The sequence below is a fragment of the Apium graveolens genome, chromosome 4 (genome assembly GCF_009905375.1).
Source record: "Apium graveolens cultivar Ventura chromosome 4, ASM990537v1, whole genome shotgun sequence".
Taxonomy (NCBI): Eukaryota; Viridiplantae; Streptophyta; class Magnoliopsida; order Apiales; family Apiaceae; genus Apium; species Apium graveolens.
This window is the reverse complement of record NC_133650.1, coordinates 6,780,214-6,852,302: the sequence shown is the minus strand read 5'-3', so window position 1 is coordinate 6,852,302 and position 72,089 is coordinate 6,780,214. Positions and strand designations below refer to the sequence as shown.

General features: G+C 33.7%; 2 protein-coding genes across 2 annotated transcripts in view; one reads left to right on the top strand and one right to left on the bottom strand.

Annotated features, from left to right (window-relative positions):
- LOC141716674 (zinc finger CCCH domain-containing protein 42-like) overlaps positions 1-1,218 on the top strand; it is a 1,947-nt gene extending 729 nt beyond the window's left edge. The window contains exons 2-3 of the mRNA XM_074518868.1: positions 497-688; positions 909-1,218. Of these exons, the coding sequence (XP_074374969.1) occupies positions 497-688; positions 909-1,040 (324 nt within the window). The 3' untranslated portion in view covers positions 1,041-1,218. The remainder of the gene's footprint in view (positions 1-496; positions 689-908) is intronic.
- Positions 1,219-31,814: 30,596 nt separating this feature from the next.
- On the bottom strand, positions 31,815-68,085 carry LOC141717618 (callose synthase 10). Its single transcript, XM_074519770.1, has 51 exons — positions 67,594-68,085; positions 66,063-66,160; positions 65,771-65,934; positions 64,294-64,417; positions 63,864-63,974; positions 63,516-63,641; positions 60,353-60,442; positions 60,107-60,204; positions 59,921-60,038; positions 59,045-59,173; positions 57,886-57,962; positions 57,715-57,793; positions 55,098-55,190; positions 54,897-54,999; positions 54,697-54,820; positions 54,351-54,537; positions 54,205-54,257; positions 52,906-52,966; positions 52,708-52,789; positions 51,895-51,944; positions 51,216-51,302; positions 51,018-51,103; positions 50,218-50,245; positions 49,371-49,468; positions 49,118-49,199; positions 48,869-49,029; positions 48,650-48,770; positions 47,193-47,290; positions 47,016-47,106; positions 46,736-46,896; positions 46,518-46,627; positions 44,300-44,431; positions 44,056-44,124; positions 43,804-43,975; positions 42,883-43,000; positions 41,513-41,632; positions 40,576-40,691; positions 40,381-40,464; positions 38,572-38,684; positions 38,062-38,114; positions 37,779-37,955; positions 37,625-37,672; positions 36,840-36,998; positions 35,810-35,923; positions 35,627-35,715; positions 35,391-35,549; positions 35,163-35,265; positions 34,792-34,911; positions 33,749-33,799; positions 33,442-33,624; positions 31,815-32,257 (listed from the first exon to the last, which is right to left on the bottom strand). The coding sequence occupies exons 1-51, from the start codon at positions 67,799-67,801 to the stop codon at positions 32,021-32,023; spliced, it is 5,715 nt and encodes a 1,904-aa protein (XP_074375871.1). The 5' UTR covers positions 67,802-68,085; the 3' UTR covers positions 31,815-32,020.
- Between the last annotated feature and the right edge of the window lie 4,004 nt (positions 68,086-72,089).

The window sequence follows — 72,089 nt, the reverse complement described above, 5'->3', positions numbered from 1 at the left end:
GGGAATTCCCTTCTCTTTACAGTCCATATAATTTCGCTTGCTTTGTCTTCCAGTACTATTTAACACCCGAAGGCTGCAAGCATGGAGAATCTTGTAAATATAATCACAGTGGACGGAAAACTGAAAAGGGTCCAGATTTCCTTGGTTATTTATTTTTACCTTTTAGTATCAGATGTTGCTTACTGCTTGAAGGACATTATAGTTATCTTTATCCATTTGTTTTAACATCTGAGTATACTATTTTAGACTTAGATATGAAATTAAATTGAAACTTTTTCAAGTTATCCAAAGCAACCCAAAAATAGTTTGAACATACGAGTATTTATTGTGGACGTAAAGGGTTTTATACAAATTAGTTAATTATGTTAGTTACAACAAAATCATAACTCAAACTTGGTACGAAAAAGGGATATGTATGAATAGTTTTGAAAGAAAAGAATTAGCATGTTCGCTTTGCGAAGTTCTCTGGCAATTGTTCACAATTTCATTATATTAGGGAGAGAAAGAAAGCCATCAGTACAAGATAAATGGTACAAATTCTGGCTGGGAAAATGCTAGGCCATTCTGGCCATCAACAGTTTCCAAGAAAGCATCTGAACCAGTTTCTCAGCAGCACCCATATAAGCAGGCTGAACGCAGCAAAACTTCCGTGTGCCCTGTAAATGACAAGGGCCTGCCTTTAAGGCCTGTAAGTATTTTTTTTCCCTAATGATGTGCTGAGACATTAATAACTGTCTTTTAGTATCTCCACAACTAATTAAGCATATTATTTCTTCCTAGGTTGTGTTATAGCTAGGTTGATTGTGACTTGCTACTGCTATCAAGTCAAGATGACCGTATACACATATAACATATATGTATACAAATAACTTTTTAACTTTACCTTTTTTTAATTCTTAATGACTTAGGACATGGAGATCTGCATATATTATAGTCGGTATGGGATGTGCAAGCGTGGACCAGGATGCCGGTTTGAGCATCCTTTACCTCGAGCCAACCCAGGATGCGTGGAACAGGACGTGCAAGCGTGGAATATGTAGTCATTTGAATTTAGGATTTTGTTATTGTGCTTAACAAACTTGTAAGTTTTAAAGGCTTTTCCGAAAGCCAAAATAATGCAAGAAATGGAAAATTGAACTCATTGTGTTTCTTTTTAAACTCATTCTGCAACAAAGTTGTAGCTGTATCAAAACTCGATAAACAGCGGTAAGATGTGATATTGACCTTGTGTGAGCTTGAAAAAATATTACCTCCCTCATTTTTTGATGTAATATTCACTTGGTTAGAGAATTGTAAGAAAATTTTATTATCGTGAAGGTTGTGTAGCAGAAAGCTATATAAAAGCAGAATTTGTCAAATTTTGCTCATATTGTTGCACAGAATGCACTGCATGCCTTTCGAAAGGAAAAAAACAAGCTTGCAGGTCCATTATCCGTTATAAATGTGAAATCCGTTAAAGAAACAGAGCGAGACAAGGCACATCTAACGGTCTTTCTCAATAACTTTGAAGTTTATCTTTACATTTTGGTAAATACATCTTCTTTCGTATAATAAGTGATGGGGAGTAAATAAATACTGTTTATGTAATTAATATTGTATTAGTTACACATGATTGGGACTACAAGGCCAAATAAGAAGATGTATGACATTCAAACCAAAAAGGTTAACCAATTGATCAGGCCTGATGGATCAGATCAGGCCTGATGGAACAAAGAAGGCCCAAAACCCTGAATATCTATTAATTTCGTAATTAATTAATAAAAAGAAAAACAGCTATGAAGATGAGTCCTGGTAGGGATATAAATCCTTGTAGATTGGCCTCCAAGGAACCTCATGGGATAAGGAATCAGCTTCCTACTTCCTAGGACTCCAAAGTTCATTCTAATTCTGAGACTTGACCACCAAGTCTCCTACACCAAGTCCAATTTAAGGACTCCCAATATCTATATAAGGGGCCTCAGCCCACAAATCAGAACTATGTTTTTTGACTTGATCATTGGCAATCAGCAAGGTACGTAGGCATCTTGTTAAGGCAGATTGAGTCATGAAACACAAGAGCAGTCAGATCGAGCCTCGAACCTCACGTTCCTTAGTAATAAACACAGCAATTATATACCTTATTTTTAATCCATAACATTTGGCACCGTCTGTGGGAAACACAACAACAACCATGGCGAGAACACGGAGAACAGTTAGAGCCCTTGAAGAGGAACACCAGCGGGGACAACCCAAGTGATTTCGTCAACCGTGGAGGTACCTCCTCATTCAACTTATGCAGCCACACAAGGAGAAGCCCAGATAGGGGCAACTGTACCTCAGCCACAAGGGATGATTCCCTCGGCTACTCAAGGTATGAATCCCCAAGTTTAACAACTACATGCACCTGTGAATTCTCGACCCATTGGGTATGAGTATTCAACTATTGTGACTACTAACCCCCCATATGGGATGCCCCTTTACCCCGAGGTTGGAGGAAACGGACATGATGGGCGGAGTGAAGCACAAGGGCGATCGCCCCCCTATATACAAGGTTTGGCTCCTATCCCTGAGGATCAGAAATTTTCTGGTCCTTACACTGAGAGAGACTCTGAATCTTCAGATGATGAAGTGGCCCCAAGAAGGAGGCGTGCTGGCAAAGAGCCGATGACTGATGGTCGTCAACGTCCTAGGAGCACCCAAGGGACAAATCCCCAAAAAGTGCAGGAAAAGATCAAGGCTCACGAGGCTGAGATTCAAAGACTGAAACGCGACTTAGAGGCGCACCAGACCACCAGACCCCCACTACCTCCTAGGGGAGAAATCCTCCTCCTATCATAGACCTGGATGGTCCAATACAGAGAAGGGCTGTTGTCCCAATGGCTGATCCAAGCAATCTCCTTTCTCTTGGAGATCCTGATGATCCTACTCCGCCATTCATTAGAAGAGATAATGAATGCCCATATCTCAAGAAAGTTCAAGATGCCCACTATCAAAGCTTATGATGGCACGGGAGACCCCGCTAATCACGTTAGGACATTATCTAATGCACTGTTGTTGCGGCCCGTGAATGACGCTATTAAGTGTCAGGCCTTTCCTCAAACCCTGTCGGGTATGGCTCAAAGATGGTATAGTCGTTTGCCCCCGAATTCTATTGGGTCCTTCAGAGAATTAAGTCAGGCTTTTATTAAGCAGTTCATCAGCGGGAGAGTGCATGAGAAAAGTTCAGCATCCCTCATGAGCATTGTACAGAGAACAAAGGAATCCTTGAGAAAATACCTGAATCGTTTCACAAAGGAGGCTTTAAAAGTCCCGGACCTAGATGACAAGGTAGCCATGATAACGCTACAACAGGGAACTAGGGATGAATTTTTCAAGATGTCCTTGGCCAAACGCCCCTTGAAAGCATGTTGCAGCTCCAAGATAGGGTCGGGAAGTACATCAAGGTGGAAGAGAGCATGAGGAAGACCGTAGTGAGTAATGAGCCCGCTGGAGGCAAGAAGCGGAAAAATAACCTGGAATATATCGCTAAGGATAAGTATCCTAGAACTGAGCAAAATCATGATTCAACGCCCAAGAAGGGAGGACCTGGGAAAAAGTTCACTGAATACGCTAAGTTGAATGCTCCTAGAAGCCAGATCTTGATGGAAATTGAGAAAGATCGAGATGTTCGTTGGCCTAAACCTTTGAAGGCTGATCCTGCCAAGCTAGATAAGAGCAAGTATTGCAGATTTCACAAAGATGTTGGTCATGACACCAATGAGTGTAGACAACTGAAAGATGAAATTGAGTTCCTCATTCGAAAAGGGAGATTGAACAAATACACTGGAGAAGCAGGGGATAGGAATAATAATGGAAGAAAGAACTTTGAAGATCATAGGAGGGACCAAGACGATCAGGGGCGGAATCCCCAGCCTAGAGGACCGGTTATAAATGCAATTTTTGGAGGGCCACGGCCTCGAGGGCTTGTGATAAACACAATTTTTGGAGGGTCAACTGCTGGACTATCCAAGAACTCCAGGAAAGCGTATGCCCGAGAAGTTATGCATATTGTTGGGGAAGCCCCGAAGAGGGTCAGGACAGAAGTAACAATGTCTTTTGATGATTTTGATCTGGAGGGTGTGAAATTTCCCCATGACGACCCGCTGGTCATCACCCCGATAATAGGGAACAGCTCGGTGAGAAGGGTCCTTGTGGATAATGGTGCTTCAGTGGATATTTTGCTCCATGACACCTTTTTAAGGATGGGATATAATAAAGCAAAAGAAAAGAAGCTTTGCTCCGAAAAGGCAAGAAGCTATTAAACAAGAAGTTGAGAAGCTCTTGGAGGCTGGTTTCATTGAGGAGATACAGTTTCCGGAATGGTTAGCAAACCCTGTAATGATGAAGAAGACCAATGGAAAATGGAGGATGTGTGTAGACTTCACTGATTAGAATGATGCATGCCCTAAGGACTGTTTTCCGTTGCCAAGGATTGATACTTTGATAGATGCCACTGCTGGGCATGAGATGCTGAGCTTCATGGATGGATTTAGTGGATACAATCAGATCAAGATGCACAAGGACGACATTACAAAGGTATCATTCATCACTGACTTCAGTGTTTATTGTTATCTTGTTATGGTATTTGGTCTCAAGAATGCAGGAGCCACCTATCAAAGGCTGGTAAATAAAATTTTGAAGGATCTTATTGGAAAGACCATGGAAGTCTATGTTGATGACATGTTAGTCAAGAGTCTAGTAAAGACCGATCATATAACCCATTTGAGAGAAGATTTTGAGGTCCTGAGATACCACAAGATGATGTTAAATCCTACAAAATGTGTTTTCGGAGTAGAATCCGGAAAGTTTTTGGGATTGATGGTCTCCAAGAGAGGAATCAAGGCCAATCCCGATAAAATAAAGGCAATCCTGGACATGGAGCCCCCAAAAACTATCAAAGATGTTCAAAAGCTCACTGGAAGGGTTGCTGCGTTGGGACGATTCATCTCAAAATCTGGAGACAAGTGTTTTTCGTTCTTCAAGTCTTTAAAGAAAGTTAAGGATTTTGTATGGAGTGAAGAAAGCCAGAAGGCATTTGAGAAATTAAAGAAATATATGGCTCAGGCCCCGTTGCTGGCCAAGCCAGCTTCGAATGAAGTTTATACTTATACTTGGCAATTTCAGAGAGTGCCTTGAGCGTTGTATTGGTCAAGGAGGAACTAAAAATCCAGAAACCCGTGTACTATGTCAGTAAAATTCTGCATGGGGCTGAGTTGAATTATTCAACTATTAAGAAGTTTGCTTTAGCCTTGGTAATGGCTTCGAGAAAGTTACGTCCTTACTTCCAGGCTCACAAGATTGAGGTGCTAACAAATCAACCCCTGAGAAATATCATTCATAGTCCCAAGGCTAGTGGGAGGCTGATTAAGTGGGCAATAAAGTTGGGAGAATTCGACATCAAGTATAAGCCACGAACGGCGATAAAAGCCCAGGCATTGGCTGACTTCGTGGTGGAATGTACCATACCCAACCAAGAAGTCGGGGGGCAGGAAGATACCATACCTCAAGACAAGGAAGTTGATAAGGAGGACAAAGAAAAGGTTGATAAGGAGAAAGATTACTGGGTTCTCTATTTTGATGGAGCATCAAAAATAAATTCAAGTGGAGCAGGTTTGGTTTTATAAAGCCCTGATGGGTTCTTAATTGAGTATGCCATGAAATTAGACTTCCCAACCACAAACAATGAGGCAGATAATGAAGCTCTGATAGCTGATTTTGGCTTAGCAGGGACACTTAGAGTCAAGAACTTAAAAGTCTGTGGAGACTCGAAGCTGGTAATATTCCAGGTAAAGGGAGAGTTTGAGGCAAGAGATGGTACGATGGCTAAATATGTTTGCCTAGTAAGGGCTGTGATGACCCAATACGATGAATGCCATGTTGAGCACATTCCGAGGGAGGAAAATGCTAAGACAGATGCATTATCAAAGTTTGCTTCATCTGATATAGAGGAAAGTTCAGAAAGTGTGTACTTCCGCGTTCTGAAGACACGGAGCATTGATGTTAAGCTTGTAGCTCTTATAGGTTTGGGGACGTCATGGATAGATCCCATTAAGACTCACATTCAAACTGGTTGGTGGCCGAACGATGCTACTGAAGCACGAAAATTGGTTGTTCGAGCACTAAGATACTCTTTGATAGATGGAATCCTGTACAAAATATCTTTCGTGGTTCCTTACTTAAGATGTCTCAGGCCCGATGAGGCACGCTTAGCTCTTGAAGAAGTACATGAAGATATCTGTGGGCAACACTTGGGGGGCAGGGCCTTAGCTCATAAGATAACTCATTTAGGCTTCTATTGGCCAGAAATGATGGCTGATGCCAAAGAGTATGTGAAGAAGTGTGACCGCTGTCAGAAGCATGCACCTGTCGTTAGACAACCCCCCGAGATGCTGACCTCCATCAAATCACCCATCCCCTTTGCTATGTGGGGAATGGATATACTTGGGCCCTTCCCCATGGCCACGGCACAGAGGAAGTTTTTGATTGTATCCATTGACTATTTTACTAAGTGGATTGAAGCCAAGCCTTTGGCCAAGATCACAACTAAGCAGGTTGCACAATTCCTGTGGGAAAATATCATGTGCCGGTATGGAATTCCCCGCATCCTAGTCACTGATAACGGAACACAGTTCAACAATGAGGAATTCAAGAAGTATTGTGAGGAGAATGAAATTGAGGTACAATTCACCTCTGTGGCTCACCCACAAGCCAATGGGCAAGCGGAAGTGGCAAATCGAATAATCCCAGATGGAATAAAGAAAAGGATCGAAAAGTCGAGGAATAACTAGGTGGATGAAATACTCCCAATACTATGGGCTTATAGAACTACTTGTAAAGTCACTACCGGAGCCACTCCCTTCATGTTGGCATATGGAGCTGAAGCGGTTGTTCCTGTAGAGATATCACATTCGTCTCCCAGGATTCGAGCCTTTAACGCTGGAGAAAATGAGGAAGGGCAAAAATTTGCCCTCAATCTAATTGATGAAGTACGAGATGAAGCACATGCGAAGATAGTGGAATATCAGAAAAAGGCTTCGTTTTGCTACAATCTAAGGGTTACGGAAAGGTTCTTCAAGCAAGGTGACTTAGTCCTGAGGAAGGCGTGGAAGCCTCTGGCATTGGGCAGAAAGGAAAGTTTGCCCCAAACTGGGAAGGGCCGTACAAGGTCAAGAGCGTTCAAGGAAGCGGAACCTACAAGTTAGAGACTATGGATGGTTTTGAAATCCCGAGAACTTGGCATGCATAAAACCTAAAGGTTTACTATGTGTAAATCAGTTGAGTATGATTCTCACTTGTCAAAACGACAAGTAGGTTGAAAAGCACCTTGAAGCTTTGCTTGCATAGGATTTTATATTTTAATTACAGTAGGATTTACATTGTCGATTCATTATTGTTAAGGGTCGAACCCATGCTATGTAAGGTTTTGGAAAACCAAGACTTTATATTAATGAGTTTGAAATTATTTCAACCTTTGGATATTTAAGTTGTGATAATACTTTGTGTGATTTTAACAAAGAGCATGCCTTGATCAAAAAGAAGACTTTAAGAATTCTTCTATTATAAGGAGTGCTTGTTGCACAAAGGGCCAAGTAGTGCAGGTCATTTAACATTAAAAACATAATAAGTGCTAGAAAGATAAAGGAGAAAGATATGAAGAAGAAAGCAGCATAAATAAACCCCGAAGGGTAATAAGTTCCAGATACAAATAAAGTTCAGCAATAAGTTACGAATAAAATTACAAACTAGAAAAACTACTCCTCCATGCGGGAGCCTTCATTCCCTTGCTCCTTATCGGCACCTTCTTTCTCAGCATTCTTCGCGGGAGAAGCAGGAGGAGAGGTAGTGCTGGGATCCAGAATACGATCATCAGGCGGGGGAGAGTTGAAGAGAGCATCCAAGCTATCCTCAGTCTCTAGCTGCTCAGGACTTATAAAGTCCTTGGGATCTACTAGGCCAAGATACTTCTCCGAAACCGCCTTCACAGCTGCATCCCATCCCTGGGTAAACTGCAAAGAGTAAAGACCCTCATCGTGGATTTCCATGAGATTCTTGAATTTATCAGAATCCATGTAATCATCAATGAGTTTTTCCTTATCACTCCTAAGTTTCACTAGCTCGGAATGAGCCTTAGACAGCTCCTCCTTCTTTGTGTCCAGCTTCTTCTCCAGGACCTTAGCTCTCTCCTCCCATTTCTTCATCTCCTTCTCAAACTCATCAGAGTTACCCTTCCAAGACCTAGCCTGATGGAGGGCCGCCTGGAAGTAGGTGTTACTCTACACAAAGAAACATGAGTTAACACAAGTTCAATGAAAAACAAGAAAGTTGGAATTTAAAAAGAAATGAGTAGTATGTTACCGCGTCTTGGGCTTGAGAACCCGGAAGCTCGATAGACTCGATGTCACTCCCCATGACAATGTCAGTGAAGTCGTGGGGAGTGATGGAATGGTGCGACCAATCCTTAGCATGCTTGGTGGATCCAACCACCGTATCACTCCTCCTAAAGCCCCAGTTAGGCCTGAAGGAGTGTGCCTTAAGTGGAGGATCCACATCATCCCCCAGCTCCACAACAGGGACGTGAGGCCTAAGGAAGGCGGGAGCATCGGGCTTGCCCCTGGGATCTCTGTTTAGCTTGGCCCTCTTCTGGCGGCCAGATTCCCCCTCCTTAGGCATGTTGATATTATTAATGGCCTCATAAGCTGAAAGAAAAAGAAGAAAAAATATTAAACTTCAGAAAATAATAAAGTTGCAATAAAAAGGAAAAAAGAAATAGCTGCACTGATGTAAGTTTACCCTTATCACTGGCCTGAGAGAGACCGACTTTCTTCAACGAGAACTCCCCTAAAAGAGTCCAAGTATCTGTTTTTCTGTCATCTGAAATGAGGGTTTGATAGGCCACCTCTTCCTCATCAGTTAACATGATGCTACCAGGACTACCGTCTGACACTTTACAAAAGGGCCTACGGAAGAATGTGGCCCAATCGCCCCCAGCCCAGGTCAGCCTAATAAACTCATCCCTCCATTTAGGGTTGTTCTCAATTATAGAGTTACTATCAAAGATATGGGGAATTTTGGGCCATTGACGAATTAAAACCCAGCCCGGTTGACCCATGGAACTATTATAAAATTGGAAAACTTTCCTAAAGACAGCTACGGAAAGGGAAAATTTATTTCTAAGACACAAAACCATAAAATAGATAATATTCCTCCATGCTTTAGGGGGAAGTTGACAAGGGTTAATTTTTACATCTGCAAGAAAACGAGGAATAAATTTATGAAATGGAAACCTAAGACCCGCAGTCAGGGCTCCTCGATAAATAAACAAAGTGTCACCCTCCCAGTTACATGTCCCTATCTCCAGGGGCGGCTGGGGTAATCCTAAGATAAGGTGGAAGTCTGTACATGGTGTTCATAGACTCGATTCTACCATCTAACTCATGAAAAGTGTTACCGTGGTTATATGAATCTAATTCTAGATAAAGAGGGATATTCATCGCCTCTAGTGTTTATCATATCAATTAAAGAGGTGTACGGAGATTGGATTTGAATGGCAGTACCTCTCTTAGAAGTGTTCATCTTCCCCAAGCGAGCCAGATCACGATCCGCCATTGATATTCTTTGGATGAATGTTTAAAACCCAGAAAAAGTTTGAAGGTGGTGGAGCTGTGGTGGTTGAGGTTGCCGGAAATCTCCTTCTAAAGAGAGAAATTTGAGAGAGTTTTTTAGAGGAGATTTGAGAAGTGAGGAATGAAGTGAGGATTCTCACTTCTCGCTTCTCTTATATAAGCGAAAAGCTCGGAATACGAGGCGTTTTAAGGCCCATGCAGCAAGGCCCAACTTGAGGAAAGCCCACTATGGGGAAGCTTCAGGAACATTCTAGAAGCACGAATGGAAAATGAAGGGTCAAAAATTGACCAGAACTTCGAAGAAATAGTTCGATTAGAGTCCCGATCGATACAGGGAAGAACCCTGATCGATATTCTATTCGATCTAAAGGGTAAAAAACCACTTAATTCGATCAGAGTCCTGATCGATACACGGAAGAACCCTGATCGATATTCTACTCGATCTAAAGGGTAAAAAATCACTTAATTCGATCAGAGTCCTGATCGATACAGGGAAGAACCCTGATCGATATTCTATTCGATCTAAAGGGTAAAAAACCACTTAATTCGATCAGAGTCCTGATCGATACAGGGAAGAACCCTGATCGATATTCTATTCGATCTAAAGGGTAAAAAACCACTTAGTTCGATCAGAGTCCTGATCGATACATGGAAGAACCCTGATCGATATTCTACTCGATCTAAAGGGTAAAAAACCACTTAGTTCATTCAGAGTCCTGATCGATAGAAGGAAGAACCCTGATCGATATTTCATTCGATCTAAAGGGTAAAAAGTAAGCTAGTTCAATCAGAATCATGATCGATTTTGCATAAATCCCGATCGAAGATTCAATTGACCAGAGTGACAATATCATAGTAAGTTCGATCAAGATCCTGGTCGATTTCGACCAGAATTCCTGATCGATTTGGTAAGACCCCTGATCGATTTTAAGCCATAAAATTAGGAAAAATTCCAGAAAAATAAGGAAAAATCCAGAAAAATGAGGAAAAATCCCAAAATTAAGGGAAAAATCCAAAAAAAATAAGGAAAAATCCCAGAATTCAGGAAAATTTCAGGGAAATCAAGATAATTCCTTTATAATAGGGATAAAAGCAAATTGTTGTAAATGTGTAGATCGCTCCACACTTTACGCAAAAAGATACCCTGTAAGGGAACAAGTAAACTTAACTTCTGCGAAACCGAACCACTGTTTCCCAAAAGTTGGGGGGCAAATGATGGGGAGTAAATAAATACTGATTATGTAATTAATATTGCATTAATTATAGATAATTGGGGCTACAAGGCCCAATAAGAAGACGTATGACATTCAGACCAAAAAGGTTAACACACTGATCAGGCTTGATGGACCAGATCAGGCCTGATGGAACAAAAAAGGCCCAAAACCCTGAATATCAATTAATTTCATAATTAATTAATAAGGGAGAAAAACAGCTATTAAGATGAGTCCTGGTAAGGATATAAATCCTTGTAGATTGGCCTCCAAGGAACCTCATGGGATAAGGAATCAGCTTCCTACTTCCTAGGACTCCAAAGTCCATTCTAATTCTGAGACTTGACCACCAAGTCTCCTACACCAAGTACAATTCAAGGACTCCCAACATCTATATAAGGGGCCTCACCCCACAAATCAGAACTACATTTTTTGACTTGATCATTGGCAATCAGCTAGGTACGTAGGCATCTTGTTAAGGCAGATTGAGTCACGAAACACAAGAGCAGTCAGATCGAGCCTCGAAACTCATGTTTCTTAGTAATAAACACAGCAATTATATACCTTAGTTTTTAATCCATAACAATAAGATAGTGTCTTTTATTTAATAAATGCATTTTTTCAGGATCTAGAAGAGATAACTTGAAAGATATTACTGAGGAAAAAAAAGTGTTTGGTAAATGATGGGTCAACACAATCGACTATTTGTTGATTGATTTGAAAAAAAAATTAGTTTGTCCTTATTATTTTTAAGTATTTTTATCATGATACGGCCCCTATCAATCACACAATGAAATAAGATTTTTTATTTTTCGATAATATATATATATATATATGCAGGTTAATAATGTAATGATGGAAAATGTTGATGGTGTTCTTGAAATGATAAGATGGTTGGCAGGAAAACCATTATATTTTGTTCTGACATATATGAAGGTTATGTAGTTGATGGAGACCGGTACTTCACAAAGGAGCGAAATGCTTTGAGAGTTGTGGAGGATAGTGGAGTGTCTTTAGTGGTTTAAACAGTCCAAGTCTCCAGTGCCAACGATTTGAATCTCGTGAAATGTAATATGACATTTTATGGAATCATCTTAAATATCTGAGTGTTGGATTATAATGAATTTAAAGCCCCCTAGCTCTTTTCTAAATGGGCAGAAAATGATAGAGAAATGAAGATAGATAATTTGGGATTCACACTTGTGGACTTTAGTCGTCAAGATCACAAGAAGGATAAATATGTGTTTGTCGACCAAGTGAAGCAAGTTATTATGCTGAAGATCTAATTAATCCTAGATGGTCTGTTGTATTAATCTCTACGACTTGAGGCTATCACGATGTGTATAAAAAGAAGATTTAGAAGACACAGTCTTGGAAAATCCTCCATTCTGCTCGGCAATACCTACCCTTGAGTATAGTGTGAGTCATTCTAGACTAAAAATTGAGGGAATTTGTCTTAAAAAGCAATCCAGATAATGTATCTCTATAATATATTTTCAATTTCTTATGTGAACTTATTTTAAGTTTGTTGTTTTTATAATATTGCGTCTTTCTTTAATTATCAAGACTTTTTATTTGCCTTTACCATGTAAATATATGAACTACAAATATATGTCACCTGCATTTTTATAAATTTTTACAATTTAAATTTTAGTGTGAATTTTTTAATTGTTTACGTGCAATGACTAATGAAGTTGAATTTGATAGATATAAGGAAAAGAATGGTACCTAAAAAGAAGAGAATTCAGAAACTTAAATTCAAGAAAGGCCGCAATCATGGACAAAGTTAGCAGGCACTCGAGGATAACATATTGAAACCCAATGTTTAGGCTGATACCGGACAAGCGGCACATATGGATAAAATGTTGGAAATTGATGGTCTGGATGATGGTCGACAAGTAACGCAACTTGAAATTCAATAGTCAGACTCTGTAACAACAAAGGTATTCGTTCTAAAAAAATAGACGGAGCTGCTCGAGGTCCTTAAATTATGTCTAAAGTGATGGTAAAAAAGGCTCAGGGAAAGAAGTTCAAAGTCATATGCGATTATGTTGGGGTTCGTATTGAAAGAGTTCGCCATAATGTACATACATAAAAATGTTGGATAGGAGTATGATTCCGGTCGCTATCAAAGGTTGGCCATAAGTCGAACGTGAATTAAAACAATAAGTTATGGAAAATTTATTAAATTAAGAAAATTACATTTCACAAACCCAAATGTAATTAGTTTTTTCTTGATATTTTTAGAGTTCTTGACTTATAGTTGTTAATTATTTCGGAATGCTTTTAAGAATTTACGAGAAATATGAGTCACTTGTTCTAAAGTCACCTAAAACTATTTGACTAAATCTAAAGATATAATCCCTCCGGGCATGCATTATAATGCTCTTATAAAATATAGTTCCCTAAAGTTTTTAAAAAAATTAAAGAAAACTTTAATGTGTAAATTTTATACAAAAAAAAAAGGAAATTGTTTTAAAAAGATTATGTAAATATACTTTATTTTGGTCTTTAAATGTGTGTCGGATAAAAAAATTGTAAATAAATGAATGGGACGGAGGTAGTATCTTTTTGGTTCACACATACTTTACCTAACCAAATATGACTACCAATAAATCTGGCAATCTTTATTTGTGGAGTTCATAATCTCGAAATTATTTTTTTACATTTTTTTATGAAAAATTATATATTATTAATCTTTGTATCCAACTTCATAAGTTTATTAAAATGTCAATTCATGACCTATTAAAAAGGTAATACTCGTTGATATCATTTGATGACTCAAATATAAGGTCGATAGGGCTGTGATTTTGAATTTTGAATTCCCTAGACAGAAACTAGTTTTATCAAGTTCGCATTTCGCAGCGGCCTTATAAACGTGCTTTTAAATAAAGGGAATTGACGAAAAATACTACTTTTAGTAAAATTATTTGCAATTTTACTAAATTCTGAAAAGATTTGCAAAAATACTATTTTACTCTGAAAATATTTACAAAACTACGATATTGCATAATAGCTTGCAATTTAGAGTAAACTGTGTTTGTTTTAGATTGCATTTCGGATTGCATTTTATGTTATATCTTAGATTGCAAATAGGTTGCAATTTACAGATACAATTATTTTATAATTTCAAGTTACAAACGGGGTTGCAAAAATGGTTGCACGCATTTTTGCAAATATTTTTAAAAAGTGATAGTATTTTATCAAAAATTTTGTAAAACTTGGATATTTATGAAAAAAAATCCATTAAATAAAATACATGTAACAAATTAAAATAATATTATGATTTTTTGATTTTCTAGCTTCATGTCGATCATTCTGAAATTCAAAAAAAAAAGTAAAGTTCTAAAGAAGCGACCTCTAATTAAAAATGTTTTCTCTCAATGAGCCGCTCTTCTACGATTTATAAACATGATTTGAAATAAAATATATGTAAAAAGCTAAAATAATATAATGATTTTTTTGAATTTCTAATTTTGTGTTATCATTCTGAAATTACGAATAAATATAGAATTATAGAAACGCCCTCTAATTAAACATGTTTATTCTCAACCAGCCACTCTTCTAAGATTTTTTTTTCCAATGAAATTTTTGATTCTGACATAATGTTTAGTAAACTTTGTTTGGCAACGACATTATATAACTCGGGTTTTGGGGTCCTACTTCCAACATCCATCAAGCTGGCAGGCATGTTACCATATTACCTGTTTGTTTATGATCATATGAAGCAATAAGTATTAGTACAAAAATAAAAACAAAACAATCATCTAAAATTATAAAACCAGAGTACCTTACTATGAACCCCAGACTTGCGAGCTGAAATATGAAATACAGATCATAAAACATAAATATTAGTAGATTCACAACTTGAATCACACTATAGAATCAAAATAATCATAAAATATACAATCAAAATAATCGAGTTTAATTTAGAAATAAAGACATACACACATACGTACAAATATATTCAAAGAATTGAAATCAGGCTACTCACCATTGTTGCAGTTGCTTTCCATATGTTTAAAACTTTTCTTCAAGAATAAATCCTTGTTTTAATATTTCGATATATATTTTCATAAACATGACTTTTTATTTTTGACTTGTTGTGCAAGACTGATTCTTTTTTGACTTGAAGAAAAAAATTATTAAAATAGAATTTTTACTTTCCTTTTCAAGTATTTTTTGACTTGAAGAGAACATTTAGAAAAATATTTGTAAAAACTATTTTATTTGCCTGTAAATTATTGTGCAAGATAAATTCTTTTTTTACTTGTACAGAAAGTTTTGAAATATATATATATATATATATATACATATTAAAAAGGACCTTTTACTTTCCCTATGTTAGTAAATCTTTTAAAAAAAATATTTAACTTGAAGGAAATTTTAGAAAAAATAGAAGTTAATTATAGTTTTTATTAAAAAAGATTTTTTTTTTACTTGAAGAGAAAGTTTAAAAAAATACTACAATATAATTTTTACTTTCCTTTTATTAGAAAACTGTTTGAAGCTTTTTTTTGACTTGATGAGAAAGCTTAGATAAATTTAAGGCAATTGTTGCTTTTATTAATTTTTAATTCAAAAAAATTAAAAAAAAATGAAATGAGTCCGTCCAAGAGGCTACACATAGACGCAACCATCTTCTTCTTTATATAAGTATATTGATATGATTTCAAAAATGTTAATGAAAGATGTATAAACTTTGGGAGAATATTACTAATGATGATAAATATTTATAAATACTTGTCTATGTAATAGAAAATATTATTTTGGTAAGTTGAATTCAAAAAATTTAATGGAAGATGTTGTAGAAACTTTAAATGGAAGATTACAACTCATTGCCTCGTCTTGTCCTTTATATAATTATACTAGTTTACCAAGAAATAATGTTCCATTTGTTTTTCCTTTTTATATTTCTTATCTAATCTTAGTCATTCTGAAATTATAAATAATAAATAAATTCAATAAATTAAGAAGTTTAAAAAGCCGTTCTCTCGTTAAACATATTTACTCCAATAAGTCGCCCTCTCATTATTAACAAACCTAATATCATAAAATGATATTATTTACTAGTCAATAATCAATGTAATAATTTATCTATTTAAAAATATAAAATATGAGAAAATTACAAAAATACATTGAAACGATATGAGAGTAGTCATCTCACCGCCAGCGTCTTATCTTTCACATCATTATGATGTAATGGTTGAATGATTTTAAAAGTTGTTGAAAAAACGTATTTATAGATACTTGTAATATTTGATAGCCTAAAAATTAAAAGAAATTCTTTAGAAAAGTATAATATAGGATTCTTAAATATATACATATTATTGATTCTTAATGGGATTTTTATTAAATAAATTGAATTAATAAAATCATAACTTTTTTCCTCAAACCCAATTGAGGAATTCTATTGTCAAATCTACTCTACTTTTTGTGAAATGTACCCTTAAAACACACTTTTATATTACAAATCGAAATGGGTTCGCAGAGTTAATTATAAATATTAAATAAAATATATTATTTATTCAATAAATCAAAAATTAACGAAAGTCAAAGAAACAGTTAAAGTAAAATATATCAAATTGATATACTCAAAAACATGGCTCCACAAATTCAATAGTCAATATCTTTAACTTAAGAAATTTATTCTAATTTTATCAAATAAATTACATTACATCAAGTAACACAAAATTCTGAAGTTTACATCTTTAATCTTAATAAACTTGAACCTAAAATGTTAAAAAGAGTGAGCTATACAGCTTAGCAATTAAAAATTAACTTATGAATAGTTTCGATTATCAATGAGCGTTGTAATAAAATAATTTGTAAAAAATACAACCTAAAATTTATAATTTCAAAAAAAAATACAAGATTTAAAAAATAAGCGAATTTTTAAAAATATCATAATCGTCCTCTACCGCCACACTTTTCCCATGACCGAGATCTTATTCTAATTTTTCTACGTTACAATTTGTTAGTGACCGGCATCTAAAATTTAGTAATTACGAATATCTAAAGTTACACACTTGATTACCAAAAGGGTCGTTAAGACTATTAATGGAACTCTGGCGTAAATTATGAATGCATTTAAAACGTAAAGACTGAGTTTTCAAAAATTCTTGTATCTTATGTTTTAAAACAGTATACTTATATCTTTTATAAAATTCAAAAATTTTGAAATTAAATTATTTTTTTTAAAATAAAAGTTCAAAAGTATTTAACTCAAAATCGACCGAATGTAAAATACAAGAACAGATCCTAAAATTTGATTAATGAAAATATGACGTAATTAATCATTCACGTACAATTAAATTAACCTTTGTTAGGTAAATAAAACTAAATTATTAAATAAAATTTATAAAGAAGAATGGTGAACGTCTATCTATCTATTATATATATTATGGCTCAACATGGGGTTCTAATCTTATTTAGTGAGACCTCAAGGTTAATCAATGTACTTTTTGTTCACAATTTCCACCACTACACCACACGTGGTTTTCTTGTTATTTTAAAAATTATTATCTACATCCACAAAAAAATATGATCTAATTAAGGTGTAAAATTACTTTCATCTCGAATTGGGGGTAATTTGAATCTCGACTTGATTAAATGGGCTCGACTTGGTATAAACTCATTATTGAATTCGAGTTCGAACACATATTCGGGTCAGATAAAAACACGATTCGAGTAGAGTTTTTTGAAATCGGCTCGAACTCTATTTTTAAAATAAAATAAAATAATATATTTATGTGTTTTTAATTGATTTTAGGTGTTGTACAAAATATACATGTAAATGATGCGTTACCCATTTTTAAAATTTTACAAAAATCCGCATATAAATCATGCGTATTCTCTCATTTGATTTGGAGCAATACACATGTGCATCATGCGTACATGCTCATGCACCTTCTTTGCTCATAAAATAATATATTTATGTGTTTTTAATTGATTTTGGGTGTTGTGCCAAAATATGCATGTGAATGATGCGTATACCCGTTATTTTAAATTTTACAAAAATCTGCATATAAATCATGTGTATTCATTTATTTGATTCGGAGCAATACACATGTGCATCATGTGTACATGAAAGATAAATGATGGAGAGAGGAGAGAGGAGAGGGGTGAGGCGTCCTTTTCAAGAAGGAGAAATTTAAAATTCGAAAGGAGTAGATCTAAAATCAAGGGAAGTCTCACGGAGAGTTTGCTGATTGATTTCATTACAGCCAATGCAAACATAGTTGACAAGGATGTGATTGCAAAGGTTATAGCAGGAGATGAAATAGCAAAAAATGATGCTTTGACCAGATCCATTGGAGGAGCTTAAGATTTAGAGCTAACAGGAATGAAGATGCAGTTAGAGGGCTCCCTTTATGTAGCAACAAAGAAGAGAAGAAGTCATATGTGGGAGTGGTCAAAGAGCTGAGCATCTCCAATCCAAAATCCGAATGGAAGATAGTGACCCACAAGAAGAAGGAGGCAACAAAAATGAATCAGGTAGCTACTATCTTTGTTTCGAATATCCCTTGCGAGTCTTCAGCAAGGGAATTGTGGGAATTTTTCAGGCAAGGAGGTCAAATTAGGGATATTGTGCTGCCTAGGAAAAGTGACAAATTTAATAAAAGAATTGGCTTTGTTAAGACTAATCGGAAGAGGAGGCGGGGAAAATTATCTCAAACCTAAAACAACTAAAGGGTTTGGGAAAAGTCCTCAGAATGTCCATTAATATGTCCATAAATCTAAAAGGAAAAAAAGGATATTAAAGGAAGGGATAGAGTGCAATTAGATTCTAAATTTAATACTAAGAGAACTGATGATGGTGTCAAAAAAGTGGATGAATATTGAGAAATATTTAAATATATAGAGTCTGAAATTGATTCAGAAATAGAGGAAGCCTTTGAGGAAAGCTTAATTGGTATTTTCTTAGGGAAAAAGAATGCGCAAGAGGTTGTAGAGGATCTTAAAGAAATGGGTGTTAGGGATGTGATAGTAGTTAAAGGCAGTGAGGGTATCTTTTTTATGAGAAAGGAACATAAAGGGTGGTTAGAGCTGGATAAAGAAAAACTTGCTACATACTTTGTGAAGATTATGGAGTACAAAGTAAGTAATCAATTGATGCCTAGATTAGTTGTTGTGGAATGTGAGGGGATTTCCATTTATGCTTGGACTAAAGGGAACCTGAAGGCATTTACTAAAGATCTGGGGGAATGGGTATCATGGAGTTTTGATGACCCCTTAGAATCAAGAATATATAACCCAAGGGTGTTGCTGATTCCAAAAGATCAGGGGTTAGTGGATGTAAAGTTTAAGATTTTAGTCAAAGAAAAGATATATGAGACTAGATTAAAGGAAGTTGATCTTTGGCAAGAGATTATTAAGGGGATTGTGAAAGCTAATAATTTTACTGTCAAAGCGAGTTCTAAAACTACTAAAAATTACACAAGGATTGAGAATGCTGAGGGTAGACCTACTTTTGAAGCTTCAGATGAAAAAGTTAAAAATGACAGTGAGGAATCTAAGTTTGATTATAGTGTGGGGCAAGGTTCAAGAATAGTCCATAACAAGGGTAATGATTTGGTGGATTTAACAGATTCAACAGAGAAAAGGGATAGTGAAGGTTCCAAAATTATTGAATCTAATGGGGCAAGTTTAATTCAGGATGTAGATAATGGGAAGTCAGATACAATTGTACAGGCTTCAGAGGATGTGGTCCCTGATAAAAGTCAAGGGAATCTAAGACTAGATTGTAGTACTGGTGATCTAAAAACAGATAGGTATGGTAAGACTGGTATTGATAATGAAATTGAAGCTCAGAAGTGGATGAGTAGAGGTCCTTCTTGCACTCAGACAACAGTGACAGAATCAGATGAAGAGCAGTCTGGAAATGAAGAAATATATAAGAAGATGGACTATGCTGGAGGCTTGGATTTTTGTCCTAGGGAAGAGGTAACTGATTCACAAATTGAAGTTTGTAACAATTTGCAGGGGTTGAAAATGAGCAGGATTAGAGGCAGACCCCGTAAATTTCAGAGAAAATATAATAATCCATTTGATTTTAAGTTAGGTTTAAAGAAAAATGGGAAGAAAAGAAACACTGGAAGTAGTTTTGATAAAGGGCCTCTAAATAAGAAGGGGTTAAGTCAATTGGAGAAAATTGATAAAAGCAGAGAGAATGGGCAGAGTTCCTCCTGGCAAGAAGCAGTCGACATAGTGGAGATGGCTTAGAATATGGGCTTAGAAGTAATAGGGGGGAGAGATGAAGGAATTAAAAAATTTTCACATAGTTTGGAAGAGGGTAATCTTTAATAGTGAAATCCAAGTTGGGTATAAATTGTTAATTTGTGTTAATGAAGAGTTTATCAATGCTATCTTGGAATGTTCGTGGTGCATGTAGTAGTGCTTCTAGAAGGTTAATAAGGGATAAAATTATGGAGTATAAAGCAAATATGGTTTGCCTGCAAGAAACTAAATCTGAGAGCTGGTCTTTAATAATGCTCAGATCAATCTGGTATAACTCTGATTTTGAATGGATAGATGTTAAAGCTAGGGGTATGTCAGGAGGATTGTTATGTATATGGGATCCTAATATGTATCAAATGATGGGGAATCAGAAAACAGAATGGTGGGTGAGGTGTAAATTCAAAAGTCTTATGGATGAGGACCAAAGTATCACTTTTCATGTGATCACTGCATATGGTCATCAGGATTTATAATTGAAGAAGGAGTTGTGGCAGCAGATCTCACAGGTGGTGAGAATGCTGCAACCAAAATTGCTCTGCGTGGTAAGGGATTTTAACATTATTAGGGATAACTCTGAGAGACAGAATTGTGATTACAGAAGATTGGACATGGATGGGTTCAATGCTTTTATAGATAATTTAAACCTGTTGGATCTAGCAATCACCAATACACAATTTACTTGGTATGGTCCTGCAGGTCGAAGGAGTAAGTTAGACAGGGTATTGGTTAATGATGGCTGGTGGAGTATAGGTGATTGGGATTTAAGAGCTCTTTTGAAGAAGAAATCTGATCATAGACCTCTGCTACTGTCAAGGATTAAACAAAACTGGGGTCTAGTGCCGTTTAAAGTGTACAATGTATGGTTAAAAGAAGAGTTTCTGATTAACTCAATCAAAGCATCCCATGATGAGACTGAGAGTGAGGGAGAGGTTAGTATTCAAATTACTTTGAGAAAAATTAGAGAGACCATAAAAAAATGGGCAAGGTTACCTACAAATAACATTGATTATAAGATCAAGGAGTTGGAGAAGGAAGTAGATATCAAGGATAATGTTGGGGATGTGACCAGTGATTCTGTGATGTTAAAACAAAAATTTGATGAACTTTATGACACAAAGGCGGAGATGATAAAACAAAAATCAAGATTTAATTGGATGGCTCTAGGGGACAGAAACACAAAATTATTTCATCAATGTGTGCAGAAAAGGAGGAGTAGAAACTTAATCAGAAAGGTCTTTTGGAATGGTGTATGGCAGTGTTCAGTAAATGATGTCAAAGATGCTTTTTTTAATCATTTTAAAGAGCTCTTTCAAAGTAAAGATCTCGTGGTTGAGTTTAGACTAGGGTCTTTGCCTCTAAATAGGATTAATGAAGAGGAGGCTTCTTGGATAGAAAGAGATTTCTCAATGGAAGAGGTGGAATGGGCTCTTACAAGTCTATCTCCAGAAAAGTCTCCTGGTCCAGATGGCTTCAATATTGGAGCTATCAAAAGTATGTGGAGTGTATTGAAAGGTAAGTTATTTCAAAGCTTGGTAAAATTTAGTCAGAGTGGGTCAATTCCGGCAGTAATGAACTCGTCCTTCATTGCTTTAGTTCCGAAAGTGGTTCAGCCAAGGTCAGTCTCGGATTATAGTCCCATAAGTCTTATTAATTCTTCTTCCAAAATTCTCACTAAGCTGATTGTAGAAAGACTTAACGTGGTAATGGACAAGTTGGTTTCAAAAAATCAATTTGGATTTATAAAAGGGAGGCAATCTTCAGATAGTATTTTACTGATTAATGAAGTCTGCCACAGTTTAAAAATTGGGAGGGCCTCAGGTCTGGTATTAAAAATAGACTTTGAAAAGGCATTTGATACAGTGAGATGGTCTTTTATTGATGATTTATTGAATAAAATGGGATTTGGTGACAGGTGGAGAATGTGGATATCCAGATACCTAAATAGTACACGTATATCAGTCCTAGTAAATGGATCTCCTACTAAGGAATTTGCTCCGAAAAGAGGTCTTAGGCAAGATGACCCTTTGTCACCACTTCTTTTTAACTTAGTAGTTGAAATACTTAGTAAAATGTTAACACAGGCTTCAAATATTGGTGCTTTTAAAGGAATTTCATTAGCTGCAGATGAACAACCTATTTCACACCTTCAGTTTGCGGATGATACTGTTATATTTATGGAGGATAAGCTGGAAAATGTAGTGGCTATAAAGAGTATTCTACACGATTTTCATTTATTGATGGGATTGAAGATTAACTTTTCAAAGAGTAGACTATACTCCAAAGGAAAGGGGCTAGAAATACTTGAACAAGCTGCTAATGTTCTTGGGTGTGTAATTAGAGAATGGCCAATATCTTATTTGGGGGTTACTATTGGTCTATCTCCTAGAGAGAAAATTTTCTGGGATCCCCTGGTTAAGAAAGTAAAAATCAGTTAGTGAACTGGAAGTGTGAGAGTCTGAATATGGCAGGTAGATTTGTATTGATTAAGTCTGTAATTGATAGCATGCCTACATACTGGTTCAATACTTTCTGTATCCCTAAAGGAGTGTGTAAAAATTTAAAAAGTATTAGAAACAGTTTTCTATGGGGGGAGTATGATGAAAAGGGTAATAAGAGAAGAAAGATGCACTTGATCTGTTGGAATAATGTCACGAATTTGAAGGAAAAAAGTGGTTTAGGACTAACTCCACTCATGGTTAAAAATAAAGCAATGATAGGGAAATGGTGGTCGCGTTGGATAAGTGAAAGAGAATCTAGTTGGAATAAGTATATAAGAGCAAAATACAACTGCAATTGGGAGTCTGATCTAGGTGAGTCTCTCAAAAATAGGAAGCTATCAGGTATATTGAGTGGTATAACTGGAATCAATGGAGAGGATGGTTTTGATGGTAAGCTGAGCAGTGGAAATTTTCAGTGGCTTGTTAGGGATGGTAGCAAGGCACTTTTCTGGGAAGATGAATGGCTACCTGGGGGTGTTATGGGTATAAGATTCAACAAATTATTTGATATCTGTAAGTTAAAGCAAACTTCGGTTAAGAAATTCTGTGAGATATGGAAGAGTCCTGGAACCTCTGTTGACAGGATTTTGAACAGAGAGTTGAGAGCATGGGAACTAGAGGAAGTGTGCCAGGTAAATGAAATAATAGAAAGTACCACACTTAGGTGGGGGGAGGATCAGTTAATATGGAAACAATATGGTAAGCAGTATAACACAAAGGAGGGGAGTTCATGTCTGCTTCCTGTGTTTGGGGTTGGTGGTCAGTTCTGCAAGAATATTTGGAAACTTAAAATTCCACCAAATGTTCAGGTTTTAATCTGGAAAATGGAACATAGAATTCTGACTACAAAGATTCTGCTAATCAAAAGAGCAGGGTTTCCTATAGTCAATTTGAATTGTGAGGTTTGTAATTTACAAGTAGAAACTCATAATCACATATTATGGGAGTGTGTCTTCTCTAAGGAAGTATGGATAAAGGTGTGTGATTGGTGGGGGTTTTCAAAAGAATATAGGAGGCAAATCCAGTTCAACTTCTGGAAATGGTTAGAATGGAATTCAGATCACTTGGTTAGAATTTGCTGGGGTATTTCTTTAGCTGCTACATTATGGTCTCTATGGTTGAGAAGGAATGCAGCTACTTTCGAAGCAAAGTTTTATAAGAGTGATGTTATCTTATCACTTATTAAACTTAGAACATGGCATTGGTGGATTGCAAGTAATATGTTCCCAGCTATTCTTAAGGAAATTTGGGAGTTTAATCCTATAAGAGTCGTCTTGAACAATAAAAAGAGCAGTGTTAGATATTTTTTGGATCTGGAGTTGGATGGTGTTGGTTATGTGGATGGTACATTTAAATTGTGCAGGGATGGGAAGTCAGAAGGGGGGATAGGAGGGTACTTGAAAAATAAGGACAACAAACTACTTTTCATTTTCTCAGGTCCAGGTCCAACTGAAGCTACCAGCCCGTTTCATGCAGAGGTAAACGCAGTTTTGTTTTTGATAAAAGAAGTTAGCAATAGTGAGTGGAAAGATAAAAAAATTGTTGTTCCATTTGGATAGTGAGGAGGTAATTCAATTTATCAAAAAGGTTAGAGCTGGTCTGGTATTAAAGCATGAAATTTTTTATTCTAATTCCCTAGCTTTTATAGAAAAGAAAAATTTTTGTTTCAAGTCTATTAATCGAGTGGAAAATAGTGCAGCGGATGATTTAGCAAAAAAGGGAGCTGGCAGGAGTATAATGAGGAAAGGATGGACTTTGTAAAAAGAGATATTGGGTGGTCTTGGATTAACGTGGGTTGGGATAAAAATATTTGGGCTTTGGCCTAGTGGGGCTTCAAAATCCTGAAAGCTAATTGGAAATTTAGAAAGTAATAGAGGGTGTTAATAGTATTAGTATAATTAATACAGGATTATCAAGAGTTATGTTGTTATAGGGGCTATGTTCTAGGGAAGAGGTCATGTCTGGGATGTAATGATTCTGGTGCCTTGATAACAGATTTTTCTAGGGATTTGAGTGTAAATATGTGCAGTGGGATTTATCTGAGGAAGCAGAAAGGCCATAGAGTATGGCTATATATGACTCGATTTTCCTCTTAATACATTCATTTCAGTTGAGTCCAGGATGGAATTCCCAGCTGTTCGCTGGCGTATGCCTCCCTATGGGGTTGTCAAGGTAAATGTTCATGGTTTCTTTTCAGAAGAAGTACTCCCAAATGGTAACAGGTCAGGTATTGGTGTTGTTATTAGGAATCATAAAGGTAGGATTCTGAGATTGTATGGGGGCTCTTTATGTATAGTGGAAAGGCGTTTGAATGAGTTGTATGCAATGCTTCAAGGGCTGGTGAGAGCCTTCTTGGATGACTATGAAGTAATAGAACTAGAAACTGATAATGTGGAGGCTTTTTGGGAGTGGTCGGATTCAATGATTAATGGTGTTCCTCAGGAGCATGAGTTTGTAGTTCGGTAGCTCAATACCCGGAAAGCAGATGAAAATTATGACTTAACACTGAGAATTGTGGATGAAAATACAAACTCGTTGGCTAGATACGTAGCTAGGTATGGTGCGACACATTTTGACAGGATGGTTATCTTTAGTAATTTGTTTGGGAGGGTTCGTGAAATCTGGCATCATGACATGGGGTTGGGTCCAGTGGGAGTGCAGTTTGTGCCAATCTTGGAGGATGATCTGGAGGATGAAATAGTGAATGATGAGGTGATAGTTGATGAAGAGCTTCTTGAGGTCGGGAATGAATAGAAGTAGCTTTCAGTTTCCAGGTGTTTTGGTTGATGATTTCAGTTTTTTGTTAAAGTAATTCTGTGGGTGTTTTGCCTTAGGTATGTCCTTTAGTATGTTGTCTAGTTAGGTAGTTTTTCGGTTCACTGGCTGCTAAGTCTGTATGATGGTGCATTCTATGTAATGGCCATCTATGTGTTTTTGCTGGGTTAATTCAATATAAGCTCCTTTTCTTTTCAAAAAAAGATTGCTCATGCCCATTCTTTGTAAAAAATGAAAAGTTGAATTACGCACTACTCACATTTGTATTCAATATTTTGGGCATCGTGTCTTCAAAAGTGGAGTAATTTAATTGATTTATAGAGTTAATTTTTATTATAAAATTCAACAGAATTTTTTTCATAGATCTTTCTATTTGAAAATTTCAAAAATGCAATATTACATGTTTACTTTTTAATTGAAATATTCAGTTTTAAAAAATTAGAGAAAATCAAAACTTTGAAAAAAGAAAATATGGAATTATAATAAAATTAAAATATTTTTGATATCACAATTACTATTTTTTGACAAGATATCTCGATTACAATTTTAATTTATTTATTAACCAGTTCTTAGTGAATGTATTAATTAAATAATTGTTCGATTTCTGAATTTTAATATCCAAGTACTTTGTAAAATTATAAAGTATAACAATGAAAAGGTAACATTGTAATATGCAACATTGATGCTAAACTAAAAATATAAACTATAAATTTTAATGCAACTAGTTCAAAACCCGTGCAATGCACGGGCATGTTATATATTACATGAATTGATGTTATTTTGGTTGTAAATATTGACGATATACTCATGGTGATTCCGAATGGATCGATTAACTAAATATCTCCATTTATGAAATTGAGATCGATGGCATAATTAACGTGTTTTCTCTAAAAACGAATTGAATCTGTCGCAATGAAATCAAAATATACGATCAAAATATAATGCAAATGAAAGCACACATTTCTCATAAAAATAATTACAACTCATAAGAGACAACTCATAAGAATGGAATATTACGGAGTTAATTAAAGAGTTACGACAGTTGTTTACATAGTATAATTAGTGATACAAAATATAGTGAATATGAGGTAATTCTTATTTTACTAAGCAAAAAATGTAATGATTGAATATGAAAGCCGACATATTGAATATAATATTGTACAATTGACAATATGAATACATTTTGCAATATAATTCAATTTTTATGATAAATATAATTTGGTAAGTAATCCATGGTTATAGAAATTGTAAATCGGACTAAATTGGTTGAACTTCCGATTTACGATTTATCAAAAATCGGGAATTTATCGAAATGTTAAATCGGAATAAAATCGAATATATTTAATATTTTATTTTTAAAATATATATTGACCGAAAATTACAAAAAAGGTTTATGCTCTGATTTTGCTCTATAATATCGTCTGGTTGCCTTCAAGCGATTTATCATTGAATTTACTGATTTCTGTAATACTGCGGTAATTTTATAAATCATTTACTTATACCTCTGAAAAAAACTTTAAACTGGTTAATGTAGGAAAAATGATTCACCTTACTATTGTAAAACATTGTTGTAACCGTAATGAACTTGATATTTTAATATTTAATCATATATATTCGAAATATTCAAACCAATATTAATTTTATATTCAATTTGGCCATGTAATAAGAATTTAAACTTCATTATAAAACTCCCTCGTAACCCATTCTTTTATTAGTATACAAAGAGAATATCTCTTATATTTTTTTGGGTTTAATGATTGATACACAGACATTATCGTTCTCAGATTAGCTAACATAATAACTTTATTTGCTGAAAATAAATTTATTTTATATAGAGTCTTCAAAAAAAATAAGAATTTAGTCTATGAGTAGGAAAATATTATTAAATTTTAGATCTCTAATTATAGGTTGTTAATATTCAATAATCAATGATAGTAAATTTGATAATTATTTTTATTTATTAAGGAGGGGTAAATTAGTAATTTTAAGTGGAATAAAACGTCGCATCTAATAGATTAGATAGTTTTAATGAAAAAACTTGAAAACTCTATATGAAACTAATAAACTCGAAAACTCGATTAGGCACCGATGCTCAGAAACTCGATAAAAACTCGTTATAAAACTCGATAAGCTCAAAAACTCGTTTAAACATTCGATAAACTCGAAAACTCGATAAAAGTTTTATCTCGGTTTTTATAGTAAATGAGTCGAGTTCGAGCACAAATTTTGGGCTAAAATATTATAAGACTTGACTCGAAAAAAAGTTTGAACTCAAATTTGATAAGTTTAAACTCGACCCGACTCGAATTACACCCATGTTTAGAACTATAAAAATATTCATATTCTTCTTGATAATTGTGAATTTTTTATTAGTTTTTAAATTATTAATAATGTCCAAACATCTGTTTTGTACATAGACTTTTATTGTGTAAAATTATTTTTGTTATATAATACTACCTTCGTCCCTCTCATTTCTTTACAGTTTTTTTCACATGCTTGACACGCATTTTAAGACAATTATAAAGTATACTTCCGTAATTTATTTTTAAATTTTTATTTTTTGTATAAAAGTTTGAACATTATATTTTTATTTAGAAAAAAAAAATTAAAAATAATTATGCAACTACATTTAATAAAAGTATTAAGATGCGTGCCGAGTCCCCGTCCCCCAATATAAAGAATTGAGGGGGACAGAGGGAGGATTACATGACATTTATGAGTTCTATGTAATATTAATATTAAAAGTATTTTTTGTTGTTGACAAGTTGTAAAACTAGAAATTTTAATTTATGAAATTTCATTTACGCTTTCAATATCCAAAAATACATAAACACGTAAATTTTAGATCTAGACACTACTTAAACTTGACAATTGTGTCAAACACTAGAGTTAAGTAAAAATCAAACTAAAACTGAAATTAAAATAGAAAAGACAAAAATTAATTTGAATTGAACCTTGTAAAAATGATTTAAAACTAAAATCTGATATATAAAAATTAAAAGTGAAACTATTCAATTCTGATTTCGGGTTCTCACCGAACCGATAAAACTGAGTTGGATATTATTAACGTTATTTTCAATTATTATGATAAAAAATACATATACAAGAATAAATTAGTCATAATTAACATAATTTGGGCACTTATCATTTACTCTTAGTACATTTTACAATAGTTAACAACATCAACTATCATTAATATTTTAAAAGTTTGGTCTAAATTTTGTTTCTACCGGGTATCTACAATAAATAACGACATTTTGTTAATATTCAATAATCCATGGTAGTAAATTTGATAATTATTTGTATTAATTAATGAGGGGTAAATTAGTAATTTTAAGTGGAATAAAATGTCGCATCTAATAGATTAGATAGTTTTAATGAAAAAACTTGAAAACTCTATATGAAACTAATAAACTCGAAAACTCGATTAGGCACCGATGCTCGGAAACTCGATAAAAACTCGTTATAAAACTCGATTAGCTCAAAAACTCGTTTAAACATTCGATAAACTCGAAAACTCGATAAAAGTTTTATCTCGGTTTTTATAGTAAATGAGTCGAGTTCGAGCACAAATTTTGGGCTAAAAAATTATAAGACTTGACTCGAAAAAAAGTTTGAACTCGAATTTGATAAGTTTAAACTCGACTCGACTCGAATTACACCCATGTTTAGAACTATAAAAATATTCATATTCTTCTTGATAATTGTGAATTTTTTATTAGTTTTTAAATTATTAATAATGTCCAAACATCTGTTTTGTACATGTCTTTTATTGTGTAAAATTATTTTTGTTATACAATACTACCTCCGTCCCTTTCATTTCTTTACAATTTTTTTCACATGCTTGACACGCATTTTAAGGCAATTATAAAGTATATTTCCGTAATTTATTTTTAAAATTTTATTTTTTGTATAAAAGTTTAAACATTATATTTTTATATAGAAAAAAAAATTAAAAAATAATTATGCAACTACATTTAATAAGAGTGTTAAAATGCGTGTCGAGTCCTCGTCCCCCAATATAAAGAATTGAGGGGGACGGAGGGAGAATTAGATAACATATATGAGTTCTATGTAATATTAATATTAAAAGTGTTATTGTGTTGTTGACAAGTCGTAAAACTAGAAATTTTTATTTATGAAATTGCATTTACGCTTTCAATATCCAAATATACATAAACACGTAAATTTTAGATCTAGACACTACTTAAATTTGACAATTGTGTCAAACACTAGAGTTAAGTAAAAATCAAACTAAAACTGAAATTAAAATAGAAAAGACAAAAATTAATTTGAATTGAACCTTATAAAAGTGATTTAAAACTAAAAATTGATATATAAAAATTGAAAAGTGAAACTATTCAATTCTGGTTTCGGGTTCTCACCGAACCGATAAAATTGAGTTGGATATTATTAACGTTATTTTCAATTTTTATGATAAAAAATATATATACAAGAATAAATTAGTCATAATTAACATAATTTGGGTACTTATCATTTATTCTTAGTACATTTTACAATAGTTAACAACATCTACTTTCATTAATATTTTAAAAGTTTGGTCTAAATTTTGTTTCTACCGGGTATCTACAATAAATAACGACATTAATGAAGGTTTTCTGGAAATAAATTACTTATCAAAATTTATTGTTTTAATCTTTAGGATTGTTGATATTACGATAATATTTAGCCGTCAACGATTGGCACTGATATTTTACTTATTAGTAATTCTTCTTACATTAAACAAATTCAATTTTCGAGATTTAGAGTTGAACTGTTGTTTTTTAATTATTATGGCTACCAATTGTCTAACTTACATAACTGATAAGAATGACAACAAAAAATGATCGATTTTATTATGATTTGTGATGACGGTCTAGTTAAGGTGTTTAAGACTCATAAAAATGTCAAAAAAATTCAGGAAGTAATTTAGAGATATATATCATAATGTTTTGATGTGAATGTGCAGATTATAATATACATCAATAAAAAAAATAAGATGAATAAGAGTAAAATATGACTGGTCATTACAACAAAATATTAGTATAATGGTCAAAGAATTGACAAGTGCTAAAAATGAGTTTTTTTGAATACATGTAATTTGTGGGATATAGAACAACATGATAAGTTGAATTAACATGGATACAACTTTAATGTTCCAGGACAATTAACAAGATTACAACTTTAATGTTCAATGGCATATTCTAAATTACATATGACTTTTAGGCACGTGACTGGAGGTGGCCAACAGTGCGGGCCGTGCGGTCCGGGCCGGGTCGGAAGCGGGTTGGACCCGAAAATAACAAACACTGAACCGGCAAGTTAATTAAACGAATCGGGTCGGACCGGGCTTGAATCGACAGAAGCAAACTCGTACCCGACACTGAGCTCGTGAGCGAGCTGTGCGGGCCGCGGGTTGAAGGGTTCGGGCTCCGGGTTTAAATAATCTGTTTGTGAGTCATGGACCCATGTATTAAGTTTGCATGCAAATGTTGTTTGTGAGGTTGACACGTGTTGTTTGTGTAAAGTCTAAAGGCTTATTGGAGTGACACCAGAGGAAAGCTCTGGGACAGGTGTCAAATTAACAAATACAGGAGAAATATATGTTGTCTTATGTACAGTAAACTCTGCAATACTTGCATCACCAAATACAAAAGTGGTTGTCATACTTAAATACAAATTAACATATATATCAATTAATATGCTTTAATAAAAAAATGTAAGACTTTGCCACAAGATTATCAACAGAATTAAAAAAATGTGCGGAATTGAGATTCAAGCCCGCACACCCGCGAGCCTGTGCGGGTCTGTAACCACGTGCAACTCGCCCAGGTTTCGTGTGGACGGGTTAGTGCGGGCCGGTCCCGGTCCCGGTTCTCCAGTATTACATTCGTAACCGGCTCGATTGATTTAACAAATTGTGCGGGTTTGAACCGGCCCGGTTCGGGCCGAATAATTACGGGTTTCCGTACGAACCGGTCCCGAATGTGCAGTTCAAACCAGCACATTTGGCCAGCTCTACACGTGACTTAGAGTGTACAATCGAACATAAATCAGTTTGTTTCCCTTCATGGTATCTTAATAAAAAAAAAGTTAAACTAATAAAGCCATAATCAAGCCATTCAACTTCGCCAATGTTAACCAAACTTTTTTCCTTTATCGTATTTTTATAAAAAAAAATCGAATTAATATTGACGAATCTACTCTACTCTTCATGAACCCCAAAATTCCGCAGAACGTTGGGGGTAGTGTCAAATATCTGCCACCAATTTCTAATACCAGCAACTTTTTTTAGCTGAACATATCTAAATTTTCCACTAAAGTTTATATTTTATCAAGTCGTTCAAATGACACATGTTTAGACTTGCAAAATAATGTAAATTTGGTTCAAATTATCCCATTAAAATATTGGATTCTAATGGCCCAAATGAAGGACGTGACCCCAAATGGAAACTAGAACATAATAATTCCGCTAGATACCATTCATTTACACAAATCCTGTACATATAGGTATACATTCAGCTCAAAGGATCATTACAATTTACAAGCACAAATCTGAAGCAGCAGTTGACACTAAGTTGCAACAGAAGTTAGCTATCTCTAGTGGACGCGAAGGCTACAAAACTCCATGCAACTCGAAGAAAAATGATTGCATTTACGGTTCCACATTTGCTTTGTTCCCGGCAAGGATGATGGAAATTTCGAGACCACGGCTAAATGCTTGATTAAACAGCAGACGCGATTGAAACGTGGAAACAAATGGAAACCAGGATAACACGGCTATGGGTGTAAAGATTATCAATCCCATCCCAGCATCATACATTCTGGCAAATTCACGCACAGAGTCCCATAAACCCAAGCTCCACACTAGTCTTCTCCAAGTTATTGCCAGCTGCCATACAAACAAATATGAGTGTATGAGAAAGGGCATGGAAACTAAACCTGAGGAAAGCAAACATTACTCAAAAGTAGACACCCTGTTATATCTTTTCTTTCAATCCATAAGCTTGCCTCTTCACAAGTTAAGATTTAACTCCATCGTTCATTAAGCTTCCCTTTCTTAAGGCTTCATATTCAGTTATATACTACATGTTCCACTTAACATATTTTTTTGTTAAACATATCTTATATCTTTTTTAATAAATCAACACTGGCATTTTCATACCATACAATTACACGAGTACAAGTATTCACTTCTAAAGGGGTCCCTGCATTCAAAATTTTCTTCGTTTATTTTCTTGTCAAACACATAAAATATAAACACAATCTAATCACTAATGTAGTTCTTTTCTATATCAACAAAGAATTAACTTATTACACTATATAATACTCTCTCCGGTCGATTTTCATTTCATTGACCTTGACTGTTGAGCAGATTGATAACTACCTATATGATTTACTCTCAAAGTTTTCTCGTATTTAAATTATTCCTTATTACCATGTAAAATGTCAGGTGTATAAAAGGAATAAAGGTGTTTAATTTACCTTGACAATTGAAAATGACCAATTATTGGGGAGGGGAAGTAAAATAAGAAACGTGGTGGGACAGGCTTACACGTATAAAATCTTTTACTTTCATCATACCTAAAAAATTATTGTGCCTTTTCTCTTCCAACATGTAACACGTGAATATAAACTCGTAAACTAATACTTTTAACATTTTCATTTGCCAGGGGAGACTATGGGCCCGCATGATAAATATATACTTGTATATATTTATCTCCTTGTATTTCTTTAATTTTATCTGCACCTCCAAGACAAGATGAAACTTTGTTAAGTTCATAGTTTCTATATACTTTCACCACTTCATTCACTAATACAGTTAAAAATTTAACTGCATATTCTACCTTTAAACTTTTTTTATCAGGGACTCTTTTCAGGTCTGTCATTTCTTCTCTAAGAGGCAATAAACTATTCAATATGTGCATTTTAGGGGCAAGTAATTATTACCCCTCCATTCAAAAATAAATATCACATGTGAACTCGCTTTTAAGACTACAGAGTAAATATTTCTGCTTCATACCACAATAAAATTTAATACAAAAGGTAGAAAAGGTTTCAGTTCGATGAGCTTACAGATAATATGGCCCATCCAGTAGGTATAAATGCAAGGATGCTAGCAAACAAATCAGCAACTGATAGATCGGTAAAAGCAACAACTAGGCAAAGCGCTAGAACCAAAGATATAGCTGTAACTCCTTGCACAAATCTAAACAAAAGCTGAAAATTTGTGGACTTTTTCGAGCTCAATGTGAAGATCTGCAGCAAAAAACAAATATCTCATAAAACTGAATTTGAGAGTGACAACAAACTGGGTTGAGTTAGATAACAACTGATAAGAATACAGCAGAAAAAAAGGATCTTTATAAATGCATAGACATACCTTAGATATCATGACGATTCCGACCAGTACGACCCAGGAAAAGCCATAGATCTGGAGAGAATGGTAATATTTACATTAAAAACATATACAGCAAAAGTAACCCATACTTCATCCTATAAGTAGAGATACAAAAAGACAACAGTCGACACTACAGTTTAACCCTGGCAATAAATAACTATTATGGATAACTTTATGTATCACTCCTACTGTTAAAATTAGCACTTCGCACTCCTGCATCGTACTCAATCAAGACATGCTGCCAACCGTTACTAATTACTTAAATTTTACCCAAATAAACTCGAAGTTGGGTGTTTGGTTTGTGCGAAGAACATATAAACTCAAGATAGCTGAATGCTAAAATTTAAACGTAACACTTCCGTGATTAAACCTCCAATCATTTATAACTAGTCTGTACTGGACATTAAAGTGTAAAGATTGAGCCCAGATATTTATATAAAGAGACATATAAAGACAAATAATTCATTCGGTTTTACAAGAAAATGCCCTTTATACATTCATTTGAAATTGCACACATATAAGCGATATTAAGCATGCTTTTAGGTGTTTTAAGCACGCTTTTGGCCAATGTAAAAGCCGTGTAGAAGGGCAAGTCTTTCACGCTTCAACGTGTACCTTCCACAACACCAATCCTAATAATCTAAAATGAAACTTAACAATAAAATAATTGAGATCGTATGAAATGAGCGAAGACTGGCGTATTAAGTGTGTAAATTTCAAGTGTGACTTTGATCCATTTGTGTATGGTTCACACAAATAGATGCATTAGATTTTTTAAATTCGAAAAACGGAACGTTTGCACAATTGTGTGGCCAAGGAAAAAAAAATTCAAAGTACATAGGACAAGTGCCCGTAATAATATCTTTGCCAAGAGGATATGAAACCTGTGGTACCTTGACTGGATTGAACTTTGTGAGGAAACCTATACATGACTAGTTCTAACAGAATACTAAAGTATTGTGACACTTAATAAAAACTTTAACTGGGCATGAAAGTAATCAAAGCAAAAACGACAGAAAACATACTGCGAAAGACGTATCCTTTCCGGTAAGATGAAGCTTGTACACAATCCCGTATTGAAAAATAAAAAACCGCAAGCTTAAAATTGTTTCAAGTATACGACCTCTTAAAGTTTGAATATGTGCCTGCAAATTAAAAAGCATATGCTACATTAATGGAGACGAAAAAACCAAATCAAACTGGCCAGGCTTTGAGAGAAATGACACCAAGGTGATACTAGCATGAATTCACCAGAAAAAGGAAATCAATGGCAATTATAATAAGAAAAAGAAGCATTGAATTTGAAGCTCTAGAGCTCAGGAAGGAGAACAGTGCCGAATGCAAACCTATTAGAAAAAAAAAACTAAACAGTTCAGGTAAAGCAATAATTAGAAACCTGCTCTTCATCCCACCAAGATTCCCAGCTATTATCACCCTTGACACCAACTCCACCTTTATATAGAAGCCAATTAATCCAATCATCAAAATCTTCTACAGTCCTGCTCATAAAAAGTAGATATATGACAACTAAATGACTGGAGTTCTCTTGTTTTTTTGCAGAGTAAAAGCCCAGCGATATTATCTCGTTGAAGATAATAAAGTGAAACATCAAATATTAACTTACTTCTGCCACTCAAACCCAGACGGGTTGAAGATATAAGGGGCAAATAACCACGAGATAACAAGAAACCAACTGCTAACTGTTAGCAGAACAAAGGAGAGAGCACCTCCATCAGTGTACCCATATGCGATGTAAACTGTGAGGAGCAGAGCAACTTCCAGCCTGCAGAAAAATAATAGAGATTTTTACGTAAGCAATTCATCATACCTACATCAAAAAAGTCCACTTAAATTACTTACGCCTTGATAAAATGACTTCTCGAGTATAGCCTGTAATTCTCAGCGAACTTAATATGACGGACAACAAAGCCTCTACCAGTTGCTCTGTACTGCAGTTCGTAAGTTACAGTAAATATACAATTCACTCCTGAGTTATAATGATCAAACATTCTCAATACATATATGACAAAAACAGATACATACTTTTGCACCTCCATGCAGAATGGTACGTCCAAAATAATGTGTTCTAGTACCCAGGGAGAACGTGAAAAAAACTGAACAGAGTTGAAGCTGCATTGTAATAAAGCTAAATACAGCCTGCAAAAAAAGTAAGTCAGCAAACTTGAGGCAGCATCGTGACTACATATCTTACAATCGCAGGAATCATGTTTGTTGAACTTCTATGATTGAACATAATATGATCCAATCAAAGCCTCCTACTAACACCTTAAGGTTTTGGGAAGAGTTGGCTATTAAACATGGCATTAGAACTCTGTTTGGGAAGAGGTCTTGAGTTTTGAACTCTCCCGTGTCCTGTTTGGTGTTCCCTGTTGTCTACTGGTCCACTCATTCGACTGAAGAGAGAGTTTGAATATTAATTTATCCAATAAAGGCCTCATCTTAACACTTGAAGTCTTGGAAGAGTTGTAAGGGTTGGTTACTTAACACATACTAAATTAAACAGCATGGAAAAACTGATTGATATTACAGCCATGCACAAATCAAACAAAATTTGACTGTGGGAAATTTTATAATATTAACTAGTATTAAATCCCGCAATGCTGGGCTTTTGGCATTTTATTGGTAACAAAAAAATATACAATTCATAAATATTTTAAAATGGCATCCTAATGCTGAGTTTACTCCTAATGATATATTCCTCCGTCCCATTCAAGTTAATATTTGGTTAAGGCACGGAGATTAAAAGTGACAAAGAAAAGTAATATATGTGGAAAATTAGTGAAATATGCTGAAGAAAAATATGTTATAAGTTATAACAAGAAATATCGATAATTTGATGAGATATCAAAAAAATGTTAATAACTTCTTAAGATGGAGTAACGGCTAATATAATTACAAACTGTCATTCTATTTCATCGTGTCTTCAATAATTAAGTTCTGATTAACCCGTTAATATAATCATAAACTTCCATGTTATTTCATTGTATATCCGATGTTCGCTCATACTGTGATTTCTATTGAATAAAGTTATTTCTATTGAATCATATCTTACCTTCAACAATCCTAATTCAAGAATAAAACCCATTATCATGGGAACAGCAGTGAAGACTCCAATCTGGACCAAGAACTGTGCATTTAAAGCTGCATCTAGTGCAGTGTTTCCCAGCAATTTGGCTCGTCGTGAAATACCTCTATCAAGCCCTGAAAAAGCCTGTAAAAAAATGGATAGCATATTTAAAAGCTTTTTATACCGCACTACACAACAAGGCACTGCAACATTGTAACCATATTAAAAAACAACCATCTCCTACACAAAAGAGTAGCCTCTAATTCATAAAATTATAGAAATAGGCTCACAGGTTATTTATCTACAACTGGCAGACCAAGACCACAAAGACAGATACGGGTAGTTCTCTTACACTTCCATATCAAGGTGGTTAATATTTTGAAGTTTAATTAAACTTAAGACGAAACGTGTCAAAACATGATAGAATTATAAATTATAATGACAGCTCCAAAATACTGTCTCAACATCATAATTGTATTAGTGATTCAGAAAAAATAAACAAGATAATAAGTGAAAGACAGAGCAAACCACTATACTTATCCAGAAGAAACAGAGCCCTTAAATAAAAACTCTAACCATGGAAATAATACCACAAGGTTCAACTTAATTGTCATATTTAAAGCAGAGTACCCAAACCACGAGCACCAACTGACCCAAACCATACAACCTTTAATATAGAAAACACCTGTCTAAAGTAGTCTGTTAGCTATAGCTTTCTTATACCTAAGAAGACACCAGGTGTTAGGAAAATTATGAACAGCGAAACATACCAGGTAGACCCTTCCATATAAGAATATATACACAGTAAGAACCGTCATCTGCATCCAAAACAACATCTTATTCAGAAATAAGAATGCATGAAAACTTTAAAAATGAAAATTTTTCTATAATTCAAGAAAAAGAACTTTTGTATAGATAACATACCATCGTGCATACATAGAAACCAACAGTTGTGAAGTAAAAAGAAAGCATCCTGAAAAAGTCGAAAAGCTGTCCAACTCTATACACATCCCTGCTAAGAACTTGCTCCCCATTTCCACCAGCAACTTTTCCTTCGAAAAGGGCAATTTGGTTCAACCCAACATCTCTTCCCTTTCCGACCTGCACAAGGAAAAACACAATTAAGGCTTTAGAAAAAGAACACAATTAAGGCTTTAGGGAAAGAATGTGTGAAATCAAGAGCAACATAACTCGAACCATAACTAACCTGGAAGTATTCATGGTGTGTGATATTACCCTGGCGCAAAGTGGAATTAAATCCTGAAATAATATGATGTCAACAGAAACTGAATTAATCTTATAAATCAATAGCACAATAGCTATCCTGAGAAATTAAGAATCAAAAGTTTAAATTAACATAGACAAAAACATTCCGTTCAAATTATCAACTGGCCACTGTATCTGCACTCAAATATAGTGTTTAATTTTAACATATACACTCTACCACATTTCATGCCAGGGCCACACAGAAAGTAATCCTATTTCTCTTGAAGCATAGTCACACACAACTTTGCAGCCAGTGTTCCACCAAGGAAAAATCAACATACTAAAGTTGAGAAAATACTATTTGTGATTTGTACTATGTAATAGCTATCTTTAGGCTACCACCAAGTATTTCATAGCGATCATGACTATTCAAATAATATCTGGAACTAATATCTACGTTCGACATCAGATGTATCAAATATGCTAATAAAAAAAATTATTTCATGCTTACCTGCATAGATATCCTCGCTAATATTTATGACACGGGATGCCTTACTTATGCCACCACGAGTGATATGAAATATACGGTCAAAAACATCTGGATGGCCATAATGCATACGAACTCTGTAAAAATTCATAGCTAAGTCAATTTCGCCTATATTCCACAACTTTTTGGGAATCAAAACAGTTCTAAAATCAAAAGCAATGCGGCATCAAGAGATCTGTTCGGTAAATTATAAAAAAAAATTGATGAGAAAAAAGTCTGTTTATTTCTAATTTGACAAAGGAAATTATGTTTATAGAAAACACAGCACAAAGACATGTGATTTTTGAATTACAAATATATCCATCGTAGAATATATGAATTTTAAAACCAGAAAGGCATCCCGCAATAGGCATTTTATTTGTGTGTAACAGAAAACTAATTTAGTATATTCTCTTAAAAACCGACACTCATTATGTAATTTTATCAAACTGATCCGATTTATCATTTATGAATTACATCTACATTTTCATCTCGATGTATAAAAGTATGTAACGGAAAAAAGAGTTAAAAAAAATTAACATATGAGGATAAGAGTACATTCACTTTTTAAATGAGATATCAAATTCGAATTGAATATAAAGTTTTAATTAAGAATGAGCAGTGCCTTACATTGTTACTTGGACTTGTATAAAGTCTAAGACACGACCCATCCGAATGTGGGACTCAGAATTACAGATAATTGGATACAAAGACTTCTTCGTATTTTTCAACACTGGGGACAACTAATTTGTTATTAAACAAGCATACTTCAAAAGATTGTGTAGGCAAATTTTAATAGACTCAAATTCAACAAAAAGCATTAAAGAATCGAATGTTTCTTCTTCTCCTCTTATTTGATATCAGTTCTCATGTATTCATTTTTTCTTCTTCTTTTCTTTTGCATCCCAAGTTCATCTAAATGTGGTCTTTCATTTGGTCAAAGTGTCTACATTCACTCAAGGTGCTGACACAAAATTAGTATTTAATAAGTGTCTGAAATAAATTGTTTCAAACCAGATACATTAAGAAGTATGTCCCCAATATATTATTCCTCAGAGAAAGGAGGAAAAAGAGGAGAATTAATGACAATTTTAGTCTCAACCACCCCACTTGCTAAGTTGTTTAGAGCAAGTTTAGCTAACAGTTCAACTAGATGAAGCATAAAATCTGAACTTCTTTCTACAATGTAATGATATGCAAATTAAATTGTGAATTAAATTCATAGTCCCAAACCCTTATATGCATGTGTTTGTTGAATTAAAATTAATATCAGGATTTGCATAAGTAGCCTTGAGACACCTGTCAAAATATTTCAGGAAAAAATTTAGGCTTGTAGACAATTTTACCAGTTCATAAACCAACTGACAAGCATAAAACATTAAAAGCCTTCAGATTGGCAAATATATTTGAAAGGGTAACTATAGTATTCATAAAATAGCTTATTACTATAGATAGTAATGCTCCGTTGCTAGACTGAATAACATCACCCACTACAAAATATAAATAAACCATACAACGAAACTACATATAGATCACTGAATTGTTAATCAGCATAAATATTCAATCAGAATGCTGATCAAATTATAATACGATACGGGAAAAACACACTATGCTTTACATCAAAATTGTAAGGATAGAGAGAAATGACCACCTAAAGAGAAACGATCATATAGTTATATTTTCTAGACAAATCGAAGCAGAATAAGTTTTATCGAAATGAGAATATATATAACAGATAAGAATGCACGAATTAAATATATAGTGCAGATTAGATACAGAATGAGCATAACTTACTTCAGAGGATAGGCCAGAACACGTTGTCCCAATGTCACGAAACTAGTCTCTTGGTTGGACATAAACCAGGCCAAGGAGGAAACACTGCATTTAGATAAAATACACATATATACCAATATAGTAAAGTTAGAGACATGTTACTACAAGGATTCAAGGGACCTTTGGAAAGAGGAAAAATATACAAGGATACCAGACCTTCCTGTAAAAACATGCTCTCTCACACCAAGAATGGTTGGAGGGCGAATGCCATGCTTTCCTCGAAATTCTTCAAGAAGATTCCTTAATTTCATAGCCTCTTCAAGGTAATTGTCCTGTGCATAACAGGGTCATGGCTTGTAACAGAAAAGAGGCGATGGATACAAAAAGACCAGCAGAACAATAGAAACTAAATCACATAACAAAAATCAATTTCAAATATAACCAATTTCTCGCTTAATCTCAACATAAAACCCGCTGATAAATAAATATGCTCAAACATCAGCTAAAAAACTTAACAAAGAAGCAAACGAATTTTTCATTATAAAACCTCTAAATCATATACCTTGTGAAGTCAATTTGATCTACTGACAGACCTTTGTATCATAGTGACATAAATAGAATAGCTATAGCCATATGGGCTGAATGGCAAACATAGCAGTAGCAATGTCCCTACTCTCACCAGTCACCACGACTTAAGCCTGTTTATATGATACACACACTAAAGTAAAATATTGCTCACCTAGCCACGACATATTATCATACTGACCACCATATCTGTCAGCACTCAGCATGCATTACAGTTGACAAAAATGAAGATAACAAAACTTCTTCTTTGTTATATAGATGTAGCTAGGTCTAGTCTAGAGATTAAAAAATAACGCAAAATCATCTGTTAACCGAACTCTTCATTTCGTTACAAGTATCAGATGCCTAACACTCGACACTTGAATAAGGGTATGGAGACTTGGGCACTTATTTCAGGCCAAAAAATATGTAAAATTTTCTATATGTTTCTGAGTCCGACACTTGGACATGTATCCATTTTGGAAAGTATCAGCCAAGTCCAGGTAACAAAGGTAATATAGCTACTAGTTAACAATTTAAGAACTTCTTTGGCATACTGGTACTTTTTACTGGTAAAGAAAATAGGCACCTGATTCATGTCAATGGTTTGAACAGCTTCCCCGCGAGTAAAAACTATAGCATGATTTTGGTTTTCCGGCTTCCCCTCTCCAAGTTTTGGATCTCCCGGAAGTTTAATGGAATATATTTCCTACAAACAGATCAAAATTTGAAAGCAGGACAGAAAGAACCAGAAAAAGTACATTACAAAAGTTAAAAAGGTATCAAAAGGTTTTATACAAAAAAGACCAAAAATTGAAGAAACGGGTCAATTACAGCAGCTTCTATATTCATTCAAAAGATGACTCTCACAGTGCACAAATTATAACTAATGGCCGGAGGTTTTCTAAAAGGATACTATGAATTCGATTATTTCAAAGCTGTTATTTAAACATGAAATAACATAAAATCCGACTATCCTTCTAAAAGCGATGGTACAGAGGTCTAGGATTTTAGGCAGCAGTACTCTGAAACCCAATTCCTAAAGAACATTCAATAGGCTCACAAGTAAAGCTTTCAAAAGCAGTGCAGAGGCCTAGGATAATATAAATTTATAGTTCCACAGCTGTATTCTTAGACCCAAGTCTTAGAGAAAATTTAGTGGGCACACCAGTAGAGTTCTTTAGGTCCTTCCTGCCAATAGCGGAGGATCACAGAAGCATAAAACCAACCAAGAACACAAACTACAGTCAAACGCCCAAAAAATAAAGAACAAAGAGTTCTGCAGCACAAAATTCAGTGTTGCACGGTTCTTCTGACAACATGCCAAAAGACAAAACCAAATGCAAGTAACATTCATCCAATTAGAAAATCAACTCAAAGCATCCATTAACAAGGTTGTCAAGAAAAAAAATAAGGGCAAGGAATGGAGTACAAAAGTTGAATCCATATCTCCTAACACTAAAGTGGCTTTTAAAATTTTAACAAGTGCAAATACTAGAAATCCACAAATAAATTGAAAACAGAATAAGAGAAGGCAGAAGATCTAGACATGAATACTTGAATTTTGAAGGGCTGTAACACCATCAACAATATTGGAGAAAAAATGAGAACAGATTACTCTAGACATATATATATATATACAGAATTTTAGATATAATAACAACCACTTACATCATAGGGGATACTTGTAAAATCAAAAAATCAATTGTTGAGATAAATTAAACTCAAAATAAGAATTTTTTAATTTTACAAATAGTACTGAACTCGTAAAAAAAAGTAAACAATTATGCAACTATGTACTCTAATGTAATTCCCAAATCCGAATGGAGCCGAGATTTTGTAAAGACATATGGAATAAATGGCTACTTATGTCATGCTTTTTCAAGTATATGCATAACTTATATAAGAAAAACAATGGTTCCTTTGACACAGAGACAAGAAGTACAACGCCTTGTATACCTGATCCTTTCCATGCACATCAGCTTTGACAAGCTTTGAATAAAATTCCTTCACAACACTTCCATCAGTTAATCCACTCTCTTCAGCATGTATAAAAGCTACTCGCAATGCTTCGTTCCTGAAACCAACATTATTAATTGTACTTTCACTTGCATTGCATGCAGAATTATTTGTACAATATTGCTTTCAGTTCTACAATAAACTTGATTTCTTCATAAAAACATAATTTGGATGTGGCTAAAAAAGATATAATTTAAGGTGTTAGTTTATCAGGAAAAAACTTTTACTGGTCTGTGGTTCACCCTGATGGGCAATCCTTAGCTCAGACTTTAGAAGATTGACTGTTAAATAGAATTATATTAGCCTAAATCTTGGCTAAATATATTGTATCTACTAAAAGAGTTTGAGGGATTCTTATGGTATGTTTTAACTAGGTAAGGTTATTAAGTTCGGCAGACCCCTGTACTAAAATAAGAAATATGCTGCTTCACCGTATAATATTATAGACATTGCCAGACTTCACTCTTGCCGATGTTATATGAACTTGATTTATTGATCTGCTAAATTGAAGTAAAACAGGAAACATGTAGCTACCAGTATCGAATTCCCCAGATGTATGTATAAAAAACACATCATGTTAATAAGTTAATGGTGTAAATTTCAGTGTATTCACGAGAAGAGGTACACCTTCAGACACATTGTAAAAAGAAAGAGATAACTAGACAGTATCAGTGGTTGTAAATGTAGAGGTAGATCACTGACCACACAATAATTTCATTCACTCCCCTTCCCTCTTGAATAGAAGCCAAAAAAGGCACTTAATCACAAAAACATCAAAGATGACCTACTATATGTGAGAAAATTATAATATGGTTGCCCACATTTCAAATTTAGCACTTCAATTAAGTTAATAAGATAAACCTTTGAAGCAAAAGAGAAATATCAGCAGCCTCTGGAGCCTTCCTTTGTTTCTGTTGCCCATATATTTGGCAAGATACAACATAAGTGAATTTCAAATCAGCTTGTGCACGAGCCTCACGTGACAGTTCAAAGCCTTCAGTTGTTGGGAAGGTGCTTTGAGAATACTCTCCCTCTAACATAAGGATAAACGGATTTTATCTATCACAAGTTTAGTTTTCAATAAGAATAAATATTGAAGCCCCGTGAAAATACCTCCAAATGATCTCCTTTCCAAAAAGCTCTGTAGCATTAGTGCCCGTCTATAGTACATCATACCACGTACTGAAAATATAGCCATGACAAAAGAACATAGACGGAAGTTTAACACAGATGTTGCTTACCGCAGCATTAAGAATGTATTGTCTTCGCAACATATACACAGAGGCACTAATCTCTTTGAATAACCATAATGACATAGACATAAGAAGATAAGGGACTTGGTGGAAGACTGGTCTACCTGTCCTGGCTAAAGTCTGGCCTCGATAAGATGCCCAAAAGCGAAGCTCCAACGCATCGCTAGTGCTATCCTGAAGTTCTGTATCTCCAGTATCACCGCGTCCAATACGTTCCAGGAAGTTCTCCCATTCATCTATACACAAAAGAAATATGTCCTCAATAACATTGATCATATGGACATATATATAAATCATGTACAGGTACTCGATGATTAACTTAAAAAGCTACTAAAGAACATGGAAAACATAATATAGAAAAAACAGCAAAAGTAGTAAATCGATATCATCCTAACTATAATTTATAGAACAAACAAAAACACATGTGCGGACAGAAATGTACTTGGTACCTCCTTCGGAAAACACAGCTTTGGCTGTAACATATACAAGCAACTGTAACTGGTTTATAAATGATCATGAAACAATGAGAAAAAATTAAAAAATGAGTTATAGTATTCCTACAAATGTGCAATACCTACTCACCTACCGCCGCAATACTCAAATGATACATGTAAAAATTTATCTCACTTCTTTTTTTGCATGCCACTAGTTTTTTAACTTGAAACAAGTCACTGTTTTATTACAGGAAACATAGATTCCAATAATGGAAGGACTAGAATGTGTCAAGACCATAGTATTAATTAAATGAATGATGTAAAAGTAGTACTGCCAGTATTATAAGGTAGGGGGTATTTTGAGACATGGATATTTAGGAAAGTAGTAATACCATACATAGTTGCAGCAGTTGTACTTTTGATATTATGCATTACAAAAAAATGGAATTCGTTTCACTAACGTTTCTCTCTACTTTTCTTTCTATCTAATCTTTCTCTCTCTATTTTATCTTTCCCAAGTTAACTCTATCTTTCTCTATTTCTCTATGTTCTAACTATGAATTCTGTTCTTTCTCTAAATTCTCTGCTCTCATGTTTATCTTAGTTTATAACTTCATTATCTAGGTGTTATTTACTGTTCTATTGCATCTGTATTCATAAAAAAACAAAAATAGCCTTAAACATACATTGTAAGGTTGCTGTTCCTGACAGAATGTAAGAGCAAGAAAAATGGAGAAATTGTCAAAAGATGCAAAATGGAGAAAAGAAAAAGGAAATTGAAGCCATCTAAGCCAGAATTGGAGAACAAATTTTTCATTTCATTAACAAGTAGGATAGAGAGTATTTTTATATAATCTCCATGACAAATACTTTACTTTGTAGTTTAGTTTTTGAGAGAAAAACACTTTAATTTAGTCCACACTATTATTATTCAAGCTTCAGTTATTTTCTTTTCCGGCATCAACTCTTTATTTTCGGCCAACAACTTCTCCAGAGATAGTTTACTCTGGCACAAACTCGTCTTCCGTAACAGGTTCTCCTTTGGCCTCTTCATTATTTAAATAAAAAAATTTGTTAACAATTCTGATTCCTAGTAATTTATGTCCATTTCTCTGTCCTGGACCCACGTCAGTTGGCACTCATCAGCAGATTGATTGCCTAGTTTATACGTTTTAGTCTTATTAGTATACTATAGATTTTGTCTCATTCATTATATTTACTCATACTGCTATTTTATATCATCTTTTTGATAACAGACCTTTTAACTAGTGAGCCTTGTTATTAATTAATTGTTCAAAACTACCAATTGAGTGTCAGTTTATATTAAATATTAATCATGCTATAAATTAACATTCGTTTAATATTAAAGTTAGGCAAAATAACTTGCCTAGGAGAAATTAATTAAATTAAATACTATATTATTTTCCCATTCCAATTACATGTTAAACTAATTATTCATGTAACTCTCTTTTGTGCTCAAGAGCTAGATAAATATTTAGCAATGTGATTTGATATATTAATGTCAGTGTTTTCATAGCTTATGCTAGCAGCTTGCTCCTGAGCATGAGGTTTTCATAAGCTGTAGTACAATAGTAGTTTAAATATATATTCTTGTCTCGTCAAAATATATATATATATATAATTTTTATATAATAGTAGGTTATATATATATATTCACTGTGGTTCGACAACTCCTCAAACTGTGCGCTTAAAATCCTTTACTACTTCTATAACATCACCTAGATATTGAGATGCAAAAAGTAAAGGAAAGCAATTAGCAAAAAGAAAAAGTGACGAAAAGTCCAAGTAGCATTACAGTCACTGAAATTGACAAGGATTAGAAAGGATAAAACTTGTAATGACAACAAACTGTACAATGAACAATTACCTGGAAAAATTTTTTGGAGATAGAAAAGAATAGATATTCCATCCTCATTTTCAGTCCGCAACTCAGAGGAACTATAAAGAACTGTTTCACTATAGTAAGGAGTAAAGACGCTGTTCAAATGATACAAGATACTCATTAGCATGTATTTCGAGGTAGCATGTATTTCGAGGAAAAAAAAAGTATGTAAATCTCCTCAATTAATTAATGGTAAATTTTACCAAAAAGGCATCATCTCTGAAACTGGTTTTGCTGAAGGCATGTCCATAAATAATGAATTTGTAAAGAATTCTAATCTTCTTCTTGCTTCAAGATTCTTCGGAATGTTCGCTGCTGAATCCTTTACTGTGAGAAGTAAGTGCAACCTCTTCACTAGCTCCTTCTACAACAGATCTCAACACAAAAATTTTAAATAATAAGAATAACTTCATAGTGTAAGGGGGTTGAAACCAAATATCAAATAAAGAAAAAGTTGAAAGGAAAATGTATAAAGGACTCAACAATTTCAGGGTCTTTAGGCCATTCAATCCGAGAAAATAGTCTGCCTTCGCTCCGTGCCCTCTGCATTATGTTCCAGGTATCAATCTGTTCCCTGACAGATCCAAGTATATATTAGGATTCTGCAGCATACTTCCCATTTGAAATATTTTAAACCAAGAGAAAAGAGTAGCTAGTTACCTTAAATCAAGAGATAACAATTCATGTGTAACAACCTCATATACATCATGAACGGCTTTGGCAGCCCCTTTGGCAAGTTCTGGAGTCTCATTCCGTATCTAATACAAAAATTAAAGTAAATTTAATGCAGTTAAACAGTGAAAAATGGTAACAGCGAAACAAAAAGGAAACAAGAAAACTGAAATTTAAACCCAAAAAATTAAAGATATAGAAACAGATGCAATTGGGGAGACAGAAAAATATCATGCTACTGAAATAATAAATATCTAGTACAATGCACTATGCATTAAGCTAAAATACTCTATAAGTCTGTATACCTACAAATTTAGTAGGGATGTTTACTTAGACTAGAGGGTGGTACAGTTCCGTTGCTTCAGAGAAGTATGAACGATATTACCATGATCATAAGTGCATTTGCAACTGAATGTAAGGTACGGATGCAATTTGAATGTGATATAGTGTTACATTAAATATATCCTACAATTAAAAAAACTTCCATAATCTTACATCCAAGAAACACATTATACTAGTTCCATTAATGAGTTAACGTAAGCCATCTACTAGAACAATTCAACGCAGCTCGACTCTCTTTCATTTATTTAAGAAGAATACATTAGAGCATCTCCAACAGCTTCTTAGTTCGTTCCCTAAATTTAATATAAAATAATGGATCTTAGTAACTTAAGACATCAATAGCTATTCTCACCTCCAACAACATTCCCTATATTCATTCCTTATACAATATTTTATCATTAAATAGTATCATTATTACATAAAGTGAAGAAAGAGAAACCGCTTCTTTCAAATATATATTATAAAATAAAAGTTAAAAGAGGAGAGAGGTTAGCTAAAGATAAGGAATTGGAAGAAGATCTTAGTAGATCTAAGTGATTTAAAGAATCACTAGGATACTGTTGGAGTAATTTTTTTCTCCACATTCCTTATATTGTACTTTAAGACTCCAAATAGCTAAGCTCTTGGAGTTGCTCTTACACTTAGAATCCCTCAACTTTGGCCTTGTTTCACTTAAGTATCAGTACTTTCTACAAATGCACTACACATCACCCAACTTTTGAACTCACTACTTTTATCTCAGACAAACTTTTATCTAATTTAACCGCTCACGTCCATTTTCAATTCGTAAAGTTGGAAATTATTAATTTTCAATAGCTAGGTGTGGCTCAGTGTCACATTTCTCTCAATGGTTGCAATAAATTAATCTTTAGTTTTCATTTTCCCCTAAAAAAACTATGGAATGTTAAATCTATTGTAAGGTTTAAAGTTTTTAGCTAAAATTAGCAGTTTTCTATAGAAATTAATAATTAGATCATGAAAATAGAAGATAAAGAAGATGAAAGTAAAGAAACCAAGTAGGTGTGTTTAAAAATGAAATTAAGTGCTTCAAGTGCTGCAAATTATAAAAGCGGGAATTCTGAGAAAGAACACAAAACACTCACCAGAAGCCCGGTCAACGCTGTAAATCTAGATAGAACCACTGGCAGCTTTTTAAATAGTAAAGTAATTACAAGAGAATTCCCAGCTATACTTGTATTAATCTCACGAAAGATTCTCTCAGCCCTGCCAAGAAGTACCATGTGCATGAAGCCAGCGATTAGCACAGAAAGGTTTAAATTTGTGAAATTGTTCACAATAAGTGTGACTGCAGAGACTCATACCATAGTCTTCCTTCTCCATCAACCAGAGAATACAAAATTTTTTCAATACTATAGTAGCATTCTTGAACAGCATATGCCATGTATTCATCCCTGCATATTCTATTCCAAAGATCTGCTTGAGTATCCTTGCAGTCCAAGGCTAAATCAATTGCCAACAAGATCTGTACAAAAATTGAATACTAAACACACAGGAACCAAACATTTGAGTCACTAAATAGAAAGCTGAAGGAAACATAGAGAAATTTTTACCTTACTGCTTAGAAGAAACAACGGCCACTGAACTAATCTTAAGCTACCGGCATTACTAGGCATAGACAGCAAGTCCATCTCTCTGAATAAAAGCAATTGCTTGTAAAAATTAACACCTTTGCTATAACAAATGCACAAAAATGTAGAGCAATGGCTAGCCCAAGATATGAAGGTCTAGTATTTACAACACAAAGAACTATTATATTTTTCAGCGAGTACTAAAATTAATATCAAACATACATCACTTATTTACCTATTACTTATGTAATCTTCTTCACGCAGACTTTTGATTATCTCATTCCAAAATGGGGAAAATAGTGCTGCATTAGACTTGTTGGTATCTTCAGAAGCCTAAATAACCATGAAATAATAATCCAGCAACAAAATTTTAGATGTTTTAGAAAAGCAAATACTGGATCCCAACTAAACAAATTGCAAGGTTATGAAGTCCAAAACACCCACAGATATCGATTAGTAGATCTTTAGATGCCACAATTAACTCTAGTAAACGTTTACACCACAGACCTACTTACGGAGGCATTAGATAACAAAAAACAGGAACAGGCAACGGAGATACACTATCATCTAAAAAATTCTGTACCAGAAAGATAATTAAATGAACTACCATTTTCTAAGATCACTTCATACTTTAACCATTATTTTATAAGATTACTTAACAATGTACATCAGAACTGTAGCACCAGTTGATTGTTAGACATCCAAAGAGGCGATAACAACAATAGTATCTTATTAGCTGTCTGTATTTATATATCCCAAGTAGCATCAGAATTTCAAATATATAGTAACATGTACAACTGAATTTAAAGAGATGGTATAGCCTCTACAAGCTCTTTAAAGGTGGAACCACCAAGCCAAAGATCTGAACTTACCATTACAAGTATTTTGACAGTATTATTGGATAGTTTCCTCATTGTATTTATTATCTTCTTTAAGAGATAAAGTATTAGCCCCTTATTAGCCGGAAGACACTAATCAATATCATTTCTTATACACTCATGTATTGTGATTCAGTAGACACAAATATAATTCATTTCTTATACTAATTTACTGGGGAAAAAACAGAAAATAACATTACTAACCTGAGATGTTTGTCTGCTGAAAGGCATCCTGTTACGATCACATTACAAAAAATGTCCTCAGTGAACTAGAAACTCAATGTATCTTACTACATATATTTGGTGCCCGTATAATTATAGGGAACTTTCAAATAAGCTCCACATTTACCAAATTAGCTCCAATGTACAACATAAAACGGGGCTTATGTTTTTTATCTGTTAATTATGTAAGTATAAAATAAAATAGCATTTCAGCATGAGATAAAATAGGATGGATAATATTAGGTTTCTGAAGAGTGAAGATACCTTGGTAGCTTATCTACAGCCTTCGTAAACTAACCAGACCATTTAAATCAAAATTACTAAAATTATAATCTGTGACGCTTCAAAAAAACATTGACTTTCATTTATAGACTTATATAATCACTTAAGACGGCATCCTAGTTTTTAACCAACTTGCAAAGCTTCTGATGACTGAAAGAGGTTGGAAAAACTATCAGCATGTCAACAAAATTCAACAGGTAAGGCTTCCTGTAAGTTGCAGTGATTTGCACTTGCAACAACTCATGAACTACTGATAATGGTAAAGATATATGAAAGAGTAGCTTCGAGTAACCCTACACCTTCTAGAAAAAATTGTTAACCGGGGTTAAATTACCACTTGTTACGTGTTATTGGGCTTTATCAACACACACATACTAAGCTACAGGGTCTACCCAGCTCCTTCACAACCCACATGTGAAATAAAAATGGTCCTCAGACATTAATGCTCACCCACATGTGAAAGAAGATATGAAAGATAATTACATCAAGAAAATGCTCACCTCTTTGTGTTTGATGAAACAAGGTTTTTAACAAAGGCTTCTGGAAAGCTCTCAAAGCGTTTATGAACCATTTCAATTGAACGAATCTGCGAAACCCAACTTGGAGTTGAATAAACTGATAAACTAGATCTATAGATATTTCATGTTAAGTAAAATAATGTGAGATTAATAAAAATCACAAAAAATGATGATGCTTACCTCGCCTAGCCGAGCCCGTGCACCCATTACACCACCGACAATTGCAGAGAGAAGAGTGTACCATATATATATATCCATGAGATAGATCTGGAAAATTGAAGATAAATAACAGAACAAGTTACTCTGTGCAGATCTTTAAGCTTTACCGGTGCACATAGATATAGGTGTGTGTTCAAGCACAAACTTTAATTAAGATACAAACACATCACATAATCTACAATGTAGAAACCAATGGCTATAGTGATTTCAGGTATAACGAGGTGATTTTTAACGTATACCATTATGGCTGGTGATTTGCAATAGTTTGTAGAGTCGGCAGGCAGTGAAAGTTTCATATATAGATAAAAAGAGGATAAAGAAGACTAGTAAATTTCAGTTTTAAGAAGGAATATGGAAGGTGCACATTAATTATATAGATAGCACTAGTTACAGTTGTTTGAACCTGAAATTGTTAACTCTCATCTACTTAACTTCGGGAATATATTACCAAATCAAAATTAGAAGTGATGAGGTTCAGGAACTGAACAGCTGAAATATTTAAAGCTCGTTTGGGTAATAGACTAATCACTGAAGGCAGCTATGACACCCTGAATCTGACTTCTCTTTCTCCGTGAGCTACATCGGTAAATCACATTCTTTCTATCTTATAAAATTTTGAAGAATGGATAAGGATACTCACTGCTACAACAGGAGCCCACAGGCATACAATTGTCAGCACGTTGTTATTATCTGCAGATAAACAAATAATTGCAAGTCAAACATAGGTTATGACTTATGATATTACTACAACGTATATATAGAATACCATATATAGGTAGCATCGCCTAAGTCTTTCATCGAGAAACTATTTCTCAACCAAGTCTTAACAGCCTGTAGAGAAGGTATGTCATTCCATATCTGTTATATGTCATCTAAATATAATGATTTATCTTGTTTTTACATTACATTTTCCCCTAGTCATCTAAAAGACTAAAACTCCATCTTCCTCAATACCCTCAATCAACACCCAACTGCCTAACAACAATAACCGTGTATGACCAACCAACACCCGATTTAGGCTCACAGAATGATACAAGTTCGGGAACAGGTCACATGAAAAGAAAAATGTCCACCGACTAAATTTGTGTAGGAAAAATCTACTAAGGTGCAGCATCACAATCAAATATCTATGAACATGCAAACAAGTATAGTATCATATCCTGTAATTAAAAATCATCGACAAACAGTTTTGGCTTCCTAATAAGCAATAAGAAATATTCTACCCCTCCTCATTCATTGTATACCTAAATCTAAATACTTCACAATCCTGAGTTTTACAAATGTTCTATACATATCACACCTACAAAAAAAATTACTCAGTAAAAATTAATTCAAACCCCAGTCACTATACCAAGAAACATGTTATTTAGTAAAAAGCAATTCAATACGAAACATTACTAAATTACAAAAACAAGTGACCACCAACCTACCAGATTATCAAGATTTAACTTACTTTTGGAGATTAAGTCGTGCCATGAGTACTCCAACGAGGGAAGGTCCACAATAATATTGGTTGGGTTGACTAATGGTCTAATCTGCAAAAGTTAATACCAAATTACCAATAAATATGTCAAACAGTGGTTTCAATTTCATCAGATTGTTGAATTTGCTGATAGGGAATGCATCGCCCGAATTATGACTCGTGACTTGCCTGAAGAAAATAAGCGAAGGTAAACTTGCAAGCGAAGATCACCAACCAAAACATCACATACCTGCAACAAATTAAAACACCTAGAACTTTTTAAATCTCAACGCCTGTAACAACATAACGGCGCATCCTTAAAAAACACTGCTATTACAATATAATTCTTTGATAGTTTTATGAAGGCAAGTCATATCTTACTATTATTCAACTCGACACAAAACAAAAATAATCCATGCACCAAGTAATATTGTTTTCTAGCCCACTTGTACACCACCTATTCAGTTGAGGTTTGAACTATCCTTTTTTGAGTGTTTACAGAAAATCCCGCAGGGCACAAAAAATTAATGTAAGCAGCCTTTGTTCCTGATATAGTATACTAACTTGTGTACAAACCCGCTCATCCAAAAATGTACCACATAAATTCAGACATAAGATAGATAAATGTCACAAATTCCAAACACCTCCAAAGCAGACAATTCAAAGAATCAAACAACCTGTCCTGTAAGGAAAGATCAAAGAATGTGTCCCATGATATAAATCGACCATCTTACTTTCACATTCTTCACTAAGGTATGCTTTTCGGCTTCATTACATCCACAGAATATAGACAATTATTTTAAATTATTTATAGCGAAGTTCTAGGATAGCTTAACTCCTTCGCACTCTAAAGTGAACTAGATATATTAAAAATAATAAGAACAGTAATGAGAGGTAAGTAACTTAAAAAGGCATCCGTAACGACACCCACAAGTGCATCGGAAATAGTACAAGTATGTTTTGCACGCATTTCCGCAATAAACGTACTCATTTATAAAAGATTAACAAGTGCAACAGCAATTGTACAAGTATGTTTAAAAGATTTTTCACGCATTTCCACGCTTGTAATATACACACTTGTAGACATTTTATAGTTTTTTTGTTTTGTATTTAAACTTTTGTAGATAACAGAAAACACAAAAAAAATAATGTCTACAAGTATGTTTCTTACGTTTAATATCGGAGAGAGGGAGTACAAAATTTAGAGTTAGCTATTTCACTATCAACAGCTATTAATAATATAAATTTCAACCACCTTCATTCTACAAACATGTCCACAACAGTTTTAGTATTTGCGGATTAACATAAATAACTACAAATATGCAATGAAAGAGAATTTTACAACTCATGTACCACTTACAAATAATTAGTGTTATGGTAGTGAAAATGCAAGTGCAAATATCAAAAGCAAAAACAAGAGTAAATGCAGCCCGAGAAACCAACAATGAAAATAATATTAGAAGCTCATTGAAGTGGAAAAGAATTGACCTTAAATAGTCACTAGTACTTTCATAAAGACCACGACCAACAAAATATCGCTCCTGAATATGTCAACAGATTTGTTAATCAGTTTGGAATTTACTTACATGCAATTGAGCTGAAGTTTCCCGCAAAGTAAAACAATTGATTACTACCTGATAAATCCACTTGAAAAATTGAAAGAACGATTGATCAGACATTGCAGACAAAGCATGGCAGCAAGGAAGTTTAAGCAGCACCGCAAATACCATGCGGACACCAGCGTAAACTCCCAATACTAGTAAATAGATTCGGAAATAGTATGAGTCTGAGTTCGTCCTATTCCTTTCATCCAAAACTTTCCTGAAATGACAATACGAATAATCTAATCAATATCTTCATCCAGAAAAACTATATATGATAAAGCAATGCTAGATAGATGCAACAACACACACCAAAAGTAACAGCAAAATATAAGGATACTAACAAACACCAACAGATTATAGCAGATCACACACTTACACATATAGGTATGTCACAACTCCAGAGCTTAAGGCACCCCAAAAAAATCTAAAAAACAGCCTTGAAATAGCCATAAATCTTGCAGTACTGTAGGCCCCGAACATAAGCATGACATCTAAGCAACCTACAACCAACAAAATAAAATTATCCTCCGGTGAACAGATTAAATATTTAGAGGGTGAAACAAAAGATGTACTTACTCTCAGCAAAGTTCATGATAGCAAAAGTTGGACCAATGCTAAGCAGGGTTATAAATGTATTACGGTTTATCGTTCCTTTATTAAAGGCTATTATTGTCAATGCCTGAAGTAAGAGAAAACAGCAACACAAAAATAATATCAAGCACCAAACAGTTTAAAAGGATTGATAAAACATCAACTAATAGACACATAAGATATTACCTGGAACATCACAGCCAAAAATATCCACAAACGATGGAAACTACGATATAAATGTAAGAACGTTCGATGCTCAACAAATGAGCTTTTTCCAGTCTGCCAAAGTAGATTATATAATATAATAATAATAAAAATTCAGAACAAAGATGTAAGAGAACACATAGGGAACAAGTCCCAAACAATGTGTATGATTTTTCACAAGTAAAACATACCCCCTCCACCCCCACCCCCCAACCCGAGAGAGTGTCCCGCATGCATTTTAAGATAAATATAAAGTATAGTTCTATAACTTATTTTTTAATTTTTCTTTTTCTGAATAAAAATTTAAACATTTAATTTTATTCAGAAATAAAAATTAAAAAAAATTATAGAACCATACTTTATATTCATCTTAAGATTTGTGTTGGAAACTCTCTCACGAACAATAACAATAACAATTGGGGGGGGCTAAGGGAGTAGTATTTAACAAAAAACAATTAGGCGATAACCTAAGAAGCACGAGTGCGGGTGTGTAGTAAGCGGATATGTAAATTTGGCAAATTTTAAAATATGGGGATTCGGGTGTGTCGGGATACGTCATAATAAAATATTGTTTTAAATATATATAATATATATGTTAAATAAATTTTTAATAGAATATTGTTTTAATTGAATTTAATATACTTTTTATTCAAATCAATAATTATAGATTTTTTATAATTCTAAATTCAGTTTATTTTCACTGTAAAATGCTTGTGTACGGTGTTTATTACTTTGAAATTTCAATTGCATAGACACCCACAAACTCATGTCCACTCAATTTAAGTAATATAATTTTATATTAACTAGGAATGTGTGCAGCCCATGTTAACTTCACCTAACATATGTACTATACTACTTATACCAGCTCAAAAATATTACACATATACATACACCTCACACCTATGCACACATCTCTATTTCAAAATTTCAATTATACAAGACAGAGGTAAGAGTTTCAACTATCGAGACGATGAAGGAACGAACTGGTCGCCTCTTCTTGCCTCTCCTCTCTCTCCTCTCATAGTTCAAATTAAGGCTCTGAAACTGGTAAGTGAGTGGTGTTTAGTTTGATTGGAAGTCAAAAAAAAATAACGAATTATACACTTCCTGAAACCCTCTTCCAGCACCCCGCGAATCCAATCTGACAAATACGGGGACACGCCGCGTGGCGCACCCCGTACGTGTCCAGCCGCACCCCCGAACGCACCCGCACCCCTTAAGTACTTCATGCGCAGTTCGTCAGTAGGGTGGCGCACCCCTGCTTCCTAGGCGATAACTATAAAGTTAAATGGTGCCACCAGATACTTCGAGGCATATCTTAATTAAGTTAAAACAAAGCTCGTAACACCTTAGTGCTTCTAAAAAGAATAAATAAGTAAAAGCTTTGCGAAATTTATCTCACAAACAGATACTTGTAAGTTATTAAACCAAAATAGATAACACCTTCACAAAACATCTAGTAAGAATGGATGCGGGTGCGGGAATACATAGTGCGGGGATACGTAAATTTGACAAATTTCAAAATATGGGGATTCGGGTGCGGCGGGATATGGTATAATATAATATTAATATTTATATATATATAAGAAATTTATATATTAATTTAATATTTATTAAAGGATAATATTAAATAGATGTATTTTTAATCGAGAATAATGTATAATAAAGACGTCAACTTCAGAATAGATGTCTCGTACGACTTTATTATTAAAAATTATCAACTGAAACATGTGCTCTTAAAACTTCTCCACTCAATGTTTATAATAGTCTATTGTTTACTAAAACTCTGTGCCCTCCACACCCACCGAATGACTGAGCATATACATTATCTACAATTTAATATTTTATTTATTTGTCTCTTCCCCCAATATATCACTGTTTAATAGTTCATACAGTGTGTATATATAGTCGTTTCTAATAAAAGTACAGAGAAGATGGCCGGAGATCGAGGAAGACGCTGGCAATGTATGCTCCCGATTTAAGTCTTGTTTGTAATTAGGGCTCAAATCTGATTTGGGGGTATTAAGTCTTGTTTTTTATTTGACCGAAAAATTACAAAAACTACCCCTGCCTATTCCCCTACGGTAACCCCAATGAATCCCCCCGGACAAATACTGGGATACGCCGGGTGGCGCACCCGGCCGCACCCATCCGGACCGCCACACCCGAAACGCACCCAGTACGCAATACGGCGCTTGGGTGCCACGCCTGTGCTACCTAGCAAACATTGATATAATATTTAACCATTAGCAGAATTGAAGTCGGCCAATGACCAGCAAACCATATTAACTATCAGGGCAACGTTTTGAAACAGTATGAGGTTCTTGTTCAGGAAAGAGTACTCGTGCTTTCAACAATTAGGTCTCTCCCTTCTTGTCGCCTGTCGGTGAAACCTAATCTAATTGTTTCATCTTCAAAAATAAATGCTAAAGCGGCTTGGACTCTATTTTATGTACTTTGCCAATTTAGGATGATTTTACAAATTTCTTACCACTCACGTGATAATTTTACTCAATTGTCCAAGAAAAGGGTATATGCATGGCGAAAGTAAGCAACAAATCTGCATACATCATCAATCAAATAGTAATTAAGAACTTACCCGTTTCCTCTTTTTAGGCTCAAAAAGAAAAGCTGAATCCTTCTTCATAGGCCAACCTAACTTAAAGCAGGAAGGTGACCTGCAGACACACATAGCATCAATAATAAATAGAACTGTACTTCCATTTAAAAAGGAATCATTATAAATGAGACAAAGAATTAAGACAAATACCAGAAGTATTCATTGAAGTCGTCATAATTTCTCCATTCTGAATGTGCGGCTTTTCCATTATTGTTTCTTTCAGCTTCCTGTACATTACATTAATAATACAATTAGATACATAGAAACAGTCTACAGAAAAACACATATAAGTTCCTCTAAACATCATAACTTGTAAGCTTGATGCAACGACACCAGTTTAGTAAACCGAAAACACTAAGAAGTTACTTTTAACATCATAACTGAATACTCAATGCAAATAAACCTTAATCCTACACCAGTTCAGTAAACTGTACCGGAAAGCTAGACACGATATCAATTACTCTTTACTGAAAGCCGAAAGGTTCATGAAGCAAGTTACCATGTCCTCGTTTAAATCATAAGTATTACTCTTTACTGAAACCTGAAAGGCGCTTGGAATGGTACATCATAGAGTTTAATTTATTTTAAAATGTCAACTTTCTTGTTTATAGAATATATTTGTGTTGCTACTCCCTACATATCCATTTTGAGGCTGAGCGCATGAAATAAACATTCTACAATTTACTGTAACACTTGATATTTAACATACTACACTTATAATCAAATAACTACTACTATTTTTTTGAAAAAAATAAAAACATTTACCACCTCCGTCCCAAATTCCTCGCTTCTTTGACTTTTTGCTGTCAAATTGACCAAACTTTGACTAAAATTTACATATTATTCTTTAACAATTTCATAAATCAAAAAGACACATTTTAAAGTAGGTTATATATACATCCTAATAGTATAATTTTAATAGTTCCTTCATAACTACATAATACACGTAATTTGTGGTCAAATTTTGGTCAATTTGACCACAAAAAGTCAAACAAGCCAAGGAATATGAGACGGGTGGAGCATCAGATAAGAGATTCTTTTATCAAAAAGTCCATTTTTAAAACTAAACTGATAGCTTAGTAATAATACTCTATAGTTAGGCTAAAAATTTAAAATTTAACTAAATTACATTCAGAATTTCATAACTATTATCTGCTTTTTTGTTAATATCAGGATGGTGGTGGCATGGGAATTTATATTTTTCAGAATAAACAGATGTAAATTCATTAATCCATAAGGTTGGAATATAATGTGAAAGTAAAAAATACTACAGTAACAAGGGTAATATAGCTATGAAGAATTCCCTTACCTTTGAAATTGTATTGTATATTGGAGAGATGACATGCTGAAGATAGGAGACTGAATTGTTTTCACCGATACAGCTGGCAGCAGGATTAGCTTCTCCATGATCTAAGATTGCATCCAGCTCCTTTGCCATCTGTATTTTAAGTTTTTTTTTACAAGGTAAGCATTTTTAAGTCTAAATATACACAGATGCCGTATTTTACAAACAGTTTGATTAGAAGCCACATGTAAATAGCCTTCACACAACAATGTACATGCTCTTTGTTCAAATTCCACAATTCAATTTTAAGAATCAATTTGTTCAAATTCCATAATGTAATTTTAAGAATGCATAGTCAAAACAAGTACAAATATATATATATAAGATTTACCAGTTTCTAAATATAGCCAGCACCAAGAACTTCAAGGGTAGTAGCTTTCTATAATACATCTTATTAGCATAACCAATCACAGAAATACTTTGTTCCCAATACAGTATACTCCAGAAGAGTAAATTCCATGGCAATGGATCCCTCCCCCAATACAGTACAACTATTGTGTCATATAATTTATAAGATATTGAATACAGAATCGGCATTTACATTTTTAAAGCATATTAGAAGTTAAAACGGTGAAAGAGGACATAGAGGTTACTTAATTTTAAGACATAAATTCGTTTCTTCAAAATATGAAGAGGAAGGCAGGTAATAAACTTGTTTTATTTACTTGATTTCACACTGACATATCATACTCAAATGACCACCATAAGGATTTTATGTCAGTGTAATGGAAAGTAAAATTTGAAATAGGCAACAATATAAAACGACTTAAACAAGCATACAAAATTCGCAGAGGAAGAAAAATTGAGTAAAGAAAACCAGCCATAATTAGAAGGGCGTACCTGGTGGAATATATAGCAAATGCATTCAGGCAGAAAACGAACATTGGCAGCCTCCCCCCAAATGAGAAAGTAAAGGGAGACAAGAAAAAGCTTTCTGTCCCTGTTGATTGCTTCCAAACTGCCGAAAAACAGTAAATGTTAAAAAGGGATCCCTGTGTTTGTCAAGCAACAGAATGCAAAGACTACCTATTCCATACAAGCCGGATCCGCAAATATTTGCACCATTTAATGTAGTTATCCAGGACTTTCAAGAAAACCTCAGTAACAGCTTTTTCATCTATTTTCTGCCAGTTAAAAAGATTGTCAGGCAAAAACCAGAATCTACAAGAGAAAAACTCTAAGATCACAACACCCATTTAGTTGCAAAACAAATCAATACAGAAATGGAAAACTCATCATTATATTTTAAGTCAGAGTAAATATATAACTTACAGGATCAGATTCAGTGGGTATGCCAAGTCTTGATTGTGCATTTGCAATAATCATTATGACATTCTCACGTTGATTCCTTATGTTGTCTTGCTGCAAATAAATATGTTTTAAACTAAGTAGATAGGAAATTAATTAGCATTAAACTTTTTTTCAACTCCTAACAGATAAGATGATGGATAATCATAAAATAGAAGTGATGTAACCAAGCCTGAATATAATAAGTTGATATGAGACTAATTGTCTGGCTTCTACCATGCAAAGATACAAAGGAGCACTTTCAAAACCAGAAAAACAAATCTTACATCATATGGGACTACATAGGAGCACATGAGACTATAGGAGAAGTCCCAGAGAGGTACAGCAGACTAAGTATTAAAATAGTATATTCCTTGATGCTAATAATACAATCATGAAACCGAGAGGTATCATTCAAAATTTACTTTCATTTAAGTTATCCATGTATTAAGTTCGCAATGTGGTAATTCCATTTTTCAATAAGTTACGAGCACAAGTAAACAAATTTACACTTCAGATGATTCAGGACAGAATTCGATTTGCCAAAGAAAGCTTTAGTTTTGAAGAACTTCCATAGTAAAACATATTACTAGCTAGCTAAACTAAGAGCCTAAGGGCATATCCAATATTTGCTTTATAACCTTCCTTATCTTCATATTTAGAGTTAAAACACCTTATTTCATCTCCGACAGTCCTCGACTCTCATCATATATAAAGCAAACAACTATTCACCTTCAAATTTAAAGGAACGCTGTTTGGACAAAGCAAAGGAGAGAGACACTTAAATATCAATATAAGTATTATTTATTATCATCTATTAAGATGAAATTGGTTTAAAGTACAATTTTATTGTTGGATATAGAGATAAAAGTGAATTTAAAGTGATATTTGAAGAAATGATTATTGATTGGAAAAGAATTAGTGATATAAGGTTAAAAAGGTCAAATCTGAAGATAGAGTTGTTTTAAAATAAATAAATGGTTGGAGATGGCCTAAGAAGTAACAAACATAATGCTAAGAATAAGGTATGTCAAGCGAGAAGATTTAGCCACTAAAACATTAATCTAACATCCACGCAAGCATTGTTTTGCTCCCACACCTCTTTCCCCAACAAGCATAAATATGCCAATGGAACATTCAGGTAGTCCTACGTCATGCAGGCAGAAAATAGTAGAAAGGAAACTTTTTAAATTAGTTACTTGATATTCATTGATTTCACCTCGTTCCGCCAACAAAGATAATTATCAAGATAAAAGTAGACAGATTTAAAATCTTTGAAGCACTAGCAAAGACATGCTAAAACTAAATTCAGGCAAGAAATTAAAAAGCATTTTTTTATGATTTACAGTTCTTTTACCAAGTACTACTAATTGTGCCAGCACTTTGCTACTTCCTATTTAAAAAAAGTTAAAAAAAGTTAAAAACTACTACAATAATTAAAATTATATAATATACATTATTTTATATATTTAAAATTTTAAGAATCACAATTACTTGCTCTATCAAAAAGATATGCAGGATATCCATAAAATTTTGTGTGATGAGCAAATTATTTTTAATTTTACTTGCTGTTTAAAAACACTAACATTAAAAACAGTTAAATATATGCACAAATTGCACTTGTAGAACATATTAGAATTGAAATAAAAATATAAGAGCAAGTCCAATGCAATGCTAAAGTTGGTTCTATTTCTATAGTTTGGAACCAAATGTTAAAAAACTCAACTCCGGACAGGTTCTAAAATTTGATGCAAATATGCATGACTGCATACTTGGCTCTAAATGTGAAAGCAAGGATGCATATATGCATCTAGCCACATCATCAAATAACCACGTATGAAAAGTACATTGGTGTGCTTTAAATGAAATTAAGAAGAGAGACTAAAAATTAGTTAAATTTGGAATTATTTGGTTGCAAAATGCAACTAGCATTGGAGCTGAAGTTCTATATTAGCACCAAAAAGCACTTTTTGGTGCCAAATTATACTTTTAGGTGCCAAATTATAGCAACTGCTGAAGCTATTTTGCATCTAGCATTGGACTTGCTCTAATAAAATAAACAAAAAATTAGGAAAAAAACAAAATAGTGAAATATCTAATCAATATACATTTTTTTAATTTGGTAAAAAGAAAATCATGAAAGATGGTAGAATCCAGCACTATTATGGGAGAAAATTAGGCAGTATTTATTTTATGTTAAAAACATGCCTATTGGCTATTGCCTAACTATGAAAAATTAAAATTATTAAGAATCTTTAAATAGATTACTTGTGGGAGTGCACAGAATGTTTTAGTCTACAAAATCTATCAAACAAATCAGTGAAATGGTTGATCTATTGTATTGAGCTGGAAAAAGGAGAATCACTTGCAATTAAAAAAATGTTGCATCATAATACAAGAAAATGAGGTAAGGCTCCTATATAATAAAACATATGCCAATGGGTAAGTAGAATAAACTTCATTGGGAATCTTTAAGTATGAGGCTACGAGCATTAGTGGGAATGGAGATCAAGTATAACTGTTTAAGTTTACAAAATTCACTATTTATGCAGTGACAGACATTTTACTTAAAAATACTATTCATATTATTTGGTCATACATCATAGAAGATCAAGAGTATCAATCTGTAATAAATACATACGATGAATCATAATAGTAAAATTTTGAGAATATAATAAAACCATATTTATCAAACAATATTTCGTAACATATAAATAAATTAAAAAAGGAACATAGCATGTATATTATAATATTTGGTCATAGTGGAAAGTGAAGTATGTTGGATATTTAAAAAAGAGGTAAAATGCCTGTGAAATTCCATGGGTCCCTAGAGGAAGATATTAAATATTATAACTTGTATGAGCATATTCAATACATGCGGTTGTTAGGGGGATAAGGTAAAAAATGTGAGGAGTCGGAATTAGTTTCAGATACAGATATAGATGGCAGTGATCGATGTCAAGGTCCCTCTCTAAATGCACTGAAGATTTACATAAAAGAGTTTACAACTTGAATACAAATGTGAAGAAGAATGCATACTAGAGATTTAAACCGGATGTCTATAGAGAGATTTTTTGACAGACCATCGATCTAAAGTAATAGCATTTAAAAACACGAGAACAAAAGGAAATGTCTGGCGAACCCCAACCTGAAAACCAAACACAAATTCCAAGAGATCGAACATGTCTAATTCCCGTCGTCCAGAAATCTGAAAATCTTTAGGAAGCCGGGGAAATTGATTGGTGTATCTGATTGCAGATATTGCACCCTTAACCTGCATATAACAACAGAGGAGAGGGTTCAAGGAAATAAAGCTGCAGATGCATAGATAAGCAACAAAAATCTATTAAATATAATAAAACAGTCATGAAGCTACCAGAAGAAAGTGTGACCAGGCCAATAAGCCATAACCACAGAATTTAATGACTGCCGCAGATGCATGAATAAAGAAAAAAAATAAGGAAGTTCAATAACTTTAACTAAATCAAAAACATACTTCAGGAAAAAACCCAATAGCATTCGTAATTAGTGATGCTCCCAGAGGAACAATATTGTAAGGTATCAACTCCGCTGATAATGTTGCATCTGTTTTTTTCAGCCTTCTTAACTGTATTAAAAAAAACAAAGTTAGTGGTAGGGAGGACATGGAGAAGCAGGCAGAATGAGAATAAGGTTACCGGAACATATTTTGCAAAAAAATATGTTCTTAATCATTTAGCATCTCAGATTAACAACCCAAGCTACATAATATTTGCATATAATAGGTTGTTTAAATTGACTTCTCAAGTATGGGGATGACAAACTAACTACATGAATTCTGAGCTCTATAACTAGGATTGGAAAAACTATCAACATCCTACATGTTAAAAAAGAATGTACAAGCACATACAGAGGAAATACTAAACACTAGAAATAAAAATAGATACCTCTTCAGTTATAAGCTGTCCCACTCCATCAGGACCAGTCTCTTTGCTAATTGACTCCATAACCTCCACAAGGGCCCGCAAGGTGGCAAATGCCCTCTTAGTCTCATTAGATCTTAGGCCCAAGCTGAAACAAGAATCATTGACATGATCGAATGAGAATGGAAGAAAAATAATATATATGCAGTAACCAAGTAGAAAATAAATCATCTTTTCTCCTAGGGCATCACCCCTCATTACTACAGCAAAAGGATGGATATAATTTGCAACGGTCTAATACAAAATATGAAGACCTAGAGCTAAGCCATATTTTTTACGGAAAAATAGAAACTAATAAACAAGTAAATCTATTAGTTGTGCATATGATATCCTAACGGCCATAGTTGGATATGATTGTATGGAAGTAAGAAAAGAACACATAAGCTTCAATCGCTGAACATATCCAAACTAGAAGGAATAGGTGGGGGTGGACCAGTGTTAGGATGGAAAAAACGATTCACGAAAAGAAAAGAACCTGGCCGACACCGCAATAGCTACCCATTTAAGCTATGCAGGGTTGTGAATTAGCAATGGTTGTAGCTTTATAGTAAAAAAAGGCACCAAAAACCAATAGTGCACGGTAATTTATACAGCGCGCATATTTGAATTGGGCATACCACTAAAATTTCATCTGTCAGAATTACGTAACAACTGTATGTGCGAATCAAATCACCAAGTTTTCAGCTTTGTTCTTTCAATTTGCTCTCATCTATGTAAAACGTCTAGTACCATTTCATTCACTATCGTTGATGTTTCCTACCTCATATTACAACGATATTTTTTTACTTCATGCATATATCTAAATAAGATATTGTAGATCTAATCAATTCCGTCGTTTTAGTTTAAATTTATTACTTGGAGAATGGAAATTAAACTTTAATTAGCTGCAGAGCTGAAACTGCATCTATAAAAACTGAATCGACCATGATTGTTACTGTTGCAGTAGTGGTTCATAGCAAATTTAGATAACACCTGACTAGTTACAGCTGAGATTTAAGGTTAAAACAACATCAAACCGCCGTCACTTCTCTTGGAACAAAGAAGCGAGCCACTTCTTAATTTTTTTTCCTATATTTGTATGTTCATCTGAACAACTATTTCCATTGTGTGGCTGTCATCGATAAAACTTTCTAATACCTTCCCCTCTTTCCCTAGTATTCCCATTAGTGAAACCCAACCAAATCTGCAAATACATACTAATCGCACTGAGTACTGATTTAGAAGATTCAACACTACGTACTAATAGAAGTCATTTTTCATGTTCCTATTACGGATACAACTGTACACAGTTATCCAACAAATATGGGATATGAATACAGGATTAAGAGTTCCACAATACTCCACCAAATCTTCATAATATTTAAGTTCAATAAATCTAATCTATCACCGTTCAAGTTTAATATATTCAAATTCACCACACAAATATGTTGTAGAGACATACTCTCCCAGGTTGGCACTGAAAGTTCCCGATTCACGGTATCTTTGTTCCTCTCTTTGAATATCATCTACCCGGTGTCGTCTCTTGTATTTTTGATAAAAATCCCATAAGCGCTCAGCATCACGATTTCGATCAATTCGAGCCCCATCTTTTTTAGCAAGTTTTTGCTGCAATTAGGAAATTTATTCTCTAATTTCAGATGAAAGATAAGGAAACATTACAGTTAGGAAAAACATGCCACTAATGATAATATATATAGCCAAATTTCTTGTACTTATAACAAGTATTAAAGTACCTTGATTACAGACATTAGGCCGGTCTTAAATTGTAAAACACCTCTGCCATCACTGTTAGGGTCTAAATTTTGCGCCATGGAGTATGCTTGCTCACACACTGAATTCAAGCACCATCGGAAAAAAAGGGAAAAAAATCAGCAAATTGACAAAGCAATATATCCTCTGCCACTTATCTGATGCCACCTCTAACTATTTTATCTATTTATATCATTATAACTTTAAACAAAAAAAACTGTGTATCTAGTGCAAATATGTAATACTGCTGGTAACTCTTTTACTTTTATGCCTTCAAATATCTTCAAATCTCTTCAAATTTTACACTCGAATAAATGCTATAGTGCTTGCATGCAAGCTATTAGATCTGTTAACTTTTACAAGCCAAAATTTGTAACAATTAAAGTTTACTAACCCTGTGATTTCACTTAATATGATCACACACAGCATATAGATAGCTGATTAATACTACGCAATCACACAGTCAGAAAAAAACACATACGCACATATAATCAATGATCGGTACAAAACTCTAGAAAATTCGGGCCACTTTAGTCCTTAAAACAATCAGTCCTTAAAACAATCTAAGTGTTCTCGCCGCATAATTTCACTTTTTCAATCAACTGCAAAAACAAATAACAAGCTAAATAACCTTACAATAAATCACATAGTCAAACATAAAAACATATCGAATTAATTACGATATCTTAGAGCAACTCCTTGCCACCTAATTTCACTTTCTACAATCAACTACAATAAATAATTAGCTAATGAACATTAGACTAACATGAAAAACTAAACAGAAATACATAACGAATCAATTACAATATCATAAAGTAAACGAGTTGCAACTCCCACATAATTTCACTTCCGACAATCAACTACATCCAATAACTAGCTAATTAACATTACGATAACGCACACAGTCAAAGATAATATCATAAACACATAAACCATAAATCTAAGTTACAATGCCATAGCAAGTAAAAAACTTAAAACTCGCAACATAACTTCACTTTCTACAATCAACTATAGCAAAAAACTAGCTATTTAACATCACGCTTACACGCATAGTCAAACAGAAAAAACACAACAAATTAATAACAATAAGCTAGTAAACAACTTACAACTCCACAAAATTTCACTTTCTACAATCAACTACCTTGAACAGATAGCTAATTAACATCACGTTAACACGCATAGTCAAACAGAAACACGCAATGAATTAATTAAGATACCACAGCTAGTAAACAACTTAAAACTCCTTACAATTCCACTTTCTACAATCAACTACATCAAACAACTAGCTAGTTAACATTACGCTACCGCACATAGTCAATCAGAAACACACAATCACACTTACAAAACTCGCCGCATAATTTCACTTATAATTTCACTTTCTACAATCAACTACAACAAAACTAGCTAATTAACATTACACTAACACGCATTAACAAACAAAATCACGCACAAACTTATAACGAAACATGAAAACACTTAAAACACAAATCAATTACGATATTGTAAAGGACTCACGAATTCTAGCCACATTAGGATCCTCATTCTGAATTTCATCAGCAGCCTGTAAAATCGCATTGATATTCGTAGTTTTCTGAAGCGAATCAGGAACAGCACCAGCGATTCCACTAGAAACTCGCTCATGACCTTGTCCAGTAGGCCTGAGTTGCTCTCGCCGTAACGTAGCGCGTACTAATCTCTCCCAATTATCATAAACCCTAGACATCTCTTTTAAACCCTAGCTAATTTCACCGATGTCTTAATTATTCAATTCAAAACCCTAGATTTGGCTCCGCTCGCATTATCGATAAATAGATCTCGAATTCGAGATAATTCAAGCAGCTGAAATGAATTAAATTTCAATAAAGCCGATCTGAACTGTGTGTGTTGTGTGTGTTTTCGAATTTGAAAAGGCTTGAAAGGTGAACTGAGATTGTAGACTTTGCAAATGGGAATTAGATAATTACTGTGTGTTTTTAGTGTGTGTATTAGTTGTGTAATGGGTAAAGATTGGGTGTGACGAAGGGTAGGATTAATAATTAGTTTGATTTGTGACCGTTGGATGAGATTGGCGATTGTTTACTTGTAGCTTAAGAGTTAGTAGTGCACATGGGCCCCGCATTTTCCTTTTGAAATGCTTACGCGGTTTTCTTGTTGTTCGGAGAATTTTATATTTATTCAAATTAAATTAAATTGACAAATTGCTTGACTTCACTAATTGGTGAATTTCTATGCGAGCAAAAATAGCAAACATGAGAGTAGTAGATTACAGTTTGAAGGCATGTAAAATATATAGTTTGCATGTAAAATGACTCAATTTTAATGTTAACATATTATGACTTGTAAAATTATTTATAGCAGCAAGTTTTATACTTAGTTATAAAGACCTAGCAATTCTGATAACAGGTTCGGATTCGGATTGGATCAATTTCGAATCGGATCAACTTTCGAATTTTGATATATTTGGAGATCTTTCAGATCGGATGTTATTCGATTCGGGTCTAATTAAGATTAAAATTGGATGAAATTCATATTAAAATTAGATAAAATTCAGTTCAGATTAAATTCGATTCGGATATTTTTGATCATAACTTACTAATTTTTTCAATTTGTGAGACTTAAAAAATGTATTTTTATTAAATTTAGTATTTATAATTTAATATAATGTACTTTTACAAATAATTATGATTAAATAAGTATGTTATCATAAACATTAAATTGTTTAAAGTATGATTTTGCTTATTTTGGGTCATATTTGGTTCGGATAATATATAATTCGAATTTGATCGGTTCCAATTTATAATAGGATCTTGTATTTCGGATCGTTTTCGGTTATATTTTCAGTTCGGGTAATTTTTGGATCGATTTAATTGGTTTTCGGATAATAATTGAATTGTATTATTTAGATCTCGGATCAGATCTCATTTCATGAATTTCGGTTTGGTTATTCGAATTCAGACTCATTTTGTCAGGTCTAAAATATTATTATAGTTATAATATAGGATTAAAATAAAAAAAATCTTTAATACTTATATATTCTTGGCCTTATAAATACAAAAATGGATAGTTGTTTTTATATGTAGGATTAAAGATATCTTATCCTTAGCACATCATTATATAATTAAAATTATGATATATATATATATGTTGATTTGCTTTAAATGAAATTTAGGACCTAAGGACAAAATTTCACAAAAATTTTAAATATTTGGTTGTAAAATAGAACTTGTACTCGCATTGAAATTATAGTTTAGCAATAATTATAATCATTTTAGTTTTAGTATTAGACCTACTCTAAAATATTTAATGATTACTCGTTAAATCAGGTGTCTTTTTTTAAGGCATTTAAATGGTTTTTCATTGAATCCAGTGTCATTTTTTAATTTTTCAGAGTATGCGGCCTGATAATAGGTATGCGGGCCAACTATTATTCGAGGTGTCTTTTTTAATGCATTTAAATGTTTTTTCATTAAATTAAGTGTCATTCTTTAATTTTCCAGAGTATGCGACCTGATAATAGGTATGCGGGCTAACTATTATTATTCTTAATTGTATTTTTTCTTATCATGTCCTCCATCGTCGCGAAATGACTTTGATAACAAAATTTATAGTTAAATGCCCCAAATATTACATATTAAATATAGTCATATGTCCCACTCATAAACATAAACTCACATTATGTTTACGTTGTTTTAATTTTAATAACTAGATTTCTTTTGTATTTGTCAAAATTTGGCTTGCAAAACAGGACTTTGGCTTACATTTTCACATACACGCAATATTAAATTATATTTTTTGTTTAATTTTAAATATATATATATATATATGTATCTTGTGCATTCAGAATAACCATTAAACATCAATATCAAAATCCAATAAAAACGTGAAATAAAATACATTTTTCAAAAACCTAACTTGAAGTTGCGTTTCCAAAAAATAATGTAAAACAGTAATTTTACATGCCTAAAATTAAAATTTGATCAATAAACTGTAAAAACTAAAATTTGCATGCTACTAAACTGTAGTATATGACATGTGCACATCAAAACTCTCCAAACTTTTTTTTAGATTTTAACATGTGCACATTGTAATATAAAAAATATTACAAATGCACGTATTTTCTTATATTTTGTAATTATGTTTATTCTATTAGTTTCAAATTCATCTAATATAATTCATATGTCGTAAACTTATATATATATGTTAGAGTTTGTAATGTTAAGACTTCATGTTGTGAAATACATGCCTTTATATAATCAGACTAAGTCACTTTGACAACCCTAAAAATTAGTTGTATGATAATCTAATTGTATTTCTCGAGTCTGTAAAAGTGTTAAGAAGATTAGACTGAAAGATTTTTCTATGAACAGTCATCAAACTAAGGAATAAACTCTGGAAGAAGATCAAGCATGATCATGCCTCACAGAGAAGCGTAGAAGCTTGAAATTGAATAAGTTATTTTTGGAAAAATATTTTCTAAGTCACATATCGACAAGTCACATATCAAAATGTACATAGATGCCTATCGAGATGTCAGAATGACTTGTAGAAAAGTCATTCTACTTGTAGAGATATCATTATACTTGTAGAGATGTCATTCTACTTGTAGACAAGTCAAAATTGCATGTAGAGAAGTGGAGATGTCGACAAGTCAAAACTGCATGTAGAGAAGTGGAGATGTCGACAAGTCAAAACAACATGTAAGGAAGTGGAGATATCGACAAGTCAAACTGTATATAGAAAACTAGAGATATCGATAAGACATTCGACATATCGACATGAGACATCTCTACACATAAAGGAAGATCTCGATAACAACTCAAAATTCAGAATATAGATAACTTGAGGATCCAATATTATCAATCAACAAACTATTTTATCATTGAAACGGAAAGTCTACGAATACAGCTTGAAGAATGCAAGATCAAGGGTCAAGATGAACTAGACAAAGGAGGGTCACAAAACTAGTAGATTCTACATAGATATGTTGCACTAGAAATAGAAATAGAAAAATTAGCTTTAAAAAATGTGTTAGTCTATTTTAGTGCAAATTTTGTAAATTGTGCATGTTGATCTATAAAACCTGTCACCGGTTCTTTGTTTAGGATAACGAACGAAAACAGATCTATAAATCTTGTATTCTTTCAAAAGAAGTAACTGAGTTCTTATTTTTTAAGAACACAGATTTGTTGCACAACTATTTTATTTTAATATAAATCAAGCGAGCTTTGATAAATTGCTTGTGTCTTTTACATTGAGTTATTTATCACCGCAAATTCACTACTAGCTGTTTAAGTTCCATAACCTAAATACAATTTGATTTTCAAGATAGTAATTAAAAGTCAAGAAAATCAAGAAAACACATTAACCCCACATGTGTTGCATTCATACCTAATACTTCACAATATAAATGTATTGATATCGTGAAATTCACTTTACGATACAGTTAAATGATTTATCGAAACGTAGTTTTGATTGGTCAGCATGCAGGCTTCATGATACATTTTGTGAATATGCTACATATGAACTTCTTAACAAGCCTATCATAATTTATACTTCTCGATATGACAATTATGATTTAGACTTTATGACATAATTTTATCAAAGTTACTATGCGTTGATTTTACGACATATTTTATGATATTGTTACATGATAATTTAAGATATAGTAATGAGACTTTTCAATATCTGCATTATGCACTTTTCGATTTGATTATTTATGAACTTCTGGTTATAGCCATTTCTTTAACTTCTTGATACAACTTTTCAAAATTCTCGATACAATATTTAAGGACTTCGTGATATCATGCCTTAATAGTTTTTTCACGCTTTTCCGTAATTACATAATTTGATAGCTTTTTTCACTTAAATCATGATCAGTTTGATCTTTTTTCAAGCATTATTTTAATTAAGGCTGTAAACGAGTCAAACCTTTTATGAGCTGCTCGAACTCGTCTTTCTAAATATTCAAATTTGGCTCGGTAATAATCGAGTCAAGCTCGAACCTGAACTTT

Coding starts and splice junctions, on each gene's coding strand:
- LOC141717618 (XM_074519770.1), bottom strand. CDS start 67,801: ATGTCTAGGGTTTATGATAATTGGGAGAGATTAGTACGCGCTACGTTA. Junction 38,685..40,380: donor GTTCTGGCCTATCCTCTGAA/GTAAGTTATGCT, acceptor GAATTTTTACAG/AGTTCGTATGCATTATGGCC. Junction 38,115..38,571: donor TAGCGAGGATATCTATGCAG/GTAAGCATGAAA, acceptor ATATTATTTCAG/GATTTAATTCCACTTTGCGC.